The following is a 72,089-nucleotide window of genomic DNA, read 5'->3' on the forward strand; positions in this document are numbered from 1 at the left end:
TTAATTTTTCCCCATATTAATTGTAGATCTTTAAATGCGTGCAAGAAGAGCATAATAAATCGAATTTCAGCAGAATAAGTTTAGAATTAATTCTGAAAACCTTAAAAAAAAATACTAGTCCCATAAAAAAATATATTCAAGAAGTTTGAAGGAAAAAAAAGTTGTCAAAACCGTACTCATGATTTTTGGATCATTTTTTTAAAAATAATTAAATCATCTGTTTTGACTGCTAAAAATCAAATTCTATAGATTTCATGAGTTACAATGATGTGAAAGATTAATTATTGTAATCAATCGCTGAATATAGCATTAAATATATCATTTGATATAAATATTTCATTTAATATCCAAAAAATCATGCATATAAATTGCATGCTTTACTATAAATGTTTTTTTTTAACTTGAATGTTTTGCAATTCAAATAAATGGTAAAATAAGAAAATTTTACCATTTATTAATAAATCAAAGTAGATCTTTATTTAAAACGTGCATTATTACTGGAGACGAAAAATTTCTTCGCATATACCAATAAATTTTTCAGCAAATTTGTATAATAAAAATACTATCTATCATCGAAATAGTCGCTTTTTTAAAATTATTTTTATTTTATTTTCACCTGTAATATACAAATAACGTTATTGAAATTTCGAATAAGCTTCTTTATACTTATAACGTTATTTTACTGGGAAGAAAGATCTCTCACTATACAGGTTTGAGATATTTACTGCAAAAGTGTTCAATGTATGATTTTCAGATCAGCGATTTTCTGTCTATTAATAAACATCTCTTATTTGTTTACAACTAGCCGCTTTAGGCATTCAACTTATTTTCCTGAAATATTAGCTTTTTGTTATTACTAAGCAATTAATGTGGAAAACATTTATTTAAAATTCGTTATTAAATCAAACATTATTAAATTTTAATGAAACTGAAAATTATGAACTGAATGGAATCGGTCTACAAAAATTCAAAAGTATATATACTCTTATTATGAAATAGAAATCGAAATGAAAACCTTACACTGAAATTCATACCTAAAAAACATTTCTTTTTTAATTTTAGTTTCAATACTGCAAAAACACGATCAGATGGTTTGAAAAAACAATGAAATGAATTTCAATTTCATCATACTTATAAAAACATAATTACAGATTGTTTACCAAGTTAATTTTTTCAAATTATTAAAATTTGAATAAAAATTAACATAAAAATAATTTGTGAAATAATAAGTTAGGAAAATACAGCTGAAAAAAATCCAATACCTTTTCAAATTTTTTAATTTCTGAAATTTTAAGAAACTTTTGAATTTTAAAAATTAATAGTGACCATTTTGTTTTAAAAAACCTGTGCCAAATTTCATCAAGATCAGACAAAAGCTACAAATTTGATAAAGAGTCATACAAACAAGCAATCATCTTTAAATATATAGAATGCGACAAAGTGACTTATAAAGGGCGAAAAGAATCACAAACATATACTAATTCTTTTCTATTAATTTGTCTTATTAATAGAAAATAATTTTAATTCATAACTACAATAAAGAACTAACACAACTAGAATTTGTCAAAACTTGACAACAGTTTCCGGTGTTACATCAAACACTTTGAAGACTGCCGAAATTTAACACTGCTATACAACCGTTGGAACATTTCAAGCATAATTTAACCATCAAAATGTTAAGCAAATTGTCACTTTAACTATTCGTGCAACGCTCATCTGATTATTATAAACTCAGCAGAAGCTTTATTTGAGTTGATGATTTCGGCTAGCACCGAGATAAAGAGGTTAAGTAGAGTCCAAAGCCAGGATTTTGTTAGACTCGGAGTTCCTTAACCCTCAGGATCTTACTGTTGCCGGAAAGGAAGTGATAGGACAATTCAAAGGGTCTTAATTAAGATTGCGCCTTGAGTTATTCGACAAGAATTCAATTCATTTCAAGAGTTTAGATCAGATATTTGATGAATTTTTATGGATTTTTATAAATATTTATGGATGCAGATTTTTTTATAATTATTCATAAATTATAATTATTATAATTTATTATTATTATATGTTATTATAAGAGTTATTAATATGTAGTTTTAAATATTTCACTTTTCAATCATTTATTAAATTCACTGCTGAAAAAGTTTTGACTTAGTTCCAGAGAAGCTGCATTGAATTTTTAAGTTAGAATAAATTTTAAGATCCAATGACATCACTAGTTACAAGCTAATCATATTGATAAGATAATATTGATTCTTGATATTTCAAATGAAATAGCATTAAAATTGCATAAAAATTTAGCAAATATGATTTTATAAACAATGAATCAATGGCAGTGGCGGATTGATAAGGTTGGCAGCTTGCCCGCATAATGTGGTTAAACCATGTAGGAAGCAAATTTATTTGAACAGATGGATAAAAAACGGATTAAAAAATTAGAGATATAATGATAATGAATTGCATTTTATTATAACAAAAGAAAGTTTTTATATCTCGAGAATTAAAATAGATTTTCCACTCAAGTTTTTAACAGAAGAGAAAAATTGTAATTAACAATTTAATGGGACAATGAAACTAATTTGACATTCTAAAGAATAAAGCAAGGCATTGTTGAAAATTATGCATAAATTTTTTTTAATGAAAATTGCCGAAATTCGAACAAACAGCATGACAAACTAGTGTCATTTGAAATTACCAACCAAAAATTAAAGCAATTTTCATGAAACTAAAAAGTAAATATTTCCTGAGTTAAAACTATTAAAAGAAACATACTTCATATTTAGAGCGCACCAATGCTACTACATCTAAGACACAAATGAACTTATCCAAATTAGAAATAAATATTAAGTTTAAAAGAAGAATGAATTAAATGGAATCAAAAGGAAGGAAATGTAGAATCCGACCTGAAGACTTTATTAAGGTTCATCCTTAGGCAGAGATTCAAACCAGGGATTTTTTTTTCAGAAAGGAGTTTGACTTCCGTCCAAATATTGACTTTTCGTGACCCAAAAATCCCAAGAAATTGAGGTTTTTGAAGACAAGAATTATTATCAGTAAATTATTATCAATTGCACAATAATAATAAGCAAAATATTTCAAAATTCTAATCTAAGCAAGATCATAGCAAAATTGAAATTAAATAAATACAATACAAGACCATTATCAAATTATAAAACCAAAAAACTTCAATAAAATATAAAAGCAAAGAGCATACCAGTTGAATGTAAAAATTATCCAAATTATTTTATGAAGAAAATGAAATTCATCACTACAGATAATTATATCAAACTAAATTCAATTTTCCCGCGCTTAAAGGTGAAAACGCCTACAACGATTGGTCAAGGTGCACGTCATCAAACGAAATAAACTGAACAATCTCAGCGCCATCTATTGAGTTGAAAAAAAGAAAATCTACAAAGCATATCTTTAATTTTGAAAATATTAGAATAAGGATTAGAAAATAGATAAACTTTATCATTAAAGCTTCTATATTGCAAAAGCTTTTGGGGAAAATCATTAAAAGTTAAATTTTTAATGAGATTGTTTGTTGCTTCAATATAAGAAATTTTATTAAATTTTTTTGATCCTGTTAAATTATGAGAAAATCAAATTTTTCAAAACTTTAGAGTTTAAATCATAATGGTAATTACCAAGTTTAATTCTTTGAAGTTAAACTCCTTCTTTTATCATAAATACCCACCAAAGTTTTTCTATTAGAAATTTCTATTTTTAAATCTAAATAGGTAGCTTTGTATTGATTTTCGTTCGTTTCAGTTAAACTTGATTCTTTTGGATAGCAATTAACAACAACAATTTTATTCAAAATTTGATAGAAATCTGTAAACTTGGTCAAGATTGTGTACCAAATTCCTAGATCGAAGCGTGTTTGAGTTATCTGTCAAAGAAGACAGATGGACATTTCCCAAAAATGTGTTTCTTGAACTCAGGAAGGTATAAAACGTAAAAATTCATAAAAATCTCGAATTTGAATTTTTTGGCGATTACTACACTTTTTCTATATTATGCATATGAAAAAGTAAAAATATTGAAATTAGTAATAATTCTTTTTTATTTTAAGCTTGAATAGGAAAAAAAATCTCAAAATAGCAATGTAGTTTCTTTATATCAGTTCGCTATACATTTTTCACAATTTCAGATTTTCAAAATTTATAATTAATTTTTATTCTTATTTGATATTCCTTACTTCCTTAAATATGTGTAATATTTATATACAGTGATTAGTAAAGTTAATTTTATCTTTTAAATTGGGAATAAATTATTCTAATGAATTATTTTAATTGCATTTATATGTGTATGTATGTGCTTTGGAGGAGTGAATGGGCCCCTGTTTCTACCTGCTAACCATTATTTTCAGATCCAGTTCGTCACTGGTCAATAGGTACAATCTTGCGCTTCTTTTTTCTAACAGTCTTTTAAAATGAGATAATACTATAAATTAAAACTTTTGTAAATAATGATTGAAAACAGGACAATCCTAATCATTTACAGACATTTTTGAAAAACGCATTCGTAATCTGGTTCATTTTAAGATTGTTAGTTTTTGTTGAAACGTTTTTATCACCTCCCCCCCCCCCCCCTCCCGTCCCATCTGTAAAGTAATCCAGCATGTAAGCAATAAAAAAAAAAAATTGCATCGTATTAAAATCGTTTGAAGAAACAGAAATAGCTCTTATAAATGAGATTAAAAAGTCAACTTTCTGATTTGTTATGTGCTATTTCTCCTACCTACATAATAAACAAATAAATATGCGAAGTGGTTGTATCTTAAAATGCTTTTCATAAATTATAATGCATCCTTTTCAAGTAAAAACTGTAATGAATACTTATTTCTAAAGAAAATACGATTTGTTTATTTTATTATACATAATATTCAAAACTAAATTTTACAAATACTTAAATCAACAAATTGTGAAATAAATGATATTGAAATATTTAATATAATTTTGCTGCATTTGAGACAAAATATTGCAAAAGTCCAAATATAAATGAATTGCATGTATTTAAATGCCATGAACTAGATACTCGATACCTCAAGTTATAGAATCAATATTTCCATATAAAAATACTAATTAAAAATTAATATTTTAAGTCCATTTTGAAACAAGATTATTATCGCCTTATTAATCGTGTTTATACTCACAAGTATTATAATGATATGAAATATATTTTTTGTCAGTACATTTTTGCTGTTGTTTAATCGAGAAAAATTATAAAAGGAAATAACCTAAAATCATCATATTACGATATTCCAGATTCCTTCTTTAAATTGTTTTCTTCATATCTTAATAATTATACGAAATTGACAATACTTTGATTGTATTTTATTGTACATCGTACACACGTTCGCAATATTATATTTACTTTTTTTATGATGCTTCATTCTTAATTGAAAATAATTTAGAAAGAATTTTGCTTTTATCTACCATTAAAAACAATAAATAGTTAAAGATTCCAAAAGGGCAATTGATTCATTTTTCGTCGCATTACGAAAACTTATATCAGAATTTATCGGAACATACATAGTATGTATAATCATGTATTCGAAGTTACAATTTAGTTTTTAATTACTTTTGAATACAGATTGTAATATAAAGTATGGAACCATAATACAAAGAAATATAATGTAGTGTTAGATACAAAAATTCACTTTACTAAAAATACAACACTAAATATATATATATATATATATACTTAAATAAGTATATATTAAAATATATATACAGTGGCTCAAAAAATTGAGAGTACACCTTACTTTTACTTGATAAATCTAACTTTCAATAGAAATAACACATTACTGAGAAATGCAAACATGTTTTTATTTTTACACATAACAAATGGTTTAATTTAGAATAAAAATAAAGAAAAATCAACGAAAAACTTCTAAATTGAAAAGTTTCAGAAGCATTTTAAATAAACATACGCAGAATTTTGCCTCAAAAAATTGAGAATACACCCATGAAATTCTTGTAATATCTCGCATAGAAAGAATGTGTCAGTATTTAGTTGCATATCTTTTGGCTTTTATAATGGCCATCCGGGGTAGGAAATTTTTAAATTTCCTACCCCGGATGAAGCCATGCAACTTCAAATCATAACGGAGTCACCATCATATTTAACTGTAGGTGGTAAATTTTTTAGATCTAAAGCAGTATTAGGCTTTCTTCATACAGTACGATGGCTGTCACTACCAAAAATGTTGAGTTTTCTTTCATTACTAAATATAGCTTTTTTCCAAAGGTTATTGGTCTTCAATAGATGAATTTTTACAAACTTCAGATGCTTTTTCTGAATTTGCAAGCTGAAGAACGGTTTCTCTCTAACAATGCTACTTTTATATCCAGCTTGTCTAATGGCATTTCGCACAGTTTCAACAATTACATTTCTGCCTAAGATTTTAAAAGTTTCTGCAACAAATTGGATGAACCATAGGGTCGCAGCAATCTGAAGGAAAGTGTAAAAATTTGGGTTTAAATGGAAATTCCATTTCCCAGCAGGACAACGACTCCAAACAGAATGCACGTAACGTCAAAATATGGTGCCTTTTTCATTATAAACAGCAGTTACACACACCACCACATTACCCAAACATCAATACCATTGAATATCTGTGGGCCACACTCGAAGCAGTGGTCCAAAAACACAAAATTAGAAACAAAACCCATTTATAACAAGTGGTGCAAGAAGAATGGGGTAAATTATCATCAGATACCATTAAAAATGGGTCGAATCAGTACCATGACGTTTAGAGGCCATTATAAGATCCAAAAGACGTGCAACTTAACAGTGACACATTCTTTCTATGCGTGATATTGCAATAATTTCATTGGTGTATTCTCAATTTTTTGAGGTAAAATTTTGCGCATGTTTATTTAAAATACTTCTGAAACTTTTCAATATAGAAGTTTTTCTTTGATTTTTCTTTATTTTTACTCTAAATTAAACCACTTGTTATGTGTAAAAATAAAAACATGTTTGCACTTTCCAGTAATGTGTTATTTATATTGAAAGTCAGATTTATGAAGTAAAAGTAAGGTGTACTCTCAATTTTTTGAGCCACTGTATATACTTAATAAAAAGTCATTAATGAGAAAAAAATTATTCTAGGGAAGCATTTTTTGATTTATTATTAAGAAAATTAAAATACGATTAAAATTTCGTTTATAAAATTATCCGATTTAATGTTAATTGCAAGTAAAATAATTACCTCAGCATACAAATTCCTTTTAGTGATATCGGATTCCAAACAGCTACTGAAAAAAAAAAATGGAGTTTCAAGATTTTTTTCATTGTATTGCGAATTGAGAAATCGTTTGCCTTACGCTGATTGGTTAAAAATACAAGCCACGAAGATTATAACAGAAACAAAAAATTATTTAACGTGGAATTATGCCAGATAATTTTATTTATTTGTTTGTTTGATTGTTTGCATTAAGGAAACTTAAAATTACGTCACAAATATTTTATATTTTGAGACAGAATTTTTTTTGTTGAAAGTTCATTAGAATTTTCTTTTTTGTTGCAAAATTGTATAATTTAATATTTTTGAAGAACATAAATTTAATTTTTTTTTCGTAATTTATCTGAAAAAAAATCTAGTCATTTATAAAAGATATAATAGACTGCTGAATCATCAAAGAATTTTGCTGAATTATTATGCTAGTGTCATTGAAATTAAATTAAAGAATTTCAGAAAATTAGAACGAAAAAAAAAATTACGAATTTTGAAAAAAGTTTCGAATAAATGAACCAACATATTCAATAAAAATAAAAAAATAAGAATAAAAGAGTCTCTCCTTTTCCTTTTCAGTAGCAAAATTTAGCAATAATTTTACAACAAATGGAAACAAACTGATTATTTCTACAGTGTAAAAGTTTACACCAGTCATCTAAGGGCGAGTGATATAGAGACAAAAAATAAGAGCATTTATGTCTTTTTTGAAAGTGAAATAAGATTTAAAAATAATGCAATGCCTATGATCAAGGCCGAGATAGTGAAATATGAATAATATATATATATTATTTCTGTTGCCAACATTCCTTTTTTTTTCCAATACAAAATAAAAAGTGAAGAATAAAGTATTAGTGAATAAGATTTTTTTTTCAAATTTCTGTCCTAGTTAACGTGACATCTCCAGTTAACGTGAAAATACATTTTTTTTTTAAAATGCAAGTTAAAAGAAATATCAATAAATCGCTGATATTGTGAAGAATCGAGAATACAGCGATAAAAGAGGCTAAAAATATAAGCGCTTTTTAAATGCTATTTATTCACATGTTTACAGACTAATTACAACTTTTGTGTGTCTGAGTTGAATAGAATGGTTATGCAGTCCATGAATTTGGAAATGAATTTTAATAATAAAATTTACTGTTTTCTATGATTTTCTTAAATATCATAGACATCAGGGATAAGCAACTCCCTCTGGCTTTTTTTTCTGTTTTGCAAAGCTAATCTATATAAACAATATTATCTATGTAGTCTTTCCAAAATTCATTAAATCTTAAAATATTTTTGCGTCGATTAACAAAAAATAAAAATAAATAAATAATTAAATAAAAATAAAAAAATATATATAAACGAAAAAACTGCAAACAAATAATTTAAGATTCGCTCAAGAATTCATTCTGATATCAAATACCGTATACAAGAAATATTGTGAATACATGCATATCAATAAACGTCATTTCTTATTTTGCGTATACTTTTCTAAGAACTTTAATTTCAACCATCAAACAAAAAAAGATTATCTGGGAGAAAGAGAAGGTGGAATATGTGAAAATTTCACTCAGGGTTACTGCTATTTTGTTATTACTCTCCCTGCATTATTTTTCTCCTACTTATTAATCCATATTAGTCCCTCCTGGTGTGGTGTGGAAGTTTGAAGAATGAGTGCCAGCTCAGGTGTCGTACTCGTCATTTGACCATGATTCAAAATTACGAGGTCTGTCCCAAAACAGCCCAAGTGTTGCTTTAAAATGGGAAGTTAATGTAACTAAACTATCCAAATTAGTCTCATTGCGCTTATCATTTTTTATTCTTAGCAAAACTTGCGTAGAATTCCATTAAAAAAAAGCTCCCTTTTCACTATCTAATCCCCTTATCATCATATCCGTGTTTCATACAGGCATTGAATTATCGACTTTTAGACTTATAAGCTGAAATTAAATCATTGAAAGACACTCTAATTTTAGATAAAAATTATACACAATTCATGAACACTTCAAGTAATCTGTATATCCTAATTGGATCAATATAACATCAACCGAAAGGTGTCATCTGTTTAAATGGCACTTTCATTTTAACTGATACCTATATGAAAATGTTTGCTTCAAAGGTATCTGATCTCGAGTTACATTCTAGGCAAGTCCAATAAAATAAATGTCAAATTTTGCTAAAAAGTATATTCCATCATTGAAATATTTGAAGCCTATGGCATAGCAGGATTCGAACCTAGTAAGGTTCACTTCCGAAGCCAGTTTAACTCTTTGCAGTCGAAAAGATAATTCGATGCGTAATTATTCTCTTAATACATGAACCTGTTTATTATACCAAAAAATAAATACATGCAACTGTTTTAAGTTGAATTTCCCTGAAAAATGAATCTACATTGTTTTTAACATTCTGTAGGTATTTTTAACAATTAAAATTAAAAAAAAATTAAAATGTCAATATGATGTACCTTCTTAAATGGTAACTGAGAGAAAAGATTCGAATACAAAGAGTATACTTTAAACTTTTAAACAGCTAAAGCAAATTCAGACTAAATTTTTTGCTTCGATTCCAGCGGTTCTCAAACAGCCAACTCTTAATGTTCTTTCCTTTTTTTCGCTATTCTTTTATTATTATTATTATTATTTGTAAACAAAATGAAATAAAAAAATCAATTCAATGAAAAAAGTGCAAACTCTCTTGCCAAATTACAATTAGTATGAAATAAAGAACATAACACACAATAAAATACACCTTTTTATGCAGAGTCTGTTATATTTTGAAAATTGTAGAAATAAAAATAATTAAATGAAAATTATTGAAAAATTATTGAACCAAAAAGAATTAAATAAAAATTATTGAATTAAATTATTGAATAATTGAATCAAAAAGAATTAAAGGAAAATTATTGAATTCAATTATTGAATAAATGAATCAAAAAGAATTAAATGAAATTACCTATTGATCAAGACCCAAAAGTAGATATGTTACATTAACATTCCAGAGTTTTAAGTAATCATTCCAAACAAGTCTCGTTATTCAAAGTTTTTGTAAAAGTCATGTCAAAGTTCATTAACTCTGATGATGATGTCGTGACCGCGTTACCACGTAAAGGGGGTGCAGTAGCTTCTGAGGGTAAAGACCCCTGAGCACCCGAGGGCAGAAGTCTAGCTCATATGAAGATGACACACACACATTCGCTTGCACAATCCCTTTTTATAGGGGGGGGGCACATTCACAGACCTCACAGATGAAGAACAACCATGCCGGAACCGGGATTCGAACCCGTGAAGCCCAAATCAAGGGGAAGATGCGCTACCCCTTTGCTAGGACGCCGGCATTAACTTTGATTCCAAACAGTAATGATTCAAGCCGTAAAACAGCTGGTAGTAAAATTCAAATAAGCGATACAATTGTCTATCACCAAGGAAAAACAAATCAAAAATATTCTTAAAACAATAAAAGAATGCCCCAAAATTAATATATATATATATATATATATATATAATGAATAATATAGGAATAATAATAAAATAAATAATATATATAAACTATATAAAATACAAGCATGTGATATTCATGGTTTGATATGCGTTTCATAGATACACGCCCTATTCTTTTTCCTTTTTCTTTTCCCCTTTTTTTTTTCTGTATTTCTAATAGAGAAATGATTTCTAAAGAGATCACCAGATACGAATAAACAGGAAATTTAATAGATATAGATAAATTGATAGATATCATATCTTTCAATTTAATTAATTCTTTGATTTTTTTTCTAGGCTGCATATAATTAATGTAAAGGGATGTTTTGTATTTTTGGAGCCAATCAACATAGACAACAATTCCATCGTACGCAACTATATCTAAGTGAGCAAATGGATCTTCGAGAATTATTTAAATATTCGAAGAATGGACTGGTGAATGTATTGATACCTACAAATGATATATATAATTTAGGTTGTGATGGATTTGCAACTCCATCTAGGTTGGTATTTGAGTCAATTCATTACTCGGCAAGATGCTCAACAGCCTCACAAGTGGAAATAGTAGCACCAATTTTTGTAACTCATTGTTCAAAATCCATTCATGTTTGGTACTCACCATTCATTTTGTTCAGCTGCTCCTTTAGGAAGAGTTTCCATGTGAGTATGAAAAGGGAAAAATAAATGTTTGAAAAATCATACATTACAAAAAGATACTTAGAAGTAGCATCAAAGGAAAGTGCAGAAGACAGTAAGTTCTATAATACCCAGTTTCCACTTCTTTACGTTGCTTTTTGAAAGATAAATATCAGTTTTCGAAATAGCTTGAAATTCAAATCGGCCATAATTATTGAGATTGTAAAACAATAAGTTATTTAACAATGTTGCAGTAGAGTCGCGTTTGTTTAAAAATGCATTGTTTTTCTGAAGTTTAGGAAATAATGGATTTATACTCACTATTACTATTTTAAGAAAAATATTGTTTTAGCTTGTATTGTTGGAGAATAATATAGTCCACTTTTATTTTAAACTGAAATTTAATTGATAAGTTAGGTTTTTTGCGTTTCCGAAAAAAAAAGGAAATAAAACTTTTAGAGTTAATTTCATATATTGCTAATCTAAGAGTTTGCATTCTGTTTCGCGATTTATAATTGCACGAAACAATAATTTTTAAAAATTCATCATATCGGATAAAATATAATTTATAATTGTTAGTGGTAAATTCTTTCATGAATACTTTTTTTTATGTCAAAAATTTTATCATTTGCGCATTGAAGTGGACGGCAAGCCTTCAGTCAATGTAAGACAGCTTATAAAGAAAAAGAATTGGCGAGTGCGTACCTTTTTCTTTTTTTCTCTTCACTTTCTCGTATACGTAATATAGAGAAAGTAGAAAGTATAGTAATCATCAAAAAAATTCGAATTCTACATTTTAACGAGGCCGTGGTGGTCTGGTGGTAAGGTCTCGGCTTGTGAGCCGTAGGGTTTCAGGTTCGAGACCCCATTCCACCGAAGAATCGCCGTGTAAGGGCCTGTTGCACGATAAATCCGTCAGGGCCAAACGTCCTCCCGTTGGTGTGGTGTGCAGAGGGGGGGGGGCAGCTCAGGTGTCGTCCACGTGATATGACCGCGGTTCAAAATGACGAGGTCCGTCCCAAAATAGCCCTAGTGTTACTTTAAACGGGACGTTAATATAGCTAAACTATATTTTAACGAATCTCTAGGCTTTAGATCCCTCTGAGTTCGAAAAACATATTTTTAGAAAATATTCGTCTGTCTATCTGTGACAATCATAACTCAAAAACGCTTTGAGCTAGAAGGATGAAATTTGGTATGTGATCTTTACACCAGATTTGTAGATTTCTGTCAAATTTTGAGTAAATTCCGTTCAGAGGAAGTCTGTCTCTCCTGCTGTTCGAATGTAATTTAACAATATACCCAAGAGAGTTATGTAAATAAAATTCGATACATAGATTTATCACCTGTGTAGACACCTGTTAAATTTTGAGCCAAATCCAACTAAGGGTTGACTGTCTTTCGGTCTGTACTTTCAGTAAAAACGCAAAGATTTAAATATAACAAATTTAGAATAGGATTTTGTAACCACAAATGTATTCTTTTTGTTGTGAAATTTTGATTTTAATCGGTTGGGGAAAACGGGTCTAACGTACAAATTCAATTTTCGGATGTTGCCCAATTCAATAGTGTTTCCACACTATATCTTAATCATTATTTACATAACCCCATGTAAATATATATATATATATATATATATATATATATATATATATATATATATATATATATATATATATATATATATATATATATCTGCTATGCTCTGGCAATGAGAATTATTTCTGATAGGTTAAATTCGTAGAAACATCGTTACACTAATTATTTCTGACAGTTCCGTGTGCTTGAAATGTGCGTCGTACTAGCCTATGGAATGCATTTCATATGCAGATACTTACAATTTCAAAAAAATTCTCAATTGTGACATTGGTTTCCACACTACCAAGACTACTTATCCATGTACAATGCAAATCCTACAAACAAATTGAACATTACTCCGGATTGTAATAATACTTACTAGTTGCCTCAAGCAACCATCTGGTTCGGTGAGAATATTTTTTATACAGTACACTCCCAGAAATCCAGCCTAAAGTGAAGGAAGAACAGGCCGGAGTTCTATGAGCACATTTTTTTGCCTACCAGTACCAGAAGACACAAATTTTTATACCAAAACTCACCGTTATAATATGTATTTCCTCACTTCTTTTTGAGCACTAAGCCCTCCATTTATCTCAACCCATGTAGAATGTGAACGCGGTCGCGGCTCAGTGAATCATAGAAGCCGTTGCCTGTAACGTGTCGAGTTAAAATGGAAGGCTCTGTGTTGGCAGATCATATACTGCACTGCACTTTTCAAAAATTTATTTCAGAAAAAGTGAGTTAAAGTATATAAACTGTTCTCATTTTAACAAATTCTCTAATGCCTAGTTTAAATGCAGGAAGCATAAACAAAACATATTTCTCCTCCATAGACACTACAACTTTTTTAAGTTTATCACCCATTTTGAAAAGAAAGACTTGAATACTGTACTTACTATATAGTAATAATCAGGAACGTTGGCAACAACTTATGTCCACTACACACTATTGAAACAATGAACAACAAGCAGAACTCGTAACTCTTTTCCTGTCACAACTTGTATTTTGCACACGAGATGTAAGCGAATCGTAGCAGACGCCTGCTTCCAATGCCTTGGCAATGTTGCAATCATTTAATTACGATAAAAGAAAATTAGACCGGATAGTACGAAGCCGAATAGTCGTGAACTCGGGAGTGTACTGTATTTAATTTCTTTTAAACCCCTTGGAAATCTTTTCACATCCATGATTCTACGAAATTGACAGACATTAAAACCATGTTGTTTTAATAATCTTGTATTTGTTTCTTTTGATACATAACTATTCCTAAAAGAGATCAGTCATGTGATATTAAGAATTATTAAAAATGAGACCCATCTCTCTTCGACCTTCCTACGTATTAAAAATTCGCTTTTTATTTAACTAAACAAAATTCATCCTCCTTAGCGTTCAACAAAGGGGAAAAAACTTGCAATTAAATATTTGATGAAACAAAATGGTTTGTATTTCATGTCAACAAAGTTATCTATTTTTGGAAATTAGACAAATAAGTATATATATATATACTTATTTGTCTTTGTTGACATGAAATACAAACAATTAATTTGGAATTAAAATTTAAAATATCATTACATATATATATATATATATATATACATGTGTGTGTGTGTAATGATATTTTAAATTTTAATTCCAATTTAATTAATTTCCAAGATTCTATCTTAATTTAGTCCATAGTAACTTCATTCTAAAAATATTCTCTTATTTCGTGATCCAATTCTACTTTCTCTACTTAATTAATTCAAGATAAGCTTTATAAAACTGCTGAATCAGCTAAACGCCGATACTTTCACACGCTCGGCGTGAAGGGGTAAAAAATGTCCAGTAAGCACATTCTTTCTTAAAAGATCCCCGTGTTTCCCTTACATGTGATTGACATGCGTCAGAAATCCCTATCTGAATCTTATTAATATATTAGCACAATGAAGAAATATTTTCCCTATCAAAATCTAAGGTTATATAAGGCGAGGGATAATTTATTTCGTCCCTTCTTCCCCACTTCTGTTTTGTGCTGCGCTGTGGCGGACGCGAAATGTTCGCGTCTTTGCTTGTAAATAATTATGCTTTTCCGATGGATTAAAAAGAATTTAAAAAGATAAAAAGTCTCTTCACTGTCTTCAAAACTGCATCCTGCTTCACAACAAATAATGTTATATATATATACTAGCCGCCTTTGGCGACCAGCCGGTTCGCCAATCTTAATGTTCGTTAAAATTTTAATAATTAAATATTTTATGCAATTTCTACTTTAATAGCTTCTTCATCAAAATATTTTAAAACTTCAAATTTTGATTATCATATAATTCATTCATAATATTATAAAGGCCTTCAGTCATAACGTAATATGTATCTCTCTCATTTTCTGTTAGCACCCGTAGAATTTATGCTTTAAATTAAAGTGGAAAGAATTTATCTTCAATTAATATAATAATATTTTTTACTGAAACAAAGCATTTTTTTATAATCTGATTACTGAAAATAGAGTCACTCAGCGTTTAAACTTTATGGGCACTAAAGAATATCTTTTTAAATTTATGTAATATCTCAAGAGTTGGTCAACAAAATTTTCTTAGATTCATTATGAGCAGATCGATTAATTAACAATGTTTAATTTTAAATGCATCAAACACTAAAAAAATAAAATGAATCGTTTAAAATAATCGGTCGAAAACAGGTTTTAAAAAACTACTTAAAAAACGATGTACTTAAAACTATAAGCATATACAAAAAATATATATAACAAACATAAATACAATTTAATTACAAAAGCATGGAACTAACCTAAAAAAAATTTAAATCATTGAAAACAGGTTAAAAAAAAACTACTTAAAAAACGATGTACTTAAAACTATAAGCATATACAAAAAATATATAACTCACATAAATACGATTTACTTACAAAAGCATGCAACTAACCTAAAAATAATTTAAATCGTCCGTTGATTATGGTTGTCATGGCAACAGTCGGAACAGAATGCGCATGCGTGAATTTTCTTCGTCGGTTACGTAACGCAAATACGTGATTTTTTCTACGCCATTTGGGGTAACGCTATGCGGATTAGAAATTTTTAATTTCCTTTATTCTGTTTTATTTTAATTCAAAAGCACTTCAGAATGAATGTGAAACATGGATTAATTAACAATGTTTAATTTTAAATGCATAAAACATTAAGAAAATAAACAGAATCGATTGAAATAATCCGCCAAAAAATTTTAACCCTAGCCTCATTACTGTTGGGAGAAAAAAAAAAACTGAAGCCTTTCTCGTTTGGCGCTGGGATAATGGAAGATTTTTTTTGGCGGAAAAGTTGGCGGTGGGGAAAATGGAAGATTTTTTTGGCGGGAAAGTTAGTTTTTAATTAATAATTAAAATTCTAATTAAAAATTCGAAAAAAGAAACCCCAGGTGCACATTCCCGACCTCCAAGGTATACATGTACCAAATTTGGTAGCTGTATGTCAAACGGTCTGGCCTGTAGAGCGCCAACACACACACACACACATTGAGCTTTATTATAAGTATAGATAAATTGTCAAATTCAATAGATTTTGCACTATTCTTAAATTTCTATTATTAAAAAATAATGTATTGATTTCTGAAACAATGTAAAATCCATTTTTTATGCAATGATATTTTTGGAAATTGAGAGAAAATACTCAAAATTTCAATTTGATATTTATTTAACTGAAATTCAAACTACTTTGAGGCACTCATTCCAACTTTCCAAAGTATATATGTGCCCATTAGTAACTCTAGGTCAAATGGACGGTTGCTTGGATTCTTTTTTGGCACAAGAGCCATTTTTGGCGAAGCTGCACCAAGCATATAGTATGAAATTGTACGAGATTAAAAAGAACCATCAAATACCAAATGGTCTGGTCTACAAATTACCACAAAATTGATCTTCATTAGTTGTAGAGACATACCGGATGCTGGCAGTTTATTAATGACATTTTGACAGATGGACATCTTAGAGTACTTAATCTGAATCAAAAAACACATTCCAATACAATTAAGAGATATAATTCTCTGTAACTGTATGCTGCTTTGCTGTATGATTTTAAAGTATACTTGGACAGTTCTAAAAAAATTTCTTTAAGACTTATTGATGATTTGCACAATATTGTTTCCAGCGAGAATCTCATTAAAATGCAACTGAAACAGGAATAAAAATTCAAGATTCTTGAGATTTGAATTCATACATCAATTCAAATTAACTAATGGTATAACAGAATTGTAATCATTAGATTTAGATTTAAAATCAAAAAGGAGGTTTGACTGAGAGAAAAAAGGGAATAGACATTAAAGAATAAAATAGAATTGAAACTATTACTAACAAAGAAATCTAGATATTACACTGTGACTATCAAATTCTCAATTTCAAATGAAAAACTAGCAAAAGAAACAGTTTGGAAAGGAATAATTTTTCTTCAAGTATACAATAACTGTTTAACAAAAATATATAAACAATTTTATTTTAAATATTTTATTAAAATAACCAATTCATTTGAGACATTTCAACATTTAACAACGGTTTTGATACATCAAGTAGATGGGCCTTCTTTATGGACAACAATACCTTTCTGAATTAAATCTGGAATTTCCACAGCCAGCCAAGGACCCAGCTAAAATTAGAAAGACACTTTTGTAATATTGATAAAACTAATAATACTTTTAAAGATTGTGAACTTATAGCACGAAATTCTTTTAAAAATTTAAAACATTACAATAAATTGAATGAAAATAACATCAGTAAGTACTCAATTAATTACCCATTTCAAAAGCTCAATAACTAAACTTAGCACTATTTATTCTGTTTTAATTCTTTCCTATAATTTATTCATTTTTTTAATATACAATGTTTTTAAAAAACTCACAAAAATGACCACTGCGCTTGAAGAATTTAATTAAATTTCAGCTTACTTGTTACTTTTCAACTTCAGTGTCACTTATTCAACTTCTTAAAGAAAGCCTATATTCTATTATCAGTTTCAAAACTTATCTTCTTAAGAAATTAAAAACACTGTTTTTTAGAAGACAGCGTACTGAACGTAATAGAGAAACTCATTGGTATTTACCAATGAGAGAACAATTCCCAGGTATTCTCATTATGATTGTCCATTATCAGTTTTCATATTCTAGTGGAATATCTGTTTTTAAACTCTCAAATATTATATTTTCAGACAGTTTCAGATACTCTTTTGATATTTGTTATCAAAACCTCAAAGAATAAACTTTCTCCATTTTTTTTCAAATCCATTACATTTTATTCTTTAATCATAAACTTTCACTTTCATCACATTTTAGGCACTAATTGAGTTTTTATTATTTGGTCATTTTATCTTTCCACTGCTTCTAACTGTTGACATAATTGTATTTTAAACAAATACAAATTGAACCTTATAACTGATACAGTATGGTCAAGGATGGTCATTTTTCTCAATATATCAAATAAAAGGAATTAAATCTTATAGTAACCACTTATTTAAATATTCTAATTAAATCATGCATATTACTTTAATTGTTAACATAAAATACAAATACTTTCAGATGTATTTCCATCTTTAGCAGCTAAGTCTTCAAATTCTCATGTTTGTTCCAAATATCCCAGTTGAGGTTTTGATATTATAGTATGTCATATCTTTAATCCACAGATTAAGAGGAAATTTTTAAAAATAGAATGTTTATTTTTAAAATTATCACAGAAAAAATCTATTGTTTAAATACAGAATAGAATATTTTCAGCTATACCACTAGATGGCAGCACATCTCATACAAAATATTCTGTATAAAAAGCCCAAATTGCCATTGAACAGCATATGAAATGCACCTGCAAGGTCGTTATAGAAAATTTGAATTCTTTGGGGAAGAGTAATTTGACGCATCATAGAACTGTTAGGAATATGAGCATTTCTCATCTAACAAAATACCTATCTAATAATCAACATATAAAAGTGTTCAGTATATGTTATATACTGTGATTAAAAAATTAGTTTGGTTTAGTTTAGTTTAGTTATATTAATGTCCTGTTTTAAAGTAATAGCAGGACTATTTGATTAAAAAAATTAAATCTGATACCATACTATGATAAAATGTACAGCTAACTACTTTAGCATTAATAATGCATGTAATTTCTATTGCAAAATTAGTTCGGAATTTTCTTACTGACAATTCTCCTATGCATATTTTTAAATAAGCATACATGCTGATGCAACATTACAAAGTTATGAGTTTTAGTCATACTTTTTACACACCTCAAATTAAAATCAAATAAATCTTTCAATTCAAAATTTATATATTTAAAAAAAGCAGTTTTATGGATCACTGCCAGTCCAGGACTATAACTCAGCCTGCTGGACCATAAAATCTCATATTTAATTCACATAATAATAATAAAGGAAATTAAGTCATTCTCCTAAATTTCCATTTTCAAAAGTTGAACTTTTTAAGAACTGTTAGCCACCATAATTTAAAAAGATAAAATTGAAGGAAAAGGTGTTGAAACTTATGTCATTAAGGTTTTAAGTATATTTCTAACAAAAAATGACAATATATATAGAACTACTACAGTTTACTCATTTAAATCAGTTCTGAAGAGAACATATGTAATTAAAATAGTACACTTACTCCTAAAGCCATAGCATGAGCTATTCCAAATTTTGGAACATTGCGAGCCCAGAGTGGTTTAAAATGGTCAGTCAAGCAGATTTTGCCTCCACTGAAAAATGCAGAAAAAAAAAAGTCCAGTAAGCAATAATTAATAATGAAACAGAATTCAAGTAAATAATTGAAATATATATATATACTAGTAAATATAAAACTAGACATTTTAATTTGAATAATGAAATCATTGATATGTATAAATAAAAAATATTTCAAGGATTACATCTTAAAATTTAAACTATTGGTATTAAATAATTAGAGGTTCCACAAACAGAAGGAAGAAAAAAGATATTTGAAACATCAATAAAATATTTTAGCTGCATAATAATAATTTCAGGTATATTTTATATGATAAATTTATATATAAGAAAATTCAGATATATTTTATTGAAAATAATATATATCTATCTTTCATATACATCTCAATTTTTTTAAAAATTATTTACAGTAATTTCAATAAGAAGATTCTATATTTTAAGACTGAATCATGAAAAAATATAAAGTTAAACTTGAACCTTTGATAAAATATACTAAACACAAATGGATAATATTGAAAATGTATTCTTACGTAAAAAAGATTATTAAAATTGAAATGCATTTCATTTTAGTAATTTTTTTCTTTATATAGATGGGGGGAGGGATCTCGGTAAATTTTTACAAATCCTTACCGATACATTTTAGCTGTTTTTCCATCCAATTCTGGTATAGCTATTTCTGGTGCTGTTGTTGGATAAGTCACTGGAATCTGCAAAGAATAAAATTAATAACAAAGAATACTCATCTCCATGCTCATGAATTGTTTACAAAATACATAAAACTTATATTCAAAAATAAGTATAAACACTGAAAATATTTTATGTTCATATACAATGTATACACATTACTGACCAAGAATTTATTTTGCACAGTAGAATGTTTACTTATAATAATAACAACCTTTTCTGTTGACATTCTGTCTTATTCATGGCTTGAGTTTAAATAAAACAAAGAATTACGAAATATATAGGACAATGATGCAACAAGTATAAATGATGCTTAGAGTATATTATGTTTTGCTCCTTTTTTACATTTGGCAGAAAAATATGAAAAAACATTTTCTTTTAACAACAGCTACAGAGGAATCAACAATCTCTATACTTCTCTTTTTCTGACATTACTACTAAGATGACTCTAAATTTTAATTAAAATGCAAGAATAAAAAATTAAATATTCCAATCAACAAAGATCTGAGCTTTAGATCGCATATCAAATTTTCACTACAGAATAATTATTAAGTTCTATCATTATTTGCAGCTAATTCAATATTTTGTTAAAGATTTTTTTTTTTTTTTCATGGACAGAAAAATTAGAAGCTTTTAGTATTTAGGGTATTTTTAGGGAGAGATGGGATTTAAAAATAATATTGTAAACACTTACGTCAAATTCTATAGGAAATTCGTATTTCATAAGTTCATGTATATACCAACACTTTCCAAACCACTGAGTTCCATCTTTATTGGACTCTAGACGAAACCAATCGTTGTCACTGTCTTTATTATTTTGAACATACTAAAAAAACAAATTAATTATCATGAAGAATATTCAGAACATATGAAGACATTTATTTATATGGATCAAGTTTATGCTAATCATACCAAACCGCTATAATCTAATTTATAAAATTATTGCAAATATACAAAATTCGAAATACCTGAATTAATGCTTGATATTCTTCTTTCAAGCGAACTGGCCACAATTCTTTATCACGAGGACCTGCTTTCGTTTTCAAGAGAGGTATTTTACTCAAAGTTTTTCTAGTACCTTCATCAACCATATTGTGATATTTATTTTAAATGAAAAAATAAAATTAGCATAAATATAAATAATTTAAGATAAAATGAAATGCAATATAAATGTTTAACAGACCAAATACTTAATTTTAAAAGTTATTCTCCGACTTAAAAATACGATTGTGAATTCAAAACTAAAAGAAATTATTTCGTCTGTCAACGAGGCGAAGTCAGGGGAAATTCACAGTCACAGTTAGAGATCAGAGCATGGATAGAATGAGATGTATTTTATCAGTCTATTATTCATATTATTACGATATGGGCTTCTCAAGGAAAAGTATCAAAATTTAGAGAATTATTAAAGGGCAAGAAATAATTATATAACATTTTTTTTCTATACTTTTGCTGTATCGCATTAATACCAGAGCTCAGATTGAAATATGCCCAAGGCATGATTATAAAAGAAAGAAATTTGATGATGAAAAAAAATAAAGAATGAACCACCAATTTTAATTATGTGTGACATCCCCACCGGATAACCACATTTGATTTTCTGTTGAACTCTCACTACATTTTCAGTTGATTGTGTCGAAGTATCTAGGGATGATGAATATTTTAAGAACGGTTATTATGTAAGCAATATCAAAAAGTCACAAATACCAGCGATCAATACTTTTCAAAGAAAGGTGTATTTCAAATCTTTGATATGATTTTACTGGTGATATTTCGATTACTGGTTCCTGGATAATGATAGATACTAATAATCGATATGATCTGTCTAATTAAAGCCACGGAACAAGAATTCAGTCATGCATAGGAAAAGTCTTTTACACACTGACGCACTTTCCTTATTGTTGTCGAAGGACTTCTTGGCCACAAGCTGAGAGTATCACATTTCACAAAGTCTTATGCATGCCTTCAGTATGGACCATTTCTCCCTCTTTCCCCTCACTTGTGGTTTTTTGGGACTCTTTGATGCTTGTTCATTTTACCGATAATTTGTGGAAAGGTCCCGATCTACGTCTCGGAGCGAGAGTGGCTCTACAATGGGTCAGATGGCAGATTTACAACCATATCCATAAAGGAACGGAAACTCTCCTGAACCATGAGTGATAATGGAAGTAATGAGCTGCTTATCTCATTGTGTATAAATTCAGATTTCTTTGGCACTCAAACTTCCACAATAAAATATTTATTTTTTCTTAAAGAGGTTTCTGCAGGCAGTCAATGTTGCAAATAAATTCCATTTGTGATATCCCTTAAATGGATATAAAGCCATAATTACTGTCATACATTTAATAATTGACTGAAACGATTTGATGTTCACACAATTAAATTATCTGTGCATGGTTAATATGAGAATTCCCTGCCGTCAAAGAATACCCAGTTTTTTTTAAACAGATGTATGACTTATTTTGTTGCTGCTGTTGTTTCTTATGGCACTTGTCACGGACAAGCCCGCTGTTACGAAGACAGCGATTTTAGCCGGAGGGGGAGCGTCTCTTGTTTTTATAGTAGCGCCAACTAGGGCCAAGAGTACGACTTTGCTACTTACGCATCACTCATACGCTTGCACAACCCCTTTTTGCAGGAGGGCACATTCACACATCTCACAGATAGAACAACCATGCCCAAACCAGGCCGCCCAGATCACGGGGAAGACGCGCTACCCCTATGCCAGGACGCCGGCATGACTTATTTTAAAATTAAGATATTTTAAATAAAATTCCACCGAAAAATTTCCCATCATAGATATTTAAATACATCTGGGATGATACATAGAAATTCGCCCAAATGTGAATACTTTTTTTTAAATGTGTAACAGAAAATCTAAATGGTGGTATAAGGTATTTATCAATAATTTTTATACATCAGTAATATGGTTGGCCATGTGGTAAAGGAAATAATTTCATGTATTAAATTTTCTAAATTTTTATTATAATATTAATTTTATTTTCAGTGTAATGTGAATTTCCCCTTAGTGGGAAAATTTATAATGTTCGCATTTAAATGATTTATTTTAACTAATTCTTTTCTTTAATTCAATACTATTTTTAAAAATATTTTGTAATGTAATAATTACAGTGCAATTTTAAATTTTTGTAATAACTGTAATACAAATAAATAAATTGCCACATTAATATAAAGTTTCTTTTTTTTGCTAAAAACTGTTTGAGAAGTACATACAAGAGAAATGAAATCATTAGTTTTGTAGATTCGAAAATATAATAACACATAAATTTTCAATAAAGTTGTTCCAAGAAAATGCCGTTAATACCTGTTGAGTCTCAGTATCTAAAGAAACCAAATAAGAATGAATTTCTGAAAATTCATTCTTATTTGGTTCTGATTCAAAGGAATCGGTGGAAAAGGATTGTAACCCACCTTTTTGACAGCCAGTCAGCTATATTTCAGTATGTAATGTCTACATATTATTTTTATTGGAACTTTATTTTGTCAGAGAAGGTTTTAATAAGAGAGACAAGCATAGAATATATTAAAAACTCATAAAATTTCATTAATTGAAAAATATTTATTAGGAAAATAAAAGCATCTTCAAATTATCAGTTTAAAATTTTAAAATAAATACAATAGAATTTTTTTTTAATGTAGCACATTTCTTAGCTATGTTTCATTGAAAATTTTTTAATTGATATTGTGTATAAGTAAGATACAGCAAAATGTGATGTTTGTAATTCTCAAAAATATAGTTTTAGGAGTTAATATATTATTTCGCTAATATAAATAATATCTATATATAATAACATTAATAATCTCATATTTAAAATTAAATATATAAATTCAAAAAATCCTAAAAGATTTTAAAGATCATAATTTGTAAAAGTCTCCTCCTCCTTTTGCGTATTTTATCTTTTAACACGATAATCCAAGAGGCCCGAGTGAAACTCCTTCTATTAGTGGTTCAAATCTACAATTTACAAATAAAAACTCTTTATAGCGGCATTAGTAAAAATGATACTATTTATGGTTTGTTTATTGATTAAGAGTGTGAAGATCAAGCTAAGTCTATAAGATACTTTTATATAATTCCCATAGCACATAAAAATAGTTTACACAAATTAAGTATAATAGTTAAATAATTTCCAGATTTGGTTTTAGCAGAGTATTAGAAATCTTTAATAAATCCGATGAGTTAAATACGAAATTATTTACATTTGTTATCCCTATACAGATTACTGAAAATTGAAAGCTACTCAAACCAAAATGATAAATCAGTTAATAACACCAGCCTGCAACAATTTCTTGTTTTAAAAGTCATAGTTGTTTTTTATGTATTTTCGCATGCTTATTTCAAAAATAATATCAGTTTTTACGTATCACGTACAGTTTTTTTGAAAAGTAAATTTTTTAAATAAGTAAAAATACACAGATTTTTTGCGATTTGGATAGGATAAATTAATAAAGTATGTATGTTTATTTGTTTAAATAAATTCTGAAAACCTCTTACTTCATTGAAATTAAATAATACATTTATATTGAATAAATACTTATAATTGTATTTAAAAAACCTTTTATTTTAAAATTCAAAACATTGATGGCAGTTGGATTTCACCGTGAAAAATGAAGTACCTGAAAAATTTAATAAAGCTGAATTAAATGACTTAATTTGTGATTTAGGTTTAACTAAAGAAAATGCAGAATTATTAGGTTCTCGGTTAAAAGAGAAAAATTTATTAACGACACATACGCCGTTTAGTTGGTACAGGAATCGAGAAAAGCAATTTTTATCATTTTTCAAATCTGATAACTTCTTGGTTTATTGTGCTGACATACTTGGTTTGTTATATGAAGTAGAAGGTAATATTCTTTATAATCCGAATGATTGGCGACTATTTATAGATTCCTCAAAGACGAGTCTAAAAGCAGTTTCATTGCATAACGAATCTAAACTTGCATCAGTTCCAGTTGCACATTCCGTTTTCATGAAAGAAACATATGAAAGTATGGAGATGCTTCTCACTAAAATAAAATACACTGAACACAAGTGGGCAATATGTGATGACTTAAAGGTTATAGGTCTGCTTCCCGGGTAGCAAAGTGGATTTACTAAATTTCCGTGCTTTATTTGTGAATGGGATAGCAGTGACAGAGAAAGTCATTGGATAAAAATGATATGGCCGAAGAGACAAGAATGGATTCCTGGTAAGAAGAATATTTTAAATGAATATTTAATAGATCCACAAAATATTTTATTGCCCCCACTTCACATAAAATTGGGACTCATAAAGCAGTTTGTGAAAGCTTTGGATAAAGATGGAAAATGTTTTGAGTTACTTATATCGAAGTTCCCAAAATTGTCTAGCGCTAAAATTAAAGAAGGTGTATTTGATGGAACACAAATAAAGAAATTAGTTAAAGATTCCAATTTTGAACAATGTATGACAAATAGAGAGAAGCAGGCTTGGGTTGCATTTAAAGATGTCGTAGAATTTTTTTTGTGAAATGAGAGAAGAGAAAATTACAAAGAACTTGCGACTGAGTTATTACGTACTTATCATCTTTTGGGGTGCAATATGAGCCTTAAAATTCACTCCCTTCACTCACATTTGGAATACTTCCCAGACAATTTAGGAAAAATGAGTGACGAGCAAGGTGAAAGATTCCACCAGGATATAAAGGAGATGGAACGCAGATATCAAGGACGGTGGGATGTTAACATGATGGCCGATTACTTTTGGTCTTTAAAATGAGTCAGTGATGTGGACCATAAACGAAAAACCCGAAAAAGAAGCTTCTTGACTTCAAGAAAAACACAAAAGTTATCATAATATTGTGAATGAACAGCATTATTGTGTTTAGTTAATAGTAACTACAGTTGCAACTGTATGCATTATACTGCATTTTGTTAATTTTTTCATTGTCATTTGTAAAAAATCCTTACGTGTTACAAAAAATTTAGTTTGCATTTTGGAATGACATCATTATTGCTGATATAAATCAATTAAAATTTTACAAACAAAAAAAAATTTCTTTTTTTTGCAGGTTGGTGTAATTTAATTCAGTTGAATTTAATAACAGAAAAGGAATACCATTTATTATAACCAATTAATGATATTGACTGAAATGACCAATTCCAATATCAATAAATGATGAAAATTTTCTTCAATTATTTACTAAAAAAAGATGAAAGTTGTTTTTATGTATCTTATGCATAAAATGAGTTAAAAGGTTCCTGATATCAATTGTGAATCTTGAGAATTACTTATATGTTTACTATTCTTGATAAAATTTAAATTGAATTTTAGGAATTGGTAAATCTGACATTTTTTTAAAAGATCATATTTATATAATTTATTGCATTGATTAAAAAAATTTTCATTTCTCATGTCAAAGGGAGAAGAGATTCTCGGATAAAAGAAATAAAACCTAACATAACTCTAATGCCCATATAAGTGTAGAAACCTTATTGTACAGATTATACAATGAAAACAAATCTTTTACATATGATAAAAGAAAAAGTAGATGGAACAAACAGATTTAATTTTGCTACACTTGTAAGATGACTTGACAGGGTAGGTGCTAAGAAAGTAAAATGTAACTAGGATTTTTGTGTGGATCCTAGCACAGCCCACCTCTTGGCGTCTTTTTGAATTCTCGCCAAACGTGTAGACGGATTTTTTTCATTTTATTTTTTTTTACATTTATTTATTTTTATAATTATTTATTATTATTTCTGGCCTTCCAAGTATCGTTTTTTAATTGAAAAATAATAATAAATATTCAATTAGTAGTCAACTTGGCAAGATTTCAAATAAGTCGCCAAGAGGTGGGCCCATCTAGGATTTTACCGGATTTTTTTTATGCCATTCCACCTTGCTTCTGATATATTGAACTTTTGTTGCACTAAAATGGTGACCAATATGATTTCTCCTAATAAGTAATTTAGAAAATAGAAAATACAATATTTCAATATACAATACTTAATACAATAATAAATAGAAAATACTATTACAATATTTGAGCTATTTAATTTAACTCTATGAGCCAGTTAGTGTGAGAATTCCAGTTTTCAAAGCTCAGGTACTTTCTTGTCAAAAATAATAATAATTATTATTATTTATATGAGCAACTGGACACAAATTATCTTTTAAACCAAGATTTTAGCTATGTGTCCAAGATAAGGTCTTATTGAATAGAGCAATATGGAATGAGTCTGGGCTCTTAGAGTTAAAACAGTTTATACTGATGCTTTGATGACAGGGGCTTCCCAACATCTAAACCCACTTTTTAGAAACTGAATCTATATAGATCCATCCTTGAGCTATGAATATTCAAGATGAAAAGGAGGCATTATTTCAGAAAGAGGTTTATAGGGAAAAACAGAAAATTTGTTGAAAAAAAATCAATAAATGTATTTTTACAAAATATATTTCTAATTTATGGTTTGATGAAGATTTTAAGTCTATTACTTTTTGCAAATTTTAGAAAGACCCATAAACATTCCAGATCCTGTTATCTTGACTTGTGGATTGCCTTTCAAAGTTTCGAAATTCTTCTTTTAAAGTATTTAGTGTTTTTCAGTTATCCTTCTCACATATGTATATTTAACAAATCAAACTATGATTTTAAAGACAAGTAGCAAATTGTTAAATTAAATGCAAAACATATCCTAAAAAAACCGAGGAAAAGTTTTTGAAACCCTTTACAAATTCAGCAGCTTCTTTTCACTGCAATAGTTAAATCACTTTGTTACTGATGTGTTAATGGCATTCATTTAGAATTTATATGTAAGCATTTATTACAGCAAATCCTGATACTTTGCATTTGGAAATAATGTAAATAAATGAAATGGCGAATTGAAATTTAATCTCGCATACTCATACAGTTAAACGTGTAATTATTGAAGCAATATGGCAGAGAAAATGAAGCTGAATTGACTTCAGAGGAAGAGGCCTTCATTAAATTCTACTTTTAGTCTTTTGTTTTAAAAATACTAAAAAACATAAAGTGGATGATAAATGAATTTAAGTCTTTCGCTCTCTTTTTTAAAAAGTATAAAAAGAGTTGTGATTATTAATCTTATTACCTTGACAAAATATTTAAATGCATTTCAAAATAAGGATGCTCTTATTCAGGAGAAAGGAATTATAGAGTTACCTTTTTATTTTTTTCATAGGACTAGAGGTATAGAGACATAAACTCAGGGTAAGTATAAATCATAGAAAAACAATAGCACATCATCATGAAAAGAGAAAGGGAAAGTATTTTGATCGCAGAAATATGTTAAAAATGGAAATGAAAAAGAGGGTTTATAATGTAACATATTTATAATTAATAACTAAAAGGATTTTTTGTATGAGAGAGCAGACAATGTCCGATGCAGGCATTTTGCAGCTCAAAGCAGTTTACATTATGTTTTAATAAAATCAATTTATTTTCACATTTTCAACTTCTTGCTAAAGATTTATTCTAGAGTAATATTCTCATACTTTTGTGGAATGCACACACTTTTATTTATTAAAACTCATGACATCTACATTTTTATACACTATTATTTAGCCTGTTAACCAGATAATGAACTTATTTCAATCATTTTGGATTGAAATATTTTGTAATACCCAGTTAACAGATTTAGTAGATGCTTAGTGTTTATAAATATTAAGTAAATGTAATAATACCAATAATAGTTGCCTACCAATAAAAGTCGAACTAAAAAATATTTATTATCTGAATATTTTATAGTTCAGAGGATGTGTAATTTCACAGATTTATTGGGCAATTACTTGAATACTATTGTTTAAAATCAACTTGTCTATGACTTTCTTTTGACTAGCAGCTGCTAAGTAGTAAAAATTTTACTTGTGACAATGAGCAACATAAATTTGCAATCAATTTAAAAATTGAATTAGTAATTTATACTATTTGAAAAAAATTAGCTTAAAACATTTTTGCATAGCATTACTTTTATTTTCCCCAAAAGCAGTTAGACAGCTGAAGCTGCGAGTGTTGATACAACATAGATATGTCAGAATAATCTGAATCTGCCGCTTGGTAAATTCAAAGTGTAAATTAATGTCACAAATCCACTCATCTTTACAATAAAATAGATTGCAGCTAAAATTCTTCCCCTAACAGTTTTACATTTAGTTCAGATTAAAGTAACTGTAAAGTTGATTATCTGTATCTGAATATTCAAGTAAAACATAATAATTATAAAGAATGGTAGATTTTTCAAGCAACTGACCTTTTCCACATTAAATATATATAAGATTTTTTTTTTATTTATTTTTTATTTTTTACAGAAGCCAAATAATTCCATACTTAATTTATAGAAATCAAATTTTAAAATTGTTTAGAAAACAAGAATAAATTTATATGAAATACTCACTGAAACCATTTTTATTTGGTTCCAATATTGTTGATGTACAAAATATTCAAAGAATATTAGGTTACATTAAATATCTATAATTTTCATGGTAAAATTGTGATGAACATAAATTGAAGAAAAATGAATTTCAGTAGAGTAAATTTTTAATCATCATCTGAGATAGATTATTTCTTACTAAATTTCAAATTGTCAGAAATTAGAAACAATGTTTTAAACTATACAGTATTTCAATGTGCCTTTGCTGATAAAACCTTTAGATCTTCTATGCATTTCTGTAAAGCTTCTTTTTCCTATAAAAAAAAATCATGATTAAGTTCAAAAGTAAAATTTCCTATTATCTAAAAGTTCATAGAAATTTAAATTAAATATCCAAATAAGCATGTAAGATAATCAAGTCACAGAATTATAAAACACTTGACTATTATTTAACACAAAAAGTAAAAGCAGTTGAGCATAAGAAAAGGAGAAAGAAAAAAAAAAAAGTAATGTTGCAGTACAATTATCACAAAAGTCTTATTAAAAATCAAATTAACAAACAACATCCCCCCCATCTAATTTTTCAAATTCTACAATAGAAAAAAATAAAGAAAAAAAAAGAATAATGCATATTTTGATATACCCCCTCACCAGCTGGTCTCAATTCTTACTATTTGTAAAACATACACATTTTTCTTAATGCAAAACTGAGACAAATTGTTTTGTTTCTTACCTAATAATTAATAATTTTAAATAAATAAATTGCAAAAAAATGTTAATTTATATTCTATTCTTTATCTAAATATTCATCAAATATAGATTAATAAATTAACCCATCGAGCGTCGGCTGTCCAGCTTAAGAATGTTCTTAAAACGGCCGCAGTCAAAATAAAGGTTGAACACAATTTACTAGAAAAGAAATTGGCAGAACGTTCCTAAACTGGCCTGGTATGTTTTTGCTTTCCCCTGACCATTAACAACAGGGGGGTAAACTTTCCCACGTCTCGACCATCGCCACCCCCTAAACACCGGGGATTTTGAATAGGACTGACTGATCAATCAAGTAATAAATCTGTCGACGCAGGGCAATTGTCATGCGGTTTTTCAACTAAGAAGTTAGTTTTCGCTCTGAGAACTAAGAACTTCTCTTTTAATCTGCAATGTTTGCAGAAAATAGAATTTGTTCAAAAATAAATTTTTTAAAAAAAATCCGCAATATGATTTTATAAATTTTTATTAGTAATAGAAAAATTTGTTTAATAAATTATTTAAAAGGAATTATCATTCATCAAATTGCATTACGAATATAATACATTCTTTTTACTGACATTCAGTGAATTTTACTTAAGTTTTTTCTAATTTTTAGTTGTAAGCCTTTTACTCACATATTTGGTATTCGAAATGAAAATAGCATGATTTATAGTTTCCTAATTGAAATAAATTATAAAAAATTATTAATAATTTAAAAATACTACATTCATTTCGGATATAAATCTGTTACTGAAAATTATAAATAAAAATTTATACAATTTTTTTGTTTGTTTTTTTTCATTTCATTTTTTTAAGTTTTGAAAATAATAAAACAATCTTTTGTCAATATATAGTAGGTGAATATTTTATTGATAATATGTTGATGAAAATATTATTAAGTTGAATATTTTTGACTTATTATCCTATTTTGAAATAATTAAAAAATAAGTTGAAATAATATATTTTTAAAGTTAATTTTAATACTAAAATAATAAAACATAGTGTATCCATTTACTCATGAAGCTTATATCTGATAAATATCCTCATTTCATTCATATTTTTAATAAGTGAATATTTTGAATGTCAATTTCTTATATCATCTTAATCTTGTCACAAATCTTGGTAAAAATGACTCATAGTCAGTGCAGAAATATTTTCATAAATCCATGCATTTCTCTGCCGACAAATATTGCGCAGAAACTTTCCTTCATCTAACTCAATCAATTAAATCAAAATTTCAACTGTACCCATTTTATTAAGTTACAACATTGTGATTTTTTATGAAAATTCGTAAATTATCTCGTAGATAAAAATGAGACTTAGCTGCATGTGTCCAACAATTAAGAATTACCCTTTCAGACTCTTGCTTCCATGCTCTTCATTTCTGAACAATTCAAACGAATTTCATTGGCAATATTTATAAGGAATTTCGCTGCATGTGAATTTCAAAAGATAGATGCACAATAAAATTAATGAAAAACAATCTAGAGTAAGTAATCATAACTTCAACAACGTTTAAAACCCGTGAGTGAAAAATAAGGTTTTTATTTCATTGCAACAATAAAAATACTTGCTACAAATTTTGGCACATTCATTAAAATAAAACAAATTATAGATATTAATGAATCTGTAATAGTTTTTCCAGTTTGTGGAAGAAGGGCAGAAATTCTTCATTTAAAGGATATTATCCTCCAGTCACAAAAATTGGATGGGAGAAAATTTGCTTAACAATGACATTACATATTAAGAAGGTTGTGCTAAATCAGAAATAATATATATATGTTATTTTATATATATAAGAAAAATACAGACAAGCCTGAATTGTTACATCATAGAATTAATTAGCAAAGACTGGTCGGAGAATCATGTTGGTGTGGTAAAGCAGCAAGTTATTGGTGGTCTAGTCACAGATGACTCATCGGGATCTCATGATGTTAAATGTCTCATGATGTTCTTGTCATCTGTAACTACTTTTTATCAAAGCAAAAATAATATTCACAAATAGCTATTAAAAAATCCAAACGCTACTATTTTCGTAAATTATTAATTTTTAAAGCATAATAAAAATTTTAATTAAAATTTTTCCGTGGTAATTCGAAGGAAAATAAATTAATTAATTTGACATTTGTATATTAATTTATCGAATTTAAGTATATTTTACATCAATATATTTCATTATGGAAGTGAAATTAAATTGTCTTCATTGTTGCTTCTATCATTTCAACCTAATTTTTTTCCATTGTTGATATCAAGATATGATCCAACTAATTATTTAATGTTGAGTATCTTTCAGTGGTATGCTTTTGTTAAAAATTCTGTTATACAGTAGACTCCTGATTATTCGTGGGCGGGTTATCCGCGGAGCGGATTATCAGCGCCTGCCGCACTAAGTTAATTTTTTTTTGCTTCCAAGCAAAGAGAAAATGCTTCCAAGGCAACAAGCAAACACAAATGACTGATTTCTTCAAAAAGGTGTAGTTTTACAGTTATGCTTTTGTAATTACATAATACATTACAGTATTAAAACAGTACATATGTATTAATTTCTCTGTGTATCTTTGACGCCTCTCGTAAGTACAAAGCACTTTTCTGTTTTCATTAACAAAATGCATTTTAGGTTAGTTTTGAGTGATATACTAAAATATTAAGCGTTAGTTAAACATTTCCGTCTGTTTATTTTACGTTTTATTGTACATAAAACGATTTTTCAAAGTTGGAATGACTGTTTTCTCTTTTGCTATACCCGTTTTTAGCTTTTTTCGGATTATTCGCGATTTTTGTTATCCGCGGCGGCTCAATTCCACGGATAATCGGGAGTGTACTGTACTTTAGATAAAGTTCAAATGCAGAATCAAGCATTGGTGAAACATTTTTAGCTCATTTTTGAAAATTGCTATTAGGATTGGCCTTAGGAAGTGCATTAGAAATAAATTTCCTAAAGGAAGCAATTTTTCTATTGGAAATAATCTGCAGTAGTATCTGATCAATAGCCGAATTTCAACCAGAATAACAAATTTAGTAAGAAAACCCACTGGCATTGTATTAGTGAACAGAGAACTCGAATTTTTTATTTTACTTTTCAGTCATTAATTATTATTGAATATATTAAGAAATACGTCTTTAAATCTTCTATGAAAAAAAACTTTAATGGATATGAAAATCAAAAATAGTAGAGCACACACTTTGTTTGACATAAAATCTAAAACTGATTAAAGAGCAAAGCTTAAAAACTTTTTTTCATAGATTATTGCCATAATACCCACATTAACTTAATAAAAAGAACAGCGCTTTCAGGAGTGGTGAATTAAATCTTTTGAATCCAAGACTCATAAATTTCAAGAATGGTAAAGATTAAAAGAACTACTCAGAACATCTTTCAAGAATTAATTCTTGTCTTGCTGAATGCCCAGCAAGGGAAAATATCCCCCCTTTCAATGCAAGATTCGTATTAAAAGTACTTCTACTGTACAATCTGCCTGGAGCATGTTCCCATAAGAGGGTTATGTTCCCATATAACCCATTTTGAGACATTAATTTTCCTTGAATAGGCTGTTGTCACCAGATGTAACACTTCTCTTTGTAATGTAACTTGGGCAACTTTAAGCACTAAACCTACCGACATTTTACTGCTTGATTTGATCAATAAACTTCTATTAACAATGCAAACAAGCCGAAAAACTACTTTCACATAGAGAAACACATGGATTTTCTTACCAAATACTAGCAATTGAAAGGAACCGAGATCCATAGATAAAAAAAAGTTCTGAATCCACAGCATTGTGATACGTTCAAACAGTTAGAAATCGTATCAACCTTTAATGCATTTATTTAATTTCATTAAATAGCTAATGCTGTTTTAATGCAAAGCAATAATTATAATTGCACAGATACATTCATTAATTCTATTCTTCAAAGCAATATCATACTCATCATCCAATTTTGAAGAATATAATATAAATAAATGTTTTCCATTTATTAAATGTATTTTCTTTCTTTCATATGCTAAATTTTTTTTTAATAGTCCTTATTATTAGCAAGTAATTTTTTTCATTTACGCTTTTCGCAGCCCGTCACAAGACACAACTCTTCCTCCCATTTGAATGTGCTTTGATTTTTTATAGAGATTTTAAATATATATTTATAATAGAATTATATATTTTAAAGGTATAATTTCTAAAAAAATATTTTTTAGATTTATAAAAGAAGCGGTTATTTATTACCTAAGCCCCCCCCCCAAAAAAAAACGAAAGACAAATATGATTTGCAAAAAGCAATAAACAACGCTTGTATTTAAATAGTGAAATAAAAAATAATATTAAGCAGTAAAAGAGAATAGAATAACAATTGTAGAATAACAGTAACTACATTTATCAAAATACTTTAAATAAAAACGTCTATAAAAATAATTAAAAACGCTTTTACTAAAAACTCACACTAAACAGTAAAAAATAAATAATTAGATCCAAAAATTTTCAAATTTGCCTTTTATTACGTATTAAATGCTTGGCCAAAATCTATATACAAAGCTTAAGCAATAGTTAAAATTACATTTATAAATAAATATTTGTCTTGCTTAATAATTGGGATGAAAATAAATTTTAAAATTTTATATAAGGATTTGTTTTTTATATTTTACTGCATTTTAATAAAAGTATTATTAAAAGTTCAAACGTACTTTTTTGCAAATTAATCATATACATTAACTGTAAACATGATTATGACATGTAAATATGAGGGATTCCCTACCCTCAAATTTGTGGCGTAATGAAATATTCAAATCAGAAATGAAATACACAGCTCATATCAGAAATCGATCCTGCAATCACGAATTCTTAAAAAAAAACGTTATTTCCTCTTCTCGGGAGTGCATTCCCCTAATTGGAGGGACCACCCAAATTCTAACTGTCAGTAAAAACCACAAAATGACCTTAACAAGCAGATGACCCACCCCGTTTATTGCATTTAAGGGGGAAAGCATTGACGACTTTCTACGTCGGAGCCGGGTTTAAAACAGTTTGCGGGAAGCAACTTCCTATGTTCCAGCCGGTATTCAAGAGACACGATGGAGCGACTTTCTACGTTCCAGCCGGTTGAAGGGTTAATACAGGCATAAAGCTAATACAGATTGCAATAACGTAAAGTATTTTCATGATAAGAAAAATACTAAATCCCTTTTGTGCCAAACAGGTATTTTTCAATTAGAAATAAAATTCACAGTATTCTATTGAAGCAGATTAAGTACTTTTACTAGAAGCAGACTAAGTATTTTCCTAAATTGTCATGTATAAAATATTGTTTCAATTTCAAAGTATAAGCTACATAAAAGGATGGCTTATGCCATATGATAATGCTATTTTTTAGTCCCTAATTTGAAATAATCCACCATTTAGAGAGTTCGGATTATTTATTCACCATATATTAATGGATTTTTAATGCAATACTAATCAATAATGAAATCGGATTTTGCAAGGGGAAAAAAAAAAAAAAAAAAAAAAAAGATACATGCCTGTTGAGGAGTAATGCTTTTAACTACATTATTCACAATCCAATCAACCATGTGTTTTTGTTCCAATTTTCTTTTTGTGTTAACAAGATCCAATTGGTAGTCCTAGAAAAATGGAGGAGAAAAATATTGAATTATGCATGGATCAAAAGAAACCCAAATACTTTGAAATAATTTCTGAATTAAAACAAACCAGTTTCTAAAATATCTAGAAAAATTTGTGTTCAGGAAAAATTTTGACAAATCTAAGCAATATTATACATACATGAAGGCCATATTTGAAAACACAAGGAGGGGAAGGGATCTATTTTGAAATTATATTTAAGAAGAGAAAAATACAATCAACAATTATTATAAAGTTAACAAGCAATTGGTTAATTTAAAAGAACAGATAAAAAAATTAAACTTGATATTTTTTCTCTATATGAAATAGGATATTAAAAATTAGGTCAATGATTCAAAAATGAATAAACAAGGGTACATAATCTATGAGTTTAAGAATTCTTCATACATAATTTTGGTAGATTGTAGATAATTAAGTGTTATCATTCAAATTAATTTTTGCAATTTGCTCAATTTGGTAGGTCAATTTAGCAAATGGTTTGAAAAAAAAGTGGAGTGTCCAATGATCCAGAGTTAGTTAAATCTAATTGCGGTGTATTATATATATATTATATATATATATATTCCTTTTCAAATTTCATTGTCATTACTTTTCTTAAAATCAATTATTATAATATCATTTGAAATTGTAGAACAAAATTTTTTTAATAGGAGTTTTTTTTCTTCTTCTATTCATGGATTCAAACACATAAAAAGTACTTACAGGTATTGATTTGTACAATTTAATCAATTATTTCATTCTACATAATTATGGTAAAATTTAAAAAAAATGTGCCCAAATTAAAATGGAAATCATTTAAAATATTAGAATAGAAATAATTTTAATAACTTTAGCCTAATTGCTTGAATATTTTCTTTCATATAAATAAACTTTTTATTTTAAAAGAAACAAACAAACGAATTTTGCATCTCTCTGTCTGTGTGTGTGGCTTAGAAAACAAGCTGTGCGTTAACTTTTCAAAGGGGCTATAGGTAAATCTCATAAACAGTAACAAATATGGCTGAAAAGCATATTAATCTGGATTTATTTTGTTTTAATAGTTAAAGGAAATGATTAAAGGAATCACATAGTTTTTTTTTGACAAGATTAATGTCTTTCTTTATAACACTTTTTTAGCTAAAATATGGCAACATTGTACATAAAAATGAAAGCAAATCTCAAAGAATATTAAGAAAGCTTTTCACGAAAATTCAAGAGATACATATCAGTTTATAACTACATTAAAATATTAACCAAATAAAATTCCAGACTTACAAAATGAATTCAAACACAAAAATTATATACATAAAAATTTAGATATAATTAAAATATCCAAATAACAATGTTTATCATTTCCTATGATATCAGATAAATACAAACTCAAAACAATAATATAATAATAATTTTAAAAATGAGTGAATATTCATTTCATTCCTAATAGTAAACAAAGGATTTAAATATGAATTTATTTAATATGACACGTTTTTATTTTAAAATAATAAAACATAGACAATACTAAAAAAAAGAAAAAAAAAAAAAAAAAGAAAAAAAATTCTATTTGAACATTAACCATTTTACTCCTAAGAAAATAAAATGGCTTGCAAAATAAAACTGATTGGTTTAAAAAGATTTAAAACCTAAAAAACAATTTTAAGATCAATACCAGATTTATAAAATTTATTTAAAATAATAAATTATGTGTGGCACATCTGGAAATAAATGACAGATAAAAAAAAATAAAAGCAGAATACTCACCAAACGCTTTTTGACTTGCTCATAAACATGCATAAAACGTCTTCGATATTCTATCTCAAGCTGCATTTGTACATTTTCCTACAATAAAAAAAACAAAAACAATTATGTTAAAAGAAGGGTGCATATATTTAATATCGTATTTTTATGCATATATTTAATATCGTAAAAGGATTTATGGTTGCTCATTTTTAGATTTTACAATTCATTTAATTTTTTTTTTTTTTTGCGTTCATTGTATAAAAAGGTTAAATACTACATATTCACTAAAATTTTATACCACATTTTCTTTTCTTAATCTTCTTACACATATTCAATTTGTCATGCTTTAAGCAATAGGATGTTTAGGAACAATGATGCATAAGAGGCTGAAATTTTAGAAAGCCCAGATGGTTAACTTTTGATGTAACAGGCAATAAAGCTTAATTCTGTAAGGTAAGATAAATATTATTCTAAACGATGATGAAACTTCTATTTTATATATATATATATATATATATATATATAAAATAATTTTATTTGCATTTCAAATATAGTTTGTATATGCAAACCTAGTGCTTACATTCATCTGGCTCTAGTATTGAGTGTTAGAAAATGCATGTTCACACATGAAATAAGGCTGATGTTATTGGCAGATAATTTTTATGATTATAAACTCTTTCTACTTTTAAAGCAAGGCTATGCAGAGCTTTAAATATCCTCTCTAAACAGAAGCTTTTAAATGTTTTCACTAATATCAAATCATTAGAAGAAAAGCTTTATGGTTGCCTTAAACTGCTCTATTGACCTTCTTTTCTTTTGTTCCCTCTTTTGTATTATAATTTAAAATAACAATAAATTTAAATAAAATTAAAAAAAGGAAGCAAAACCGAAATGTTTCAGTGGTATAACACCCATACAAATTGATGTGCAGAGATTCTAAAAACAATAAAAATGAATTCAAAGTTTTGAAAATTTAACTAATCTTCTCATGATTTAAAACTGGAAGAAATGTGAATTATTTCAACTAAAGTAATGATAAAATGGAAAATGCAGATAATGCAGAAAAATTTATGATTTAATGACTTGAATTTTAAATCTGGCATTTAATGAATATCTCTGCAAGAAGCAGTTTATTAAATATTTCAGTTATGAAATAATACAGAATAAGCTGTGAAGATGATTTAAACGACGAAACAGTAGAATTTGTCTACTTTTAACATTTATGATTTGTGTTTGTCACTAATATATATCTTGCCACTTAAATTTTTCAATTAGCATAGAGTTAAAAAAGTTTTATTATCTGAATATATTTTGGTTAATTTAACATCAACTTTTTAAAAAATTTTAAACAATATTTTGATAGTTACATTAGATTTGTTGATTAAGTTAGCATTTTGTGATTTGTAGACCTTTTTCAACGCTTTATATTCATTCCATAACATACCGCTGTACATTTTATTCTATGAATCAATAAATGTTTTTAAAAATATTTCAGCACATAAGATATGAATTGTATTGCTTATTTTAATTAAACAATTATTGTTTTCAAAGATTTGTATATTCTTCATTCATTAAAATTATTTATCACTTTATATTAAACAGTAAAAATTTTTACTTGTGACTAGTAAAAATTTTTACTTTTAGTACTTGTGACTTGTTTACTAATCATATTAGTTAATAATTAACAATTAGTAGTTAATGTATTAAATGTTAAAACTTAATCATCCTTGCCATTTTTAATTTAGAAACTGTCATTTTCTTCAGCTGTACTTATTCTATATCAATTTTTAATTAAATTATTTTCTGCATAAATTGAATTTTTATTATAGTCTTATAAACTTCAAATTACTGTAAAAAAAAAAAAAAAAAAAAAAAAAAAAGAGTGAGAGAATAAGTTTTGGACAAATTTTTGAAGTTGTAATTTAAAGATACTTACACGTTTAGCATTCATGAGGATTTTTTGACCTTCAGCATACCAAACATTTTTCTTTTCACTTTCTATAGCACCTTCAAGATTTTGAATACTTTCTTTCCTTTGGTTCTCCATGTCTGCAACATTTTTCTTTAAAAATAATATTATATATATAGAAATCCAAGAGCTGAGTTACAGGAAATTAATATTAACCAGAACATAATTTTTATTTCAGAAATTAAGAAATTTTAGAAGAAAAACATCAATGGCAACTAGTCCACTATATTATTTTCTGCTGTTATTTCAGAATTTTTTTTTTTCAGCAAATAATACCAGTATCTTTTTTCTTTTTTTTGCCAGAAATTTTAACATAATTAAAGAATTTTTTAATATTTTAAAATAGTAAATCAGAAGCAAAAAAATTACTATTAATTAACAAAAACAACTCAAATTGAAACAGAATGCAGGGTTCTCTTTGTTTTAAATATTGGTTTCTGTACATGTTGAAATACTATATAAATAGTGAAAAAAGGAATTGTAAAAACTATATTGAAAACTTACAAAAACAAGAAAACTGACCAATCATTAATCTAGGAGAAGTTTATAAAATGCTCTTCTAATTTCTTCTTTCTCCAATATTCAGAATTGTCAACAGTGAATTTGTATTAGAATCAGTACACCTCACTACTCACACAACTTGTTTACTACATATTATTTAAGTTCTTTGTTATGCTTCTTGGTTTAAATTAAACAGTCAAATAAAGGTAACTGAAAGAATAATTTTCTTAGTTATTAAATAGTATATTTAGGAATAACACATGTTTGCACAAAAAAGATTTAATTTAATGAAGCTGTTAATGAGTGGATTAGTTTGCTCATTTAACACTTTAAAAAATTAATTCTATAAGAATGCATTAAAAAATTTAGAATATTAAAAGGTAACTTTTTAAATAGCTTTTCAGCATTACTTCTTTGCGAGCCAATGAAATGTCATTGTTCATGAGAAAATTCAACGAATAATGCAATGCAAACTAATACCATAATTTATAAAATTTTTCTAGATATCTAAATACATTTTAATTCTTTAAAATTCTACCTTTAAAATACCTCAGGATCAACATCATCTTTTCTCAGTGCTAATTCAATTATAAAGAATTACTACAAGCTTGCATAATTTTGAAGATGAATAAACAAAGAAATTACATAAAATGATAAAAATTTTAACGTTATTCCACTTAAACAAGAATTTTTTTTAATTCTCCGTCCATATCTTTTCTTTCCCCCAAGAAAGGGAGGTATTTATATTTCTATTAAAAAAAATGTTGTAGCAATTTCAGATTGGGAGATTAAAAATAAATAATTTACTAAGAATTAAAGGAAATCGAGTTAAAAAATATTTTATAAATTTTAATGGAATCATTTCAAGTCCAGATGATTTAAAACTGGTTCTACTTGCAAATAGTGTGCAAATCCGAAACAGTAATCGTTCGCAAGTTTGAAAACTCAAAATGTTTTTTTTTATACCTCATTTGATGTTGCAATTTAGAATTAAAAAACTGTCGTATGGATTTAAATGAATTAAATACATTTCTCATGCCTCCTAACAAGAATTAAAGGAAAATTGTACATCTTTATTCCTCAAAATCCACTTGATTTGAAAAGGCAATTTAAAAAATAAGGACAAAGAAGAGGTCTTGTATATGAAGATTCAATTTATTACATAATGAACCAGTTTTGTTCACCTGCAATATATATAATATTTGCAATTACAAATAAAAATTTTAAAAGAATACAAAATTAAAAATGGGGAAGAATCTGTTGAAAGATTCCTCTGCAATGTTTTGAAATTTAATTGATGATTTAATTAATTTTTTTTAAGGCGCAGGAGCTTTAAAGTATACAATACTGCCTCAAACAAAAGTTCAATAGTATCGAATTTAAAAATTACAATTGTGGAAAGATAAACAATATAAAAAGGTATAAAAAATCTAATTTTGGATATTTGTTTATAATATTAGATTACAATTTCATTTCAGCTGTTTTTGATAGATTGCTGCAACGTAAGTGCTGGTTGAAATAGGCAGATAGGCTAGGGCAACTGTCAACATAATCATATTAGAAGATTTGTGTCTGGTTCATAAATTTATTCTAGATCAAAGATGTCAGCTTTCAAGCCAAATTCTCACCATTTACAGGAAGCATTTTCCGCTTTCATTTAAAAACTGCAGCTGAGGCACATTGAAAATTCGAAAGTTATAGTAAGTCTGCTCTTAGTGAAAGAAGATGTTGTGAGTGGTTTCAACACTTCAGACAAATGTTCATAATAACTAATTAATGCTCTGCATTTAGTAGGATTAGCTTGATATGACATAGTACGAACTGATGAAACAAAGAAACCATCATACGGGATCGGTATCAAATGCAACTGATGCATTTGAACCAAGTATTGAAGGAGTGACAGTACAAATAGAGACATGATAAAGTTATCCTCAAGATGACAATACTTGGGTACATATTTCAAGACTGGTCAAGGCATACTTGGAAAAACTAACGGGAGGTCATGCCCCATCCACCTTACTCTTCAGGCATTGCTTCTTCTGTCTATCATCTCTTTTGATAAAAGGTACATGGCCTGGGCGAGCAGCATTTCCAATCTTATGAAGCAAGCCCAAAATGATTGATTTGTGAATCACCTCAAAAAATATTTTTTCTTTTCCAAGATGGTATCTGATAAATGCAAAAAAAAAAAAAAAAAAAAAAAAGTAATAGCTAGTGTTGGACAGTACTTTGAATCCTGAATAGGTAATAACTTTTTAAGAATAAAGTCTCAAGTTACGGTGAAAAAAGCAAACTTGTACACTTAATGTAACAAGTTTACTTAAAAATACAAACTATTAACTAATTATAATTAAGTAATGATTTTGACAAATCAGACAAAAAAGAACATAAAAATATCCATTAAAGAAGAAATAAAAATTACTGCAAAATCATCATCCAGCCATTTCCTTGCAGATGGTCCTAGCTTCTTCACAGCAGTGTAGGCAAGCAAAAATATGGCAACTCCTGTGGAAAATTCATGCTCAATCACATATAACTCCTTTGATAACAAGAATGTCAACAATCCTGCTCCAAAGACATATGGACCAGTAACTCCAGTTTTCTTGTAGAAAAACTAAAATATGTAATAGAAAAAAAAAAAAAATGATAACAATGTCATTCAAACAGTCTCTTAATAATAAAAAATAATTTGGTTTATACACTTCAAACACTTAATCATTAAAATAAATTTAAAGATTTTTGTTATGCGAAACAGAGACATTTAAATGAATAAGTGAAATACTGACTATTTTAAGAGATGGAAGCTCTATGTATATCCATGCATGTGCCAGGAGAGACATTGTTTGCAAGAAAATGGGGGGGGGGGATGAAAGATGTTTAGCGATACAATACGCCCTTATTAGCAACTGAATTAGATTTCACAGTAAAAGTGGATAATCCGCATAATTGGACTAGCTATATAGGTAATGAATATGCATGTTTTGAATTAAAACTAAAGAATTAAAATCAAAATGTTAAGCAAAGGGGGAGAGAAATAGAAGGATGCATATATATCTAATAAGACAGAGGTTACTGTTTAACAAAGAATTTGAAAAATCATCTATCTTACTCCTAGCAGAATTACTCCTGGTGGAGCACCAATGTCCAAAATTGATAACTGATATTTATTGTTAGCTTAATCCCTACATTATATTGTTTACAGCACCTTTTATGTGTTTAAGAAATTTGATATTAAATAAAAATATTAAATTAATTAATTTTAAATAAAAATATTTTCTACATAAATATATAATTGTTTTTTAAAAAAATTATATTACTTTCGACTTTTTAGTATTTAAAACATTTTATAATTCAACAATAAAATTATAAAATTCAACAATTTGTTTTTTAAATTTACTATGAGATTATTTTCATATTAAATCAAAACTAAATAACCAAATAAGTTTCAATAATATTTAAATATTCCAATATTAATAAAAATATATAACTGCATATAATTTCACCATTCTAATAGAAAGCGAGTGAAAAATTGATCAGAAAATTTGATCTTTCAAAAACATTTTTAAAAAATCATACTGAATTCAAAGGCAAACTTCTAAACAGTTCATCAATATTTTGCTTACAAAGATTAAAAAAGACAATTTAGATTGTAAAGATGATAAAAATAAAGATCAAGACACATTATGTAAATATGGCATGTATCCCATATTTAATGTTCTGAATAATTTTTGTAAAAAAATTCAAATAATCATAATTGCATATTTAATATAAATATTAAACTATATTTAATGGATTATATGATAGCTTTTTTTCCAAAATTATACTCTAAAATAAGATAAAGACATTAGTAGAAACTTCTAACTAAAAAAACAACAATAATTAAAAATATCTTTTGGTTAAGAACAAGTAAGACATTCTATAAAAATGTCAATTATAAAATTAAAATGACATAATCTTAATTTTCACAATATATATCTATCTTAATTCACCAACAGTAAAAATACTAATATAGAAACTTAATTATCTTAAAACTATGGATATTTTATTTTGAATTAAGTAAATATTAATAGTTCTGAAATAATTTTTACATATTACTACTCATAAAACATAAATGAAAGAAAAGTTAAATACCGTAAACCATTCATCTGGCAAAAATCCCATTCGAACTTTTCCTGGATATTCAGGTCTTACACGACGAGGGAAGTTAACTAAGTCTCGTTCAGGCCCATCATAAGGTTTAGGTAATTCTTGTTTCAATAAAGCTTGTATTTTTTCTTTATGAGCAATAAGATCCTGGGTCCTGGTGGTTGCAGGTGCAGGTGCTGTAGTTTCCGATCTTTGAAAACTATATAAAGAAATAAATTCATTACGAAGTTTTTAAATCAGAAAATAAAATTACTTCACTGAGCCTCATATACACAGGTATATGTATTCAGCAAAAGCAACTAAAATGATGAATTATAAGATTAAAATGTATTTTTTAAAAATATATTAACATAAGATAATTTCATATCTTTAAAACCATTTAAGGCAACTGTTATTAAGAAATAGCAATTGCTATTAAGACATCACATGTTAAGGGGATACGATGAAATATTTATATGTAAATGAATTGGTTGAAGTGTAGTTAAGTGTGCCCCCGAGTTTTCACCAGTATGTTAACCCAAAGAAACAATCTCTCAACAATCCTAATGCTGTTTTGTTCACTACTTTTTACAGTGATTCAGTTGAACATAAACTACAACTATTTTATGAAAAATGTTAAATTAAAAATAACAAAAAATATCAATTAAATATTTTAATTAAGTTTTGCACAATAATTAATTTTTTATGGCTAATAAGAAACTAATGTTATTTTTAATGTGAATATAAACAGAAAATATTTATTCTTTTGCAAAACTGAACTGTCAGTATGCGTTTTAGAAATAGTCTGAATTAATAATTTAAGAAATTGTCGGCAATGGAATTCCTTGTATTTTTCGTAACTCTTTTTCTGATCTGACGGTTGCCTTGGTAATTCGTTATGTCACTAATTGTTCAAGAATGGATGTGTGGTGAAAGAGAAGGCACGAAATATTTTGAAGAATGAAGGAAGGGTGAGTGGAAGTATATATATATATATATTCATATATATATATAGTTGATGAAGTTGTGAAAAGATGCTTATTTGAAATTTCGTATGGAGAATGGCTTGATTCTTTCTTTTCTTGTGATTATGTATTGTTCCTGTTATCAATACAGTCCTTTTGTTCTATCGGCTATCGAAGCTACTAAGATCCCGCTGCTAGTGAAGCCATAGGATGTTTTATTTAAGTCAAAAAATTCTGCCTGGTGCCTTCCTCAGATCCGAAGGCATCTCATGCTCTAAATTTTACACAACTCTACACAACAGACCAATGCAGCCAGTTTGAAAAACTTCTTTATTTCAAAATTGTTACAATAAGCAGCAATAGTGATCCCAAAAGTTTAAAAAAAAAAAAAAAAAATCACAGATAAAATACTTATCAATAAAGATCATAATTTTAATGCACAAAGTGGTGACCATAATTGCTTTGCAGAAGTGTTTGTTTATTTTGTCCGTTATCTTTATTTGCGACTTGGCATCCTTGAGCAGCAAGGGCACACTAAACTAAACTTTTACCAATGAATTGAATATAAGTTAATTATCCAATTAACTGTTGAAAAGACAGACATGAATTTACATCTTTACATAAATTTCTTTAAAACTAAAGAAAGAAAAAAATCCGATATTTCTGGCTATCTTTATATCAATTTCTAAAACAAAAAGATTGCAGAAATAATTATTTTTGATAACAATAAATTTGAAAGTAACTGCTGTCCATTGAGAAATTATTTAAAGTATTAACCATTCCATTGAAATGAACAAAAAATTTCTATTATTACAAGTATTTTCCATATTTGCAAAGAGAGCAATATTTTAAAGACAATTTTGGTAAGAAACACTAAGCAGGGGGGGGGGGGAATTCCTGAAAAGCTTTTAACTCTCTCATTACTAACACAGCTATACAAGTTCTATAATGGGTTGATTTCTTTCACAAATGATGATTTCAGGATAAAAAGTGAGGCATCTTCAGTGAAAATTTGCTTTACATCCTACACCCCTTGTTTGAAACAGTAATTGGCACATAGTATAGTACTTTCATGGCTGGGCTCGGTTGACTAAGTAGTGAAAGGATTATTATAAGAATATACATTTATATAAATTTTATTAATCATTATATAAAAGAATAAAGACTTTTCTGTTTCTTTAGCATATCTGTTCCATAATTACATGTTTCAAAACAACAGATGCAGTAAAGAAACTTTTTTCCGGTAAATGCAAAATTTTATTTAGGAAAAAATAATTAGATACAATTTGGGAAGCAATATTTTAAAAGCATTCGAACAAAACATATGCATAGACAATAAAATTGCAAATAAATAACAGCAAGAAAATTAACAATTAAAATGTTTACAATCAAATTATATCAGATCCGGAAATATAGATTACAAGATTACACTCTCAATCTTTAATAAGCTATCAAAAATTTAAAAATCATACTCTTTATTGAAAGCATGATTCTTTTGAAAATTTCCTATAAATGTATTCTCTTACCATACAAATTTCCATACAACGTGAGCATTTACAAACTGCATAGTCTGGGTAATGTGTACTAGAGGTTTTTAATTGTGATCCAGATATGACATATCAAAAGAGAACACAATTACTTCATGGAAATTAGAATAAGTTATATTTTTTTATAATTACAACTCTACAAGCTTAGAATAAAATTAATGCCTGATAAGAAGAATCATTAAATTATTTCTATGGTAAAAAAAAAAAAAAAAGCTTCATTATATCAATAAGAATACTTACAATTCTCAGTTATATTAATTAATATATCTCAACATAAATAAAAAGAGCCATAAAAGTTAATATTGAATAAACTAAGTGAATATAAATATTAAAAAAAATGAATTGTGAACTTACAAGGTTGGTCCTAAACAGCGAACTGCAACAGCATTAGGAATGCCTAAATAAAAATATAAAAGTAACATTAAGTTTTTGATTTCGAAAGAAAAACATGATTAGTAAATTACTGCTGCAACATAAAATAAAGTATTATCCGCTGATATAATTTTTGGTCAAAATTATTTTTAATAAGAGGAGTTAAAAATGCTTTACAAAAAACTATTTTCATTAATAAATTCGTATTTCATAGAAAACCATCTAAAATTATAGAGAGATTGAGGAACTGTAATGATACTAAACATTTGAAAATATTACTAACTGCATACAAAAAAGTGATTTATTAATATTTAATAAATGAACAATCATTAAATCATAGTGCAGTAGACTCCTGATTACCCACGGAGCGGATTATCCGTGTCTGCAGCACTAAGTTTTTTTTTTTTTGCTTCCAAACAAAGAGAAAATGCTTTCAAAGGAAGAAGTACACACAAATGACTGATTTCTTCAAAAAGGTGTAGTTTTACAGTTATGCTTTTGTAATTACATAATACATTACAGTATTAAAACAGTACATATGTATTAATTTTTCTGTGTATCCTTGACGCCTCTCGTAAGTACAAAGCACTTTTCTGTTTTCATTAACAAAATGCATTTTAGGTTAGTTTTGAGTGATATACTAAAATATTAAGCATTAGTTAAACATTTCATGCTGTTTATTTTACATTTTATTGTACATAAAACGATTTTTTAAAGTTGGAATGACTGTTTTCTCTTTTGCTATACCCGTATTTAGCTTTTTTCGGATTATCCGCGATTTTTGTTATCCGCGGCGGCCGCGCCACCCAATTCCGCGGATAATCGGGAGTGTACAGTAGCAGAAAAATAATATAAGATAAAAAAAATAGAGATAATAATCAGAAAGAGGTCACTAATACACCTCAATGCTGATCAGAATAAAAAAAATAAAGATAAAATTCTGATGCTAAATCAGATAAACCTACCATTATTTATATAGTTTAGTATATATTTTCATCCATGAAACATTTAATTTAAATTTTATATAGAAAGTTTTGATTAGAAATTTTATTAATTAAGAAAATTTTATTTATAATTTGAAGAAAACAAAAAGAATTTTCACCTGTGCCAGTTAATACTCAAAATACATTGATAATTCAAAGTCACTTTAAGCCAAACACTTTTAATCCACTATAATATAAACTGGGAATAAATGTTCAGGAAAATAAATCATGAAAATATTTAATTGAAAAGTTAATAGATTACAATTTTAAAATTTTATTGTTGGATGAAAAAAATCTGAGATTGTAAACTCCATCAAAAATGATAAGAAAGAAAAGTGGAAAAAACAAAACAAAACAATCTTTCCATGTACATAAAATTTATTTCATAACTAACCCAATAAATAGTTAAAGTTGATTTACCAATATATCATTTGTAATTTCAACTTCAAAACTGATAAATAATATTCATATTGTAGTATCATTACCTCAAAAAAGAAAAGAGCCTCTTAGAAATAAATATGTTACAAGTATTACTTGAGCTCCATCCTATCTTATATTTATAAGCTAATGTCAATACTTACTCTGGGAGTAGAAATTAAGTTCTGTTTAATAAAACAAACCATAAATTTCAGCATATAAATGTCACGAAGTCTTCACTTAAATTACAAAAAGAAATATGTTGATGTATATCCATAGCATATGCAATTAAAAACATTTAAATGGATTAAAGTGAGTTGAATTCAGTTAATTTTCAATCTATTAGTAATCTGTTTATATTAATCCATTTCATGGCTCTCTAAATAAATAAACATGATTACTTTGGTAAATCTGTTTTTGAACATATCATGTTCGCATGATTTTGAAAATAATTTAATAACAAGAGGCATGGCATGATTATTGTGAGCACCTTCTTTACATGATGATGTTCTACATTTATCTAAAATAATTGCAACATTTATATTTTGCATACAGTGCATTTGCTTTGTCGGCAATTATAAACAATAAATTATTTTTGTACATTTAAAATAAGAAAATAAACTGAACTGTGTTGATATAAATAAAACCAAAGATAATATTTATGAGCTATTAACATGGAAACATATTTATCATAATAGTGTAAATAACAGAATGAGAACGAAATGGAATGCAAGATTCCTAAACTAAATATACCTTTTTGCAGAACTACAGCTCTAGAAAACATCTTCGAAAATTTTTTGCCAATCGGTAAATAAATTACCCAAATTCACCTTGAGATCGGCCACTAGATGGACAACGTGCAGCCAAATTTTAATTTCGAATTGGAAACAAAAATTAAATCTGATATAAAGGCTTAGAGACAGGACTAGAAATTAAAAAAATCAAAGTCAATCTATAATAATTTTTAAGAAGTTCTTAAAAAACGCTTTGTTTTTTATATTTTATAAATTAAAAAACTAATGTAATTAAGGTAAAACTAAGGTAACTAAGGTAAGGTGTCACACTAGAGTCATTTCAAAGGGCTAATGACAAGTTCGGAAGAAAGATTTTAAGATGAGAAATTCCACATTAATTATATTTGAATTAACTGTAAGTTGGATAGAAAATAACGATTCAAAAATGTTTTTTTTTAAAAAAAAAACTATTATTTTATTTAGACTCAATTGAAAAAAATAGTTTAAATATTTTTGGAATCGATAATGAAACGTGTTTTACTGGTATTTCGCATTTGCGGCCCTAGCCAGTGTACATTGTGCATCTCATTAAAAAAAAGAAAGGGGAAAAAAAAAAAATAAAAAAAAAATAAAAATAAAAATGAAAAATTTATTTACACATTTAAACACATCTTTTATTTAATGAACATGTTAATGATTTATTTTAGAGAATTCCTTTATTGTAGCAGCTTTATAAAAATGTAGATGCTTTTATTTATTTATTATGACTCAAGATTGCGCGACAACCCTATTTATGCACAATAATATTTAAACAGATTCTCGATACTTATTATGCATTAATGTAATTAACGAATATAAACAGATAGAAACAGGGACATTTGAGAGGAATATTAGCCAAAGGTAGAGATGCATAATCCACGATTTTTTGAATAACAAATAATATTGCTATTGTTATTTTTAAATATGCGTTCCAAATATCTGTTATTTCAATCATATTATTAATTAAAAATTATTACTTAATATTAAAGATAAAATTTATTAATTGTAATTAATACTTAATTTACTAATTTAATTAACGTGTGATTGAATTAATTTATCTGTTTCAGCTAACTTCTTAAATTTTATTTTTTTCTCAAAACTATTTATTTATTAGAGAGAACCATTTTCTGGAAAAGATGAGTTAAAAATATATGTCATTTCTTTAAAATGTTTACTTTTGTCCTATATTCTACCAATAGATGGCGCCACCAGTAAACATAGTATATGTAATCAATGTCAATCATGTGACGAGCAATTAAAAATAATCTGTATGGAATAGTGCATCATCAAATACGAATATCGATCACTCCCGTAAAATCGAGCGGTGACTTCCCACTTTCCAGTGAAGCCTCGCACTTTCCGGTGAAATCACCGCTCCTATAAATTTCAGTGATATGCAATTCAATGATACGATACGATAATTCCAATAACCGGTCCGTTCACTTTTCAATCCAGATTTCTTTCGAGAGCTTCCATTGGACAGATCGTATCGATTGTTACTTTCCGGTGAAGTCACCGCTCCGGCAAATTTCAGTGATATCGTATCGATTGTTACTTTCTATCATGATCCAAAACCTGTAATCGAAATATCATCAGTATGATCGTATCTAGGATTTGAATCACACCCCTCTTTGAAAAGTATTGATCACTTGTATTTGTGACTTTTTGATATTGGTTACGTAATAACCGCTCTGAAAATATACGTCATCCCTAGCCAAAGGAGTTCATTTTATTCTAATATTTTATAATATATACTTTCTTGACAAAGCCTTAATTTTATCTTAATATTTATGTCTTAATATTTTGTAATTGAAAATATTTGAATATTTTACACATTTACTTATCATTTTTAAATCGAATTACCTGTGGCCCGCTCTTAGCTCCTTGGACATTAGGCCGTTACGTTGATCTACTCATCGGAAATCTATCTCCGAATCCTCACATCAAATATAAATAATAATAATTTTTGAATTATATTGATTAATTTCTGATTTTGTTTACTAAACTTTGAAATGCATTCACTTACGGGGTGCTTTCATTCATATGGCTTGCAAAATAATATAAAATAATTACCTTACAGAAGCTTATGTTTATTAAGAAAATGGAGTACTAATACTGATTAGTAGCAGCGAGTACATCAAGGGAGGCAAAGAACTAAAAACATTAATAAGAGAAACGCAGTTATAAAAACATTAATAATTAAATAGAGATCTTCTCAACGACCAGTAATATAATTCTTTCTTTTTGCCTCTCAGTTTAGATTGTGCCTAAATAGATACCATTTTGAAAAGTGTCTAGTATCAGAACTAATTTTTTTAATGAAAATTATATTTTTAAGCTCATTATTATGCCACCAAAGCAGAAATCCGATGATGTCAAAGAAATCGATATGTGAATATGAATATCTCTGTTCACTGTTGTCTGTTCGACAATTTCATTAAAAGCACTTTCAATAGGCATTACAGAACCATTATCTCATATACCCTTTTCTTTGGAAAACAGAAGAAAAAAAAAACCTTTGAGGAAAGAGGAAGTTTATATGTTTTATATTCCGGTGGATTCTGAAAAATGATGGTAATATGAGAGCCCCCGATGGAGAAATCAGTTGTCACTTTAATGAAATCAAAAGCTTACTAAAAGTGATTTAGAAAGGCTGTGACCTAAATAACTGAGATGTTTATAAAGTGAAAATGAATTGAAATATCATTTCAAGATAATATTTAATGAGATTTTTGTATGGATTTTGGCATTATTATATAATGGTTTTAGTACATGATAAGGATATTTCTCTTGAAGAATACTAAAAATTGCATTCAGAATGGGCTATTTTATGATACTAAAATAAAAATGAATATGAAATGATTTAAGATCAATTGAAATAGATCTATTACTGAATATTCTTTTAAAAATGATTAGCGAAAATTAATTTCCTTTCACATTTCGTATTTCCTTCTATTCCCTGCACAAAATATTGAATATCTCCACAATGTTGTTTGTTATTTTGAATGCCGGCCAATATCACGAGGAAATCGGGACAATATGCTAAAAGAGACATGGAAAAAAACCCTTAAAAATTTGATGCACTCGTGAAGAATATATAATAGTACTGAACTTTCTGAAGAATTTTGAATTAATTTATATGACATCTTTTTGTAGAAGGGAGATGCTGCAAACAAACATAGACTCGTCATTAGTACAAAATATCTAACAATTCAGATACCTTCACGATATTGTACCGAATTCAGAAACCGTACAGCATTATGCAGATACCACACATAGGGGTTAAACAGGATGGAACTCCCTTCTACCGAATTTTTATAAATCGAAAATCTCTACGTATCAAACTTTTTCAGGAATCTTGGATTTTCAATTGAAAAACAGTTTCTGTATTTTGAAAAAAAAATTCTGCATATGGAAAAGAAGTTTTCGCACAAAAGATTACAGTGAAAATAAAAACACACAACGAATTTCGATTGTACCGAAAACTAATTTCGATTGTAAAAAGGAATATAAATTGAATAAGAAAAATCAAAACTGTTTGATCGATTTTTATTGTAATAGAAATTTTTGGAAAACTAGCAATCGACTATGAAGAATCAATAAACACTTTTCATATGTTATTCCTATCTTCAGTTTGACAAATTCTTTTTCTTACTTGGAATGAGATTTCAATCTCAAAATTTAGTCTTTGAATTCTTAAAGGGAATATAACACATAAATGGGATTTTAATTATCATAAATCCATACAGAAATTACATTAATATGTGAAAGAGTAGCACAGATAACTGAAAGATGCTGAAAAACATATAAAAAATGACACGGCAAAAAAGGTATGAAATTTCTACAAATACATATAAGAAAATCGTTATTAATAACAAGTTTTGTAAAAAAAAATTAATTCAAACGTTAATATTGTTGAGTTTTTTTAACACAAATTATTTTAATATTGTTGTACAAAAATATTAATTATATATAATCATGTTTGGTAAAAAAAATAATAAAATGCTAAAAATTTTGTAATACTTATTTCTGTTGATTTAAATTTCGTTCTGTATTAAATACAACAATTTCTTAATTATTCTGTAATTTCTTTATCATTAATCTCCCACTCCCTCGCTCCCTCTTTCTCTCTCTCTCTCTCTATATATATATTGTTAAATGTTACGAAGCTGCGAGGCTGCTTCCCAGCATAGTGGGTTCCATAGGAGGTCCCAGAGCTTGGCGAAAAACTTGGCGACTTTGGCGCTAAAATAGATTATACTCGAAACATCGAGAATTTTCCTGATCCGTCCAGTAGGAACGGAGATACGCCTCGAACGTTCCTGATTGGTTGAGAGGCTTCTAGTCCCGCCTCCTGAGACCTATAAAATGAAGCCCCCGCAGCTGCCGGGCAGTGGTGAATTCGGTTGCGAACCAGTGGAGTCGAAGAGTAGTCGGAAGCGACGGTGAAGAACTCGTCTTCCAGGGACTAGCGGAGCAGCGACGGAGTAGAGCTGCTGTGTATATTGTTGTATGCTGCTGTGTATACTGTTGTATGCTGCTGTGTATGCTGTTGTATGCTGCACGTCTCGGCAGAAGATAATCGTCTTCTGTGCTGTATATAGTTGTAGTCTTTGTGCTGTCCTGTGTGTCTTCGTGTAAATAAACGTCGTTGTTTTATTTTCTACTGCCGCCTGGTGATTGAGCTTTCTTCACACCATATAACTTCCACTATCCAAAAGAACCACGGAAATTTCGTAACAATATATATATATATATATATATATAATGATATTTTAAACTTTAATTTCAATTTAATTAATTTCCAAGGTTTTATCTTAATTTAGCCCATAGTAACTTCATTTTAAAATATTCTCTCATTTCGTGATCCCATTCCACTGTCTCTACTTAATTAATTGAAGAGAAGCTATGTAAAAATGCTGAATTGGATAAAAGCCTAACTTTCCCACACTCCGCGTGAAGAGACAAATTCTTTTTTAAAACCTCCCTGTGTTCCCCCTACATCTTCTACGCGTGTAACGAAAATCCCTATCGAAATCTCATTATATATTAGCACTATGAAGAAATATTTCCCCTATCAAAATCTCAAGTTATATAAGACTAGGGATAAAATGCCCAAGAGCATTTTCCTCATTTCTTTCTGTGTGCTCATCGTTTGTACATAAGCCTGCTTCTTCAAAATGAAATAAAACGACGTCACGAAATTAAAAGTATCTTCACTGTCTTCAAACTGCATTCTGCTTCACATAAAATAATGCTTACACACACACACACACACACACACACACACACACACACACACACACACACACACACACACACACACACACACACACACACACACACACACACACATTATATTTCCATTTATATAAATATTTATATCCATAATATAAATTTCAATTTTAATATTATATTTTAATCTTTCTGCATTTCACAAATAAGGATTAAAAAAACGTGGCATTTTATGTAGAACTAGTGACGGATTTCCAACTAAGCGGACAAGGTAGCTACTTAGGACCACTTGTCTGAGAAAGGACTTCAAACAGGTGAATTAAAAAACTTTATTTCATAGTTGCAAACTAAATAAGTTTATGAAAAAAAAAAATATTAAAGTTTCTGAATCATAAAATATTAGGATATTACTAGCACTTTCAGAAGTATAATTGGCTAGGTACTTATTTTTCATTACATTTTCTTAATTATTATAATATTCATAAGCACTGAAAGTCTGTTTCAATAATATTTATGCAAAGGAGGATGCTGGACTGTTCGGAGGCATATTAGATAATTAAAAACGAATACATTTTCACAAAGTTCATAAAACAAAGAAAAAGAGATGTATCTGAAATAAATAATTGGAAGGTAAAGAAAGCATTGAATTATGAAACTAAAATGATGGTCTAATTAACCAGCTGGTCTGCCCTGAATTTTCTAGCAATAAAGGTGTTACCCTGAAAACACCGTGCATGACATTGGTATAGAATTGTTACGAAATATTAACTTTTGGCGCGAATTTAGTATTTCGACTGAATTTCTCGTGTCATCTTTGGCGAGTTATTTGGCGATTAATCTCTGCCATATGGCTAATAATATCCGAAGATCGAATTTTGTGTTTAAGATGCGTTTTTCCCACCTGATTGAAACAAACATTTGTCATAAAACTACATTTGTAGTAACAAAATCCCTTACCACATTTGATGTATTTATAATTCAGCAAGTTACTTCGTTTATTCGCGATAATTTGAGTTATTGCTTTTACATGGTTTTAAAAGTCCACACTGATAGACAATGAATTCCTTGGTAGATTTGGCTCATAATTCGATAAGTGTCTAGACTGTGGGTGTTTATTATGCTCATCAAATTTTAAATAATTTTGGTACGCAGTACTTCATTTTGTATTATGGTATTAACTTATATTCGGCAGACCGGACAGACAAGCTTCCACAGAACAAAATTTGCTCAAATTTTGATAGAAATCTACAAATTTGGTATAATGACCATATACCAAATCAGTCTAGCTCAAAGCATTTTAGAGTTATCTTTGTCACAGACAGACAGACGGACATTTTACAAAACGTGTTTTTTTGAACTCAGGCAGGTCTAAAACGTGGAGATTCGTCAAAAGCTCGGGTTTCTAATTTTTTGACGATTACTATATTTTCTCTATACTATGTATATGGGAAAGTGAAAGGAGAAGTCTCGATGTGCACTCCCTATTAGTACAAATAACTCAGAAGACCGAGATGGCGTGGTTGGTAAGGCGTTGGACTCGCGTCCCTTGGGTTGTGAATTCGAACCCCACCTGCCGAAGACATTCCGTGCACATGGCGGCTGGTGCACGTCTAAATCTGTTGTAGCCACGAAGTTCTCCAAGTTGAAACAATACCACTGGGGGTACTGGAGCAGAAGTGATCTTTCAATAATTCAGGTCTAAATTGCGATCTGTGGATGAGTGAATACAATGTATGAATGAAGTCCGTCCGGTGAAAAAGGGCTATGAAGCATAAGTAGCTGAGACGTACTCTATGGCCTAGATGGCGCTACTGAAACAAGAGACGTTAAAATAAAATACATCACCTTTCCATGTATTCCACTCCTCATATCCGCTCCAAATGACATACTTTTTCCAACACAAAAGCATCTGCTGGAAATAAACAAACTACACTTATTTAAGTGAAAATCTCTAACCAGACAATCCTTTCAGGATCTGATCTTCACATCCTCTCTCAGTGGGGCTCTCAAAGGGCAAGTCAAACGAAAAACCTCCGCAATCATTGAAGTGGAACAATTCGATCTAGTTCAAGAGGTTCTTACAACTTCATTAGAGAGCGCATCCAGACCTATTCTATTCAAATGTAGATTTTATTGTGAAGAACACATTTGAAATGATTCCTTTACAATTTGTTACTGTTTGAATTCATTGAAGTTTATTATGTTTATGATCGATTCAAATTATTATGAAAATTAGTATTTTATGAGCTTGTAGTAAACTATTCTATTAAAACATCTTTTGTTTCTTTTGGGTGTATAAAAAATAGCTTTCTAGACACGGATACAGATATTATAGCATTCATTTATTTTGAGTAGTATTCATTTATTTTTATTTATTCTATGAACTAATACACGAAAAAAATGTATTCGATTAATAGGTCTTTTTAATATATCAATAGGCATTAATATTTATGCATTTGATTGATAATTTATTTTTTAGATCGTTTTTTTTTATGCGATTTCTCTATCGCTTGAAGATAACAGGTTTGGAACAAAATAATAGGCATCAAATTCTATATTAAATGCAGATATTTTTTTATCATCAACAGATGCAAATACGAAGTATTATTTTTGATTCAATATTTATTATAATATAATAAATATTTTAATATTTAATATAATATCAAAAAAATTAGACAATCTTTTCTTAAATAAAAAATAAATGGTTATTTCAAGCACAATTTTTGGTTATTTAAAGGTATTTTAAAAACTTAAATAATAACAGCAGAAAAAAGTAAAAATAAAAATGTGATTCAAAATAATAAATTAGTCTTAAGGTCGAGTTTCATAGTTATGTTTATTTGATGACGTTTAATTCATTTTAGTGCAAAATATAGGACAAAAAACAACGTTGACATGAATAATGAATTATTGAAGTGGTATCAACAAAACATATTTAATGAACAAAAGATTAGAGTATTTGGTAAATTAGTGAGACGTAACGGATAATAATTCTTTACCTATAAGTAAAAACAACTGTTTTTATTTTATAATATAATTTTTTTATCATTAATTAATTTATATAATATGTTGTTTCATAGAATGATTAATTATTATAACATTTATTATGCATTTCAATAGAATTAATTCATTTCTTTCAGTGTTATTTTATTTCAGTAATTTTAAGAATCAATTGAATTTTTCAGTTTAATGGCAACAATTTAATTTTTTTTTAAAAATGCACCCAGGGGACTTTTTAGGTGTTACTTCAATAACAAACCCTATTTGACCAAACACTAATGTTATTGCTACCCTTTTTTAATAGAATATAGATTTGAAAATATTAATAAAATTGGTGGATTCAAGTTTTCTTTGCAAATACAGGAAAAGCCATTTTATGAACTAATTATTGTTAAAATGTATACTAGAATGACATTCTGGATTTTCATTTAAAAATCTCTATATAGAAACATTGTAAGCAAATATTAAAATACAATAAATACTATAAATACAGTAACCGCAATTTTGTACAATGCTAATAAGTCAATACTTCTATTACTTTTCTTTTAAATCTTCTACATAAATGTGGCATCAGAATTTTTATGAAATGAATTATATTTTTCTCCATTGACACAACTGATGTCATTTGATGCAGCCATAGTTCTAAATGGCTCTTTTTCTCCCCTACAATTTTACCTGTAGAATTTTATTCTTTATTCATATAATCAATTTCTTTTATCATTTGTATTTTATCTCTCATCTAAAATGTTAAAATTAAGGAATTGAATTAATTTTACAGGTCATATTAATTTTTGATGATATGTCTGTCACTTTTTCGTTAAAAACAGAAAAAAATATTATTAGTATTGTTACTCCTAATTATTTAGTCAAGAATATGAATGAAATATGTCTCGCACTGATTAATGTTGATGCTGTTGTTATTTTTAAAAATAGAAAAAATTGTTAAAATTTCTTCTGTTAAAAAGTTGCAATAATATAAAGTCATCACTTTTATGTAGAAATAATTATATGCTAACTACGTATTGTGACAAATATTTTAAAAATCTTTAACACGACAATTAACATTCTGAATAAAACAATTATGTAATTATCTAATACTTAAGCGGTCCAGTTTGTTCCAATCATTGGTAACAAAAGAATATGAAATTCCTTTTAAGAAACTTCTCACATGTATTTTTATCTGATAGTAATTAGTGCAAGCCCGATTTGAATCAAGTAGTCTTCAATGGATTATCTAGAGAATATAACGTCCAATGATGAATTCATATTAGATAATTGGCTTTGTTGATTCTACATTAATTAAATGACGATTTCGTTAATTGTAAGAAATGAGTCAAGATGTAATAGGCAATCGTTTAAAAAGATTAGGCATGTACAGGTAAGCAATTTATCAGACGAGATCCTAAAGAAAAGCAGTTTTGCCTGTAACGTAAAAAAATAAAATTCTTGGAATTTTTAGGCTTTTATATGGCTATAAACCATCTTTTCTAGCGAATTTATAAAAGCGATTAGAGTTTAGTTTTGAATCTACATTAATGATACTCTGAGTAGTTCTGCATAGTTTGTTTTACAAGAAAAATGGAATTTACTCTCAAGCTATATCGTTTTCTTATCTACATGAAATATTTAATTCGCCTAATTTGTGTTGTATACGAGATATTTCTTGTGTTTTTTTTATTTTATAAGATTATTTATAGTTCGATCAATTGAACTAATATTCTAAGTTCTATAAATTTCGCTGTGCTTTTGAGATCTTTAAGAAACAGAGTATAGAAACAGAACTATATTCAAGAACAGAACTATATTTAAAAAACAGAACTATATTCAAGAGTTCACCTTTTATCAGTATCACTGGGGAACTTGACATTCATGAAATGACACCAAGCGTTTTTAAAACGATTATTCCACGACTTTTATATATTTGATCTTTTTCTTTTTTTATTGACTTTATTATTGTTTTACAATTCTTTTTTAATTCTTCACTTTACTTTTAATTATATATATTACGATATTTATGTGTATTCATGCTTTTATGTTGCTATTGTGCTTGTGTATGTTTTACTTTTTGACTCTTGCTAGTTGTTTACATTTTTATTTGTATATATTTTAGAGTTTTGTAATTCTGTATTCTTTGCTGTTCCTGTTCTTTTTTCTTTTTTTTTTTTTAATAAGTGTCTTAATTTGTTTTGGCTTATGTTCCTTGTGTATTTTTGGTTCATGCACTCTGTAAATGGAGTCAATCGCTGTTGTGGCTTACTTAAAACAAATCAATACATAATTTTGAATCATGTTCCGATGAAGAGGAGGATACCTAAGCTCACGCTTCCACCAACTCTACAAACTTTCATCTGAAATTAATTTAAAATATTTGTTGATACCTAAACTGAAACTATTTCCTTTGAAAGTAGTGTAATATCTCAACTCGTTTTGGTGATTGTTGTTGTTCGTGTTCGTCAGAAATTTACAAGAATTCGTTGTAATTAATTGTGTCAATTGGATGTTTTCATATCTGAAGCATAGAACCAAAAAATTCTGTAATTAAAAGAATGCCTACTTATTTATTTTAAAAATTAATATTTGACGATTTCAAAATATAATCCGCTGCTTAATCAGGATATAACAATACTACTTATAATAGAATATTTAGTAAAACATTTGGATGAATTATATTGTCTTATTGGAGCTTAATTTCTTGGAATTTTACTTCTTAAAATCATAATTGGTTCCATTAAATAATTCATATAAAATATGAAAATATTTGAATGACTATTAAAAATTCTAGCTTATATAAAATATTTTTATAAGAAAAATGCTTTGAAACACCAATTGTGTTTTGCGCCTTGTTAATGAGACTTAGTATATAATGGTTTGATGTTTTTGATCAGATTTCGGTGAAACTCATGTAAAGATGCTTTGATAGCTTAGTTTAATTATATTAACGTATCGTTTTAAAGCAACACTAAGGCCATTTTGGGAATGAACTCGTAATCTTGAATCGTGGTCAGATGACGAGGGGACTCAAGACCTGGCACTCCCCTATCTAAACGTCCAACTATCTAAATCTACCAACAGAAGGGCGTTGGTCCCCGACGCCTTTCGTCTTTCTCAGCATGCACCAAATTCACTTATACGGCGCTTCTTCGCGTAGAATGAGGTCTCAAACCTAGCTTCCTCCACCTCCGACGTCGAGACTTTACCACCAGGCCACCGCAGCCCGATGCTTGGTTAACTCACGAGCAAAAGAAAAAAAAAATATTTATATTAAAATTTAGCTCCCGAATATTTCCTTCCAATAAATATGTTTTACTATATTTCTCTTGCTTATTATTTAACCATTAGTCGCGAATAATAGTAATATTTAATAACAAAAGTTCCATTTTATTTCTATTTCTATTCTTTTTTTATGTAAAAGAGCCTATTTTGTGTTTATATATAAAATTATTTGTTCTGATCAGCACAGTTGTATCGAGATTTTATTTGTAGTTTGAGAAATTACGACAAATTATTTACTCTGATTTTTTGGTAATTTTGATTATTAAAAAAAAATGCAAAATTTGAGAATAAAACCAAATTTTTTTTAAATAAAAGTTTTATTTGAAATCATTAAAAAATAAATAAATAAATTATTATTATAGTGAAAAGTAATAAATTATTATTGAAGAAAAAATAATGCTAATAATTTCAGTTTTATATAAAAAAAATTGAAATAAAATTTTCTATAATTTTTATGACATTTGAGACTGATTTTGCAGAAATAACCAATTTCACAGACATTATAAACAATAATGCAAATTTAAACCCTGTTTGAACACAAAAGATACAGAGATTACGGAATTGGATCGATTCCTACATCCACTTATTGAAATTATGCTACATTTTGAATTAAAACTTTTAAAAGTTACTTGATTTAGAAAGCGAATGTACATTTAATTTGTGATATGTGGAATTGTTTTTCTTTTTCAAAGAATTAGCCCTAGTTTAAAAAATGAATGAAAAATGCAGAGAAAAACTATAATGCCATAGAAATTTCGAATAAAAAGTTTCTATTATGGTTTAATTTAAGTAAAGATATATCCCATTTTGTAATGCAGAACATGTCCATAATTTGAGACTAGATTTAAAAGAAAAAAAAAATAGTTTATGAATTTTTCTTTAGCATTACGGACAGCATAATATAATTTTGAATGCGAAACACACGAAAAGAGAATACTAAAGTCATAAAAAAAATTGACCTCGTTAATTCATTTGAGTCTTTATAGTTTAAACTTCTCTGAATCTGAATTTAATTTTTTAAAGTATAATATATGTTTCTTTGACCATAAACCAATGAAAATAACCATACACCAATAATTTAAAATGAAATTTTGCATGAAGTCTTTTTAATGAAAGATCTCTAAAAAATGTCTGGAAAAAAATATAATAAAAAATGTTGGATGGAAAGCTTCCACAAGAAGACTATCTATTTACCCTTTCGTCTGCAGATGAATACCGTAATATAAAAACGCATTCAAACAGCAGAAATAACGCTTGACATCTAGTGTTTTTTATAAGAATTATAGATTTGCTTTATTAGTGAGCTATAACTATCTACCGTTCTGTTTATTCATGCATATATGAGTATGTTAACTCAAAAACTCAGGGTAGGTGGATGAATTTTAGCAAGTGATTGTTACTCTAAAATTTCCGATCTTTGATAAATTTCGTATCCAATGGGCCAAAGAGAAAATGTCTGAAATGTTTTCTCGATTTTCTTCAATAAGTAACGAAGCTAATCACAAAAAGCGCAATATTGCATAAATATGTATGAAAACTGAGAGAAGGACAATCCATCTGGTTGTTAATTGAAAGATACTTTCAATAAAATCAAATGTTTCATGCTTCTAACTAGTCGCTTTTGGCTACCAGCTGATTCGCCGGAGATATGAATTATATTTAATTCTAGTTAAAAGTTTGAGGTACATTTTCGTTTCCATGATTTCACTAAATTGCCAGACATTATAGTCGTGTTATTTAAATGCCTTACATATGTGCTTTTCTTTGTTTACATGAACTTTCCTAATGGAGGCTAGTGCCATGGCAAGCTAGTTCTATTTAAAACGTAAGTATCCAGTTCTTCTATTTTTTTTAAAATTCCCTATATTTCTAGCGCCCATGCGCGCGCACGCACGCACACATACACACGCACATATTTATTATTAGCACTATAGTCTCCTTTTAGTTTTAAGAAAATATAAAACAAAGACAAAAGAGTTCTTAGTAAAATATAAAATCATCCTTTAAGATTTTCTTAGCTTGGGTCTTAAAAGGTAGTAAAAAGGCTACGAAAATAAAAATCACTTTCTCTATTTTTATTTTCAGCTCTTTAAAACCATAGCTTACGATATTTGATCACTAAAATACACACTTCTGACCCTTTTCCTTCGATTTTGGAAGCCGAATTGTTTTCCGAGGTCGTTGAAACTGAAACAAAACAGTTAAAATGAGTTTTTTTTTTATGCTTTCTTCTATCACAAACACACCGTTAGGCGAGAGCAACATCATTATGAGCTTTCGCCGGGCATTGAGGCATGAAGGTGCTGAAAATGACCCCTCCAAGTGTCCGGCATTACGCGATTGACCTTTGAGGTGAGTAGGTACATTTGGAAAAGACTACTGTTATGGCGCATTTATCGCTGATTTTGGCGACAAAAAAAGACCGATAACTGGATTTTGTCTTGTTTTTATCTTCTTGTACTCTAGGTATTCAGAGAAAGATTGTACAATTGTCTCATCTTCTACGTTTTAGTCCATCCAAAAAAATTAAGAGATCGAAACAAAATTGAATAATATTTACCTTAACATATTTAAAAGTCATGGCTGTATGCTCTCTATCTCCTCTTAAATGAATGGGCAGATTTCATTCATTCAGATTTCATACTTTTTCTTTGAGATAAAAGAAAAAAAAAAAACATCATAAACTTTTTGAAGTGTTAAAGTTTTTGAAATATTCAATTAATTAGAAATTAACCGAAATTTTGAGTTTTTCTGTTATAACTTCTTACACGAAATATTTTAATATCAACTGAAAACTCAAAATTTTATCTTATGCATTTCTTATACAAATTATTTTTCGAGCAGTTTTTCATTAAATTTTGTGGTTAATTCGTTTAAAATTTATCTCAGAAGAATCTTTAAACATTGCAACAATAAGAGTCACTACTCTTCTATTTTTTAATTTTATTTTTTAAAATTTCTGTTCATATTTTTTGATTTTTTTTATTCGCCTAAAGTTTGACTTAACGGTGCCTAAAAAAACTCAAAGGAAAAGCTGATATACCCTTCATCTTCAAGCGATTATAAACGATTAAAGCTTAAGGACAGTCAATCAAGTGATGTAAGATAATAAAAGGACCATGTGTAAGATAAATTTTTTTAAAAAAATATTTTTGTATTAAACGTCTTATACATGAAAGTTCCTTAATTTTGGAGCAATACCAAGTATATCAATTGGTTTGTTTATGAATATGATCATTTAAAGGCGAAACGAGATAGACAAATGAAATTGATATGTTATTTTTTTATAACAATTGTGCGCTCTATCAAATTTTGATCGATATCAGTTTAGAAGATCTGTTTTTCTATTTGTATATGCTAGAACTTATCATTTAAACGTTGCAAGGAGCTAGATATATACCTCATAATTAGAATAAAAGATTTTTTTTATCGAAATTTGCATAAAATCTGTCCAAAAGTTGTTTGTTTATAAATCCGTTATATTCGTGTATATGAATAAGGTAAATGCAAAATGCAGCAATTTTATTGCTAGAATTTTTAATATTTAATACCTAATCTTTACATTAAAACTGTAATTTACATTCAATTACTAAATAAAATCTCTCAATTAGCAGACAGATCAGCAAATAATTTAATCAACAAGATCAGCAGATTGAGACTAATTCCTTCAATACGTTTTTTGTATGCACACGAAAGTGATAAAGCACATCGAACATGATAAATCAAAACTGGTATAGACTTCGATATTTTTTTTTATCCTTTTGTGCTATATATCCTATCTATGAACTTGGGCGAAATGTTCAACTTCCTTGCAATATATCACTTTTTTTTTTCAAATGCAATAAAAATTATTCGAATTGTCGTAAGTAATTCTGCATTTTACATTTTTCTCAGTTGTTTCTCCTTATTCAATAACCTTGATTGCTTAGATATTTCACAACTTAAATGTACAATTTAGGTGACGCCACAAGTATACGCTACTATGTATTCGATCAAAAGATTTTCAATTTAGTATAGTCTTACATGAGGTTGCGATGTTGCAGTCTTTTTAGCCTGAAAAATGATCAACCACTTTCAAAGTAAAAATGACAAGACGCACTTGATGTATATCACGTGGACTTACACTACGTCCACTAGAATCGTTAAGGAAAAAAATACAATCAACCCATTCTTTGTCTTTATGCTTTGCAACTTAATTAGCAAATTGCCTGGTGATGCTAGTTTATTTCTTATTATAACTTTATAGGAGACAGGCGGCGTCCTCGCATAGGGGTAGCGCATCTTCCCCGTGATCTGGGCATCCTAGGTTCGAGTCCCGGTTCGGACTTCATCTGTTCTGTCTGTGAGATGTGTGAATGCGCCCCCATGTAAAAAGGGACTGTGCAAGTGAATGGGATGCCTGAGTAGCTAAGACGTACTCTTGGCCCTAGTTGGCGCTACTAAAACAAGAGACGCTCCCTTGGCCTAAAATCGCTGACTTCGTCAGCGAGTTTGTCCATGGCAAGTGCCATTATAAAAAACAACAACAATGGGAGACAAGAAAAGAAGCAATGTTATTAGTGTTTATTAATATTATCTTAATAGCCGCCAATGACGACCGACTTGTTCACCCGGATTACTGGCTATCTTGCTTGTTAGGATATGAAATATATTTATTTAAAACTTTTCTTTCTTATTAATAAAAATTGAAAAATAAGAATTTAATACAGTGAATCAACCGTAATTTGCTGTGCGTGCAAAATAAAATATGTACATACTGCAAAGTAAAAGCGAAAGTAAAAATCCTACTTCAGAAATAATGCCCTCTAAAACAACATCTTTTTTTTCTTTACTTAATTTTAACATTGGAAAAAGCAGACTCGATCAAATGGTTTGACTGACTAATGAAATTAGTATAAATTTCATCATAAAAATAAAAATATTGCTAAAAATTTTGAATGAAATGAAATTAAAAGAAAATTGTGCGGAAAGTGAAATCGGTATCATTAAAATAAAAATATAATTTTCCAAATTCTAAGACAGTGTAACTATAATTTTGTGCGTTTATATTTTCTGAAGATACTGATAAAACACCGAAACCATTCTAAAATAATGCGTTTTGAATTAAGATTCGACATTATGTCGTTTCGAACGATTCCTTGAATAATTTACTGAATTTTATTGTGTTTATCTCATTTCCCATTATAAAATTTCAATATAAAAATTCTAAAAAAAGCAAATCTTAACTATCTTTACATTCAAATTTGAATAATCAGCAGGAAATAGAATATCACTGATGATCAGCGGCATTCATTTTCATAGATTTAAATACCATTATGGAATTTTCATATGATATTGAAATTGAGCAGTAAAATCAGGGTCAACTGAAATATTCGATCCTATCGTACACCACACAACCGCAAACGATAAACTTTCTAACCTTATTTTTGATATCATCATCAGTATCTATCAAAGTTATCATTCCCCACTGCCCCACAAAGATCGTCTGCACGCTTCAGTAGACAAACCCCGGCGACTCTGGCAAACTCGGCAACCCCGTGGGACTCCCACCTGTTAATCCTCAATCGCATCATTTCAAATATGATGACTACTATTTATGGAGCATAGGGTTGGAGGCATTGTTCTCTGCACCCTCGTCTCCAAGATTTTTTCTAGAAACAGTTATTACATTTGTGGCAATCGAATGGAATGGACATAGAATCGTGAGAGGTAAGTGTTTTTACCTATCTACTTCTTGCATCCCGATTCGATATTTGATAAAAGTACTGTATTTAAGAAAAAGTAATTATTATTAAAATTAATATTTAAGAAAAGTACATTATTATTAAAATTTACCATGGATAAGGTGGAAGTACCATAATTTAAGTGAAATGAAATTTTCTGAGTATTTTTTAATTTTAAATATATGATTGTAATAGCTGCCTTTGGCACCCACTTTATTCAACCGGCATATTGGCTTTTTTGGATGTTAAATTATTTTTTATGGTATAAATTTATTTAAAATTTTACTTATTTAATAAGATTGAAAAATATGGATGTCATGGAATTAACCTACTACAAATAACTGTGAGTGCAACTTAAAATGCGTATATACTATGAAATACAGGCGGGAATGAAAATCTTACTTTTTAATTGAAATCGAAAAGGAAAAATGAATTTATCATCTTTTAATATTATCAAAAGAACACAATTGGACGGTTTGCTGGAACAATAAAATAAATTTAAATTTTATTACAACAATAAAAATACCGTTAAAAATTGTGAGTCAAAATAAATTTTAAAGAATTATTAAAAATAGAAAAAAAAATTATATCATTGATAAATTGATATCATAAGATAGCAATTTTTTGAGTTTTAAATTAACGCAAAATTATTTGTGTGAGATATATTTGGAAGATGTAGCTGAAAAACACGAGAAACGTGTTTAATTTTGAATTGACACATTTTTCTAACATTTGAATTTCGAAAAATTAATGGCGATTTTCTTCTTACCTTGAAAAATACATGTGCAGAATTTCATCATCAAACAAAAAAAAAATTAAAAATTAAAAACAAATTGTAGATTTTTATAAAAGAATATACTTACTTCGCAGACGTATACTGAAAGAAAATATAGTAACGGTTGAAAAACCACCTGTGGGAGTAGTCTTCAAAACTTCTTCGCATACTCTCTAATAAACTTATCATGTCAGAGAACGCCTTACCTGGTATTGGCGTACAATAGTTACTAAATATTAACTTTTGGCGTGAATTTAGCATTCTTACTCACTCTATCATGTCATCTTTGGCGAGTTATTTGGTGATTAATCTCTGGCATGCGTTAATAATATCCAAAAATCGAATTTGCTTTTCAGATATGTTTTTCTCAACCGATTGAAACCAAAATTTGACAAAAAATTGCATTCGTAGTCACAAAATACTATAATAAATTTGATATATTTAAGTATTTGCATTTTTGAATTATTGTATTTATTTTTTTCAAAAAATTAAGACGAATGAACATCCAATCCGTAGTTGGATTTGGCTCAAGATTTGACAGGTGTCAATATTATAGATAATAAATCCATGTCTCAGAACGGATTTTACTCAAAATTTGATAGAACTTTGTGAACCCGATGTAAAGATGGTATACTAAATTTCAACCGTCAATTTTAAAGAGTTTTGGAGTTATCATTTGACAGATGGACATTTTCAAAAAATGTATGTTTCGAATTCAGGGAGTTCTAAAACATAGAGATTTGTCAAAATTTGGAGTTTGAATTTTTTTTGTCTATTACTATATTTTCTTTATATTACGTGTACGAGAAAGTAATAAAGATGTATGCGCTTGTTTGTGTGCCTCTGTGTGTGTTGACTTTCTACAGATTGGATCGTTTGACTTATAGGTATCGAATTTGGCAAATATACATTTTGGAGAGTGAAAATGTGCAGTTCGGAGCGAAATATTATTATTCAAAAATAAATTTTACACAATTTCAAAATTTAAAATATTGTCCTATTAATGGTACAGATTTGACAGTCAAGTAATTTTATTCCCAAATTTTGTAAATTAAAAAATAAAATAAATTGTTGCCTTATTTCTAATAATGGATTACATTAATGTTGTGATATTCAAACCGTTTTTATTGTTTCATTAAATACTTAATCGCGATATTTTCTTCCAGTTTTGAAAGCCAATGAATTATTGGATTGTCATTCTATTAATATTTGTATTTAATATTATTCTATTAATTATTATTATTTGTATCGTTATAGTATTATTCTATTAATTATTATTATTTGTATCGTTATATTATTATTCTATTAATTATTATTATTTGTATCGTTATATTATAATTCTATTTAATATTTGTATCGTTAATAAAACGAATAAAAAATTATTATTCTACTCATATTTGTTTTGTTAATAAGATAAATAAAAGAATTGAAGTTATAATATCACGAAATTTAAAAAAATGGATCCATCGCGTTTTACGTTTTTAATTGTGCTATAATGTCATATGATTGGTCTCAATCAGAAAAGTTCATATAGACAACAAACGCAACATATGTAAGTCAATTAAAATAACAAGATTTCTTTCTCTGACAATTTGACAAAATAATGGATTTGAGGTTATATCTAAAAGATTTAATTGAAATAAAAATCTAACCAATACATCCGGCGAAACAGCTGATCGACAAAAAGCAATTAATTTATAAAAAGATTGATGTCTATTTTATATTGATTTTATTTATATATAAAGTTGTGATGTTAAAGTTGTCAATAAAGGTTATGTTTGAAGTTCTAAGATATGGTAACCATTTTTGGACTATAGTATTCTATGTTAGTTCTCCATTTATAATTCTATTGTATCATAGATTTTTATCTCATAAAGCTTAGTTAATTAAAAAGGATAAGAATTTATAATCAACTTTATAATTAATTACAAAATTCCTCCGTTATTGATGCATTTAGTCTTTGACTAAAGATGGATTCTAAATATACCAATAAAAACCAGAAATTTTTTTTTTATCCATATCATATAACGTAAGCGCGCTAAATACGGATCAATAATAATAAAGACAAGCTAAGTGGTCTTCCCAAAACTTTCTCGCATACTCTCTTATAAATTTGTCATGCCAGAGCGCGCCTTGCATGGTATTGGGATACAATAGTTACAAAATATTTTTTGACGTGAATTTAGTATTCTTACTGAATCTATCGTATCGTCCTCGGCGAGTTATTTAGCTATTTATCCCTGGCATACGGTTAATAGTATTCGAAAAGAGATTTTGTGTTTTAGACATTTTTTTTTCAACCGACTGAAACAAAAATTTCACGCAAAATTGTACTCAGAGTTTCAAAATCTCATACCAAATTTTATATATTTAAGTCCTTACGGTTTTGAATTATCGCTTTTTCATGTTTCTGAAAATACAGACCGACAAACAGTCTACCCTTTGTTGGATATGTCTTCACTATAGATGTTTAATCTTTATACCAGATCTTATTTGGCTAGCTCTCTTTTTTTTTCTAGTTATCGTGTTAACTTACATTCGAACAGATAGACTTTCTCTGAATAGATTTTGTTTAATTTTTCTTAGAAATTTGCAAATTTGGTTTAAAGACCGTATACCAAATTTCAACTGTCTAGCTCATACCGTTTTCGACTTATATTTGTTGGCGGACATTTTCCAAAAATTTGTTTTACAAACTCAGAGAGGTCTGAAACATGGAGATTCGTCAAAATCTCGAGTTCGAATTTTTTGACGATTACTATACATTCGCCATACTAGGTATAAGAGTAAGGAATATATATATATATATATATATATATATATATATATATATATATATATATATATAAGCATTTGATATTTCAAAAAAAAAAAAAAAAAAAACAGTAACACTTTTTTTCAAAATAATTCACTTAAGACTAAAGTAACCAAAAATTCTAAAAATTGTATTTTGAAAGCTAGTTTTTTGAATATATGATGTATTGAACATGTCAACTATTGCTTAAATTTTTTACATGAAAGGAATTCTCAGTGTTTATTTTTACTGTCCATAAATTTAGTGCTTCTTTTGCTCCATTGAGCTATTGTTATAGGCATATTTTTGCATGCGTGTAGTTGAAATTATACCGATTGGAGAGTTTGTAGAAAAAATGCCCATCGTTTTGTCCAAGTAGTAAGGAAAAACTGTATATCCAATTATAAAATTATTATGACAGTTTTACTCATTTATAAAATTATTTCGTTATAGGAATCGGATAAAAGAATTAAATCATTAGGTTCTTCAAAGTTACTTTTCGCAATTAAAAAAAATGAAACTCTCTAATGGCAAGGATTTCTTGGCAGAGATTTAAAACATTTTTATTTTCAGAGATCCGCTTATGAAAATTTTGTTCTATATCTATATCTATACTTATAATAAAGCTCAATGTGTGTGTGTGTGTGTGTGTGTGTGTTGGCGCTCTACAGGCCAGGTCATTTGACATACAGCTATCAAATTTGGTACATGTATACCTTACAGGTCGGGAATGTGCACCTGGGGTCCCTTTTTTTGAAATTTTAATTAGAATTTTAATTATTAATTAAAAACTAACTTTCCCGCCAAAAAAATCTTCCATTTTCCCCACCGCCAACTTTTCCGCCAAAAAAATCTTCCATTTTTACCACCGCCAAATAAGTAAGGCATCAGTTGTTTTTTTCTCCCAACAGTAATGAGGCTAGGGTTAACATTTTTCGACGGATTGTTTCAAACGATTCTGTTTATTTTCTTAATGTTTTATGCATTTAAAATGAAACATTGTTAATTAATCCATGTTTCAGATTCATTCTGAAGTACTTTTGAATTAAAATAACACAGAATAAAGGAAATTAAAAATGTCTAATCTGCATAGCGTTACCCCAACTGGCGTAGAAAAATTTACGCATTTGCGTTAACGTAACTGCCGAAGAAAATCCACGCATGCGCATTGTTCTGATTGTTGGCATGACAACCAACGGACGATTTAAATTATTTTTAGGTTAGTTGCATGCTTTTGTAAGTAAAATGTATTTATGTTGGTTATATATTTTTGTATATGCTTATAGTTTTAAGTACATCGTTTTTTAAGTAGTTTTTTTTAAACCTGTTTTTGACCGATTATTTTAAACGATTCATTTTATTTTCTTAGTGTTTGATGCATTTAAAATGAAACATTGTTAATGAATCCATCTGTTCATGATGAATCTGAGAAATTTTTGTTGACAAATTCTTGAGATATTACATAAATTAAGAAAGATATTCTTTAGTGCCCATAAAGTTTAAACGCTCAGTGACTCTATTATCAGTAATCATATTATTAAAAAAATGCTTTGTTTCAGTAAAAAATATTATTATATTAATTGCAGATTAATCATTTACACTTTAATTTAAAGCATAATTTCTACGAGGGGGTAACAGAAAATGAGAGAGATACATATCACGCTATAACTGAAGGCCTTTATAATATTATGAGTGAATTATATGACTATCAAAATTTGAAGTTTTAAAATATTTTGCTGAAGAATCTATTAAAGTTGGAATTGAGTAAAATATTTAATGGTACGACCGTAGTTTTATCCCCTGCTTGGCGAAATTTTTAAAAAACGCAAACAACGGCCTTGCGAAATGTTCAAAAGCAAAGAAGCAGATGTTCAATT

At 28.1% G+C, this 72,089-nt stretch overlaps 2 protein-coding genes across 2 annotated transcripts; both read right to left on the reverse strand.

Moving 5' to 3' along the window:
• Nucleotides 1–17,382: 17,382 nt before the first annotated feature.
• Nucleotides 17,383–21,588, reverse strand: LOC129975721 (ubiquitin-fold modifier-conjugating enzyme 1). The gene is made up of 5 exons (XM_056088898.1): nucleotides 21,266–21,588; nucleotides 20,992–21,123; nucleotides 20,244–20,320; nucleotides 19,540–19,630; nucleotides 17,383–17,537 (listed from the first exon to the last, which is right to left on the reverse strand). The coding sequence occupies exons 1-5, from the start codon at nucleotides 21,386–21,388 to the stop codon at nucleotides 17,457–17,459; spliced, it is 504 nt and encodes a 167-aa protein (XP_055944873.1). The 5' UTR covers nucleotides 21,389–21,588; the 3' UTR covers nucleotides 17,383–17,456.
• Nucleotides 21,589–29,819: 8,231 nt separating this feature from the next.
• Nucleotides 29,820–49,530, reverse strand: LOC129975872 (ATP synthase subunit b, mitochondrial-like). Its single transcript, XM_056089128.1, has 8 exons — nucleotides 49,393–49,530; nucleotides 47,222–47,264; nucleotides 44,362–44,575; nucleotides 42,653–42,844; nucleotides 39,697–39,822; nucleotides 37,782–37,859; nucleotides 35,927–36,028; nucleotides 29,820–29,984 (listed from the first exon to the last, which is right to left on the reverse strand). The coding sequence occupies exons 1-8, from the start codon at nucleotides 49,421–49,423 to the stop codon at nucleotides 29,922–29,924; spliced, it is 849 nt and encodes a 282-aa protein (XP_055945103.1). The 5' UTR covers nucleotides 49,424–49,530; the 3' UTR covers nucleotides 29,820–29,921.
• Between the last annotated feature and the right edge of the window lie 22,559 nt (nucleotides 49,531–72,089).

This window comes from Argiope bruennichi, chromosome 7 (assembly GCF_947563725.1).
Source record: "Argiope bruennichi chromosome 7, qqArgBrue1.1, whole genome shotgun sequence".
NCBI classification, from domain to species: Eukaryota; Metazoa; Arthropoda; class Arachnida; order Araneae; family Araneidae; genus Argiope; species Argiope bruennichi.

Coding starts and splice junctions, on each gene's coding strand:
- LOC129975721 (XM_056088898.1), bottom strand. CDS start 21,388: ATGGTTGATGAAGGTACTAGAAAAACTTTGAGTAAAATACCTCTCTTG. Junction 19,631..20,243: donor AAAACAGCTAAAATGTATCG/GTAAGGATTTGT, acceptor TGCATTTTTCAG/TGGAGGCAAAATCTGCTTGA. Junction 17,538..19,539: donor CTCATGCTATGGCTTTAGGA/GTAAGTGTACTA, acceptor TTCTAATTTTAG/CTGGGTCCTTGGCTGGCTGT.
- LOC129975872 (XM_056089128.1), bottom strand. CDS start 49,423: ATGTTTTCTAGAGCTGTAGTTCTGCAAAAAG. Junction 47,265..49,392: donor AGCTGTAGTTCTGCAAAAAG/GTATATTTAGTT, acceptor ATTTTTATTTAG/GCATTCCTAATGCTGTTGCA. Junction 36,029..37,781: donor AGCAAGTCAAAAAGCGTTTG/GTGAGTATTCTG, acceptor CCATTTTTCTAG/GACTACCAATTGGATCTTGT.